The sequence below is a fragment of the Hyla sarda genome, chromosome 6, assembly GCF_029499605.1.
Source record: "Hyla sarda isolate aHylSar1 chromosome 6, aHylSar1.hap1, whole genome shotgun sequence".
NCBI lineage: Eukaryota > Metazoa > Chordata > Amphibia > Anura > Hylidae > Hyla > Hyla sarda.
In genome coordinates this window covers 113,279,122-113,351,210 of record NC_079194.1, presented here as the reverse complement: position 1 = coordinate 113,351,210, position 72,089 = coordinate 113,279,122, and the positions used below count along the sequence as shown (strand labels likewise).

At 45.2% G+C, this 72,089-nt stretch overlaps 2 protein-coding genes and 1 long non-coding RNA gene across 3 annotated transcripts; 2 read left to right on the top strand and 1 right to left on the bottom strand.

Annotated features, from left to right (window-relative positions):
• Positions 1-12,523: 12,523 nt before the first annotated feature.
• Positions 12,524-41,353, top strand: LOC130277600 (uncharacterized). Its single transcript, XM_056528303.1, has 7 exons — positions 12,524-12,762; positions 14,898-14,937; positions 15,552-15,679; positions 34,611-34,738; positions 36,047-36,106; positions 37,463-37,652; positions 41,030-41,353. Exons 2-7 carry the CDS (start codon positions 14,928-14,930, stop codon positions 41,138-41,140), a joined length of 627 nt encoding a protein of 208 aa, XP_056384278.1. The 5' UTR covers positions 12,524-12,762; positions 14,898-14,927; the 3' UTR covers positions 41,141-41,353.
• A 1,994-nt stretch (positions 41,354-43,347) lies between these two features.
• Positions 43,348-45,388, top strand: LOC130275977 (uncharacterized). Its single transcript, XR_008844972.1, has 2 exons — positions 43,348-43,774; positions 43,903-45,388. It is a non-coding gene; the product is annotated as an uncharacterized LOC130275977 (long non-coding RNA).
• On the bottom strand, positions 44,693-65,636 carry CRELD1 (cysteine rich with EGF like domains 1). Its single transcript, XM_056524731.1, has 11 exons — positions 65,469-65,636; positions 61,045-61,201; positions 55,334-55,416; positions 54,967-55,077; positions 51,937-52,028; positions 51,682-51,858; positions 50,311-50,406; positions 49,640-49,720; positions 48,920-49,015; positions 47,423-47,560; positions 44,693-46,277 (listed from the first exon to the last, which is right to left on the bottom strand). Exons 2-11 carry the CDS (start codon positions 61,168-61,170, stop codon positions 46,057-46,059), a joined length of 1,221 nt encoding a protein of 406 aa, XP_056380706.1. The 5' UTR covers positions 61,171-61,201; positions 65,469-65,636; the 3' UTR covers positions 44,693-46,056.
• Between the last annotated feature and the right edge of the window lie 6,453 nt (positions 65,637-72,089).

Genomic DNA, 72,089 nt, shown 5'->3' with positions numbered 1-72,089 from the left:
GGTATGCCATGTGTTTTTTTTTTGCTGTCCTGGCACCATAGGGGCTTCCTAAATGCGGCATGCCCCCCAAAAACCATTTGTCGCTCCTTCCCTTCTGAGCCCTCTACTGCGCCCGCCGAACAATTAACATAGACATATGAGGTATGTGCTTACTCGAGAGAAATTGGGTTTCAAATACAAGTAAAAATTTTCTCCTTTTTATCCCTTGCAAAAATTCAAAAATTGGGTCTACAAGAACATGCGAGTGTAAAAAATGAAGATTTTGAATTTTCTCCTTCACTTTGCTACTATTCCTGTGAAACACCTAAAGGGTTAATACACTTACTGAATGTTTTTTTGAATACTTTAGGGGGTGTAGTTTTTATAATGGGGTCATTTATGGGGTATTTCTAATATGAAGACCCTTCAAATCCACTTCAAAACTGAACTGGTCCCTGAAAAATAGTGAGTTTGAAAATTTTGTGAAAAATTTCTAAATTGCTGCTGAACTTTGAAGCCTTATGGTGTCTTCCAAAAGTAAAAACTCATGAATTTTATGATGCAAACATAAAGTAGACATATTGTATATGTGAACCCAAAAAAAAATATATTTTGAATATCCATTTTCCGTACAAGCAGAGAGCTTCAAAGTTAGAAAAATGCAAAATTTTCATTTTTTTCATCAAATTTTGGGATTTTTCACCAAGAAAGGATGCAAGTTACCATAAAATTTTACCACTAAGTTAAAGTAGAATATGTCACGAAAAAATAATCTCGGAATCAGAATGATAACTAAAACCATCCCAGAGTTATTAATGTTTAAAGTGACAGTGGTCAGAATTGCAAAAAACGCTCCGGTCCTTAAGGTATAAAATGGCTCGGTCCTTAAGGGGTTAAAGGAGCAAGTTGCAGCATTTTCTGCCTGTCTAGGCAGATCTTTGTCTCAAGACCCCCTAATCAGAAGGTTCCTGAAAGTAGCTGAAAGACTTAAGCCTAGCATCCTCAAACCTATTCCCTAGTGGGATTCATCTATTGTTCTTAAGGGGTTATGCTCTCCCCCCTTTGAACCTTTGGAGGAGGTTGACTTTAGGCATTTATCCCTTTTAGTCACTTTTTTATTGGGCATAACCTCAGCCATGGTGGGCTTCAGGCCATGTCAACTTTTGAGCCTTACACTCTTTTTCTCCAGGACAGAGTCCTGTTGACATACTTACCTATCTTTGTTCCTGAAGTCCCAACTTTCCTAAACATCAATCAGGTCATCTCCTTACCATTCTTATATCCTAATCCATCCTCTCCCAAGGAAATTGCAGATCATACATTGAACATTCCAAGAGTCCTCAGAATTTACCTTGCAAGGACCAGGGAATTCAGAAGATCCAAGAACCTTCTAGTAACTTTTTTGGGGAAAAATAAAGGTCTTAAAGGAAAACTGTCAGCTTGCTCCCCCCGCACTAATCAGCAGTACTGGCAGTGCAGGGGAGGCTGATCAGTTTGATGCTTACTGTGCCCGGATCCGCTGTTTTTCTGGGGCAAAGAGTCATTTTTGGTAAATTAAGTGATTTATATGTTAGGAATCACTTAGGGTTCCACATGAAGGGAAGTTGTTTGAAAGGAAAGTGACCATTTAATTATTCTGTGCGGCTGGTCACTGACTCCCACAAGATCTGCTTAGCTGTCATCTTAAATGTTATGAGCTGCTGTGAATCCTACTCCTTATATTCAAGGGAAAGACAAGGAGAACATTTATTATGACAAATACGTCATACAAAAATATTTTACTATAATTCACGGTAGAAAATTGACATACGTGAGGGAAATTTATCAAAGCCTGTATAAAGGAAAAGTGGAGCAGTTACCCATAGAAACCAATTTTTTACATTGAAAGCTGGAATCTGATTGGTTGCTATGGGCAACAGTTCCACTGTACCTTTGCCCAATATTTGATAAATAAAGTTTTAAGGGGTATTTTGGCTTTATACATCTTATCCCCTATCCAAAGAATAGGGGATAGGATGTATGATGGCAGGGGTCCCGCCGCTGGGCACCCCCGCGATCTTGGTGCAGTCCCCGGCATTCTGTGCTGGTTGCTGCCTCCGAGACAGAGACGTGACGTCACAGCCACGCCCCATAGTAGCGTCATGCAACACCCCTCCATTCATGTCTATAGGAGGGGGCAATCATCCATCTTATTCCCTATCCTTTGGAAAGGGGATAAGATGTATAATGCCGGAATACCCCTTTAAATCTACTTTAGCTCATAGCTGATATAGATTGTGGCATGTGGACAGTCAAAATATGGCAAATTTGTTAAGAAGCCTCTGCTCCAACAAAGGTTAACCACCACCAACAGCTTCCCTACCCCCGCAATCAGTCACTTATCCTCTATCCTCTGGATAGGGGATAAAAAGTAAAATGCTGGACTATCCCTTTAAGACCAACATTTAGTCTTTAGCAAATTCCCTTTTCAACGTTTTCCAGTGGAGGTGGAAATAGCAGATCTGTATTTGGGAAACAATACATAATACAGTAAAAGACACTTATTAAAGATGCATTAATAGATGGCGCCTAATATGACCCCTCAACCAGTACGACAAGTCTGTTCAGTGCCTTTTGTATGATGGTTACAGGCGGGTCTTTCTGGACAATGACTTCCTGCGTTCTACTCCATTACCAAATTACCGCAGCAACAGACACTGTATCCACTCTGCATTGTGTCCAGAGAAGCTACTTCTTTCTGCTGGTTACATTTCTGAGGTTGTTCCAGTTTAGATGAATTGTCCTGTCATTACCATCAAAGAACATGAAGGCATCACCAGCCTGAGGGGGGCGTGCCCCTAAACTAAGTATTATGCCGGGAAAGTGAAGTTTGTGAACCCTTTGAACTACATGTGATAGTATCAGTAGATAGGAAGAACATTCCCTGTTTATAAATGGAGATGTGTCCCTGTCAAACAATTATATTTCAAGCCCCACAAAAAGATGGGATCACCCAACAGGTGCTTATTCTTTGGTTGTAAAAAAGTCCTTTAGGGCAGGGTCACATCCGCAGTGTATTTCACACTGTGGATGCACCAACGGCAGTCAGAGAGGGACTGCAGAGCGAGCTATCGGCTGTGGCCAGGTAGCTCTGTGTGTCTGCACGTAGTTGCGGATGTCTGAAAGATAGATAGATAGATGATAGATAGATAGATGATTGATAGATAGATAGATAATAGATATATATGAGATAGATAGATGATAGATATGAGATAGATAGATACCCAAATACAAGAATAGATCCAGCAGCACTCCGATATATGTGAAATCAAACTAGTGCAGTTTATTCACCCATGTCAGCTGTCTGATTTGATCTATGATCGGGATCCATCACCAGTATATACTGAGAGGTTGCGCTACTTCCTTCTTCTATTTTGTCTAGATAGATAGATAGATAGACAGACAGACAGATTGATAATGCAGTTACTGTGACCTTCTTATATGCATGCTTTATTTTTTTTTTCATCTGCATCTAAAGAAAACCTGTCATCAGTTTTGTGCAGCCTAAAACTGGTGCAGGAATCAAGATCCCAGGACTCATGAATTACTGTGATACGCTTAGACTCAGAATAATCATAGTTTCAAGATGTTGCCATACCCAGGTAACTAGTCCTCGGTCGGGTCCAGGTGACCTCTCCCAGCCTGACCGGCTTGAGTGTCGCCCCTCTCCCCAGAAGTGTATAGGGAGAGACTTGTCACCCAAGCCAGCAGGGCAGGGAAGCAGCCACAAGGGACCCATCCTGAGGACTAGTTACTAGTGAGGAGCAGCATATGCCATATTCGAATTCGTGATATTTCGCGAATCTGAGGACGAATATTCGTCCCATATTCGTGATATTCGAATATTCGTGAAGTTTTTTTGAATTGTGAAATTTCGCTATTGCGAATGGGAAATTAATAGTGAAATTCCACTTGTCTGCGCATGCGCGCTATAACATCATGCGAGGGACGTTGCTAGGGACGTTGATAGGGACGTTGCTAATCTCTGACAACTGTGCTTGCAGAACTCTCATTGGCTCACAGGCATAAGTAGGGCGGAATTTCCACGAATATTCGCATTGCGAGTATTCGTATTGCTAATATTCGCATGCATGTACCTTTCGCCTCACAGTCTCATCCCTGGGTCATTAATGATACAAGCATTGCATTTATCAGTCGAAGGAGATCCCTACAATGTGCTCAGTTTAAAACAGTTTGAAAAAAAGACGAATATTCGTAATAGTGAATTTTAATCGTGAAATTCGTAATATTCGCGATTTTGCGAATATGCGATATTTGCGATGAATTCGAATTGCGAATATTCGTGATCAACACTACTAGTTACCCAGAGTGTATCAGTGTAATTCATAGCTTCAAGAGCTTCTCCACATGTATGGTTCTCCCTAGTGCAAAGATATTTGAACATCTTACTTATCCCTGAGGTCTGACCTCTGCTTTCCTGACAAAAATATCCCCTGGAGTGAAAGAATATTATTCTGTACAAAATGCGAGTTTATTGTTCTATTACCATAGAAACATTCCCACCCGGCTAGTTATTAATACCAGACTGATGGTTTCAGCCGCAGATCTGGATATGTTGTTTTGGGTTCAGCAGACCATGAACATACAGTAAGTTTAATGATAGACAAATGTCCAGTTTTCCTCAGGGGACATGCTCAGTAAGACGACACGGTGGGTTTTAGAGGGACACCTATTTGTGCAAACACCTAGGGTCCATTTTCCCAGGGGCTTCAACGAATGACTGGACTCTCAGAAACAATCTATGGGTGTAGTATATAAACTTTCACCATAAAACATGCATGTGTATTTGTGATATATATATATATATGCACTCACTGGCCACTTTATTAGGTACACCTTATTAGTACTGGGTTGGACCCCTTATGCCTTCATTCTTCGTTAAATACTTTCTACAAGGTCCTTAGAGTTTTGGGTCCATATGCACATGAAGTGGCTGCAGTTTTGTCCGCTGCACATTCATGATGAGAATCTCCCGTTCCACCACATCCCAGAGGTGATCTATTGGATTGAGAGCTGGTGACTGTGGAGGTCATTGGAGTAAATTTATTGCCATTTTATAGAAACCAGTTTGAGATGATCTGAGCTTTGTGACATGGTGCATTATCCTGGAAGTAGCCATCAGAAGATGGGTCCACTGTGGTCATACAGGGATGGACATGGTCAGTAACAATACTAAGGTAGGCTGTCACATCTAAACTATTCTCAGTTGGTACAAAGGGGGCAAAGTGTGCCGAGAACATGTCCCTTAAACCATTGCACCACGACCAGCCTTAACCACTGATACCAGGCAGGATGGATCTATACTTTTATGCTTTTACTCCTACTTCTGACCCCCTTATCAGAATGTCACTGCTGGAATTGAGGCTCATCAGATCAGGAAACATTCTTCCAGTCTTCCTTTGTCTAATTTTGGTGAGCTTGTGCGAATTATAGTCTCATGCTTAGCTGACAGGAGTGGCACCGGATGTGGTCTGTAACCCAGAGATGCTATTATGTAAACATTGGTTGTAATAAGTGGTTATTTGAGTTACTGTTGCCTTTCTGTCATCTCAAACCAGTCTGCCCATTCTCTTTTTGACCTCTGACAACAACAAGGCATTTATGTCCACACAGCTGCTGCTCTCCAGATATTTTTCCTTTTTCGGACCTGTCACGATCACACCCTATCGGTCCAGCCAAGACATTAGAGAGAGTGTGATGGTGCAAGGTTTAAGGCCACCAGACCTCTGGGTATACACTACTAGTCCCAGCAAGTCACCAAATTAACCCTTAGATAAACGTGTTTCCACCAGAGCTGCCTTCAGAAAGGTGAGCTCATATATTTAGAGATCAAAGACCAGAGCTGATTAATTAAACATTTAATCTGATAAAAGGTATCACAGTGCTAAATATATAAAAATACAGGAACAAATGACATACAGGTACAAAAATATATAAAAGAGTTTTGCAAGACAAGTTCAGAAAATAAAAGATGAAGTTCTTACAGCATGATTATATAAATAAGAGACCCACAGAGCGCTCCGTAGTGCAGTGAAACCAACGTGAGTAACATCAAAGGTAAATGAAAACTTGCTCACCCCGGGGGTTGTGCTAGCAGGCAGGCACAACACTGGTAGTAACATGTGGTGGAATCTCCACAATGCAGCCAATCCCTCCACCAACGATATGGTGTCTCAGTACAGCACAATTCCTCCTACCACAGCAGGATTTATATAGGCACAAAACGGTAGATGGCCTCGGCAATCGTGATAGCATTCAAGCGATAAAGTGCAGTGGAATTAAAAATGTTTAATGGAACAACGCGTTTCAACGCCAGGACCGGCGTCTTCATCAGGTTCTCCAAACTTGATGAAGACGCCAGTCCTGGCATTGAAATGCTAACTAAATGAAACGCCTCTTGAATGCTAACTATGTAACTATGTAACGATTGCCGAGGCCATCTACCGTTTTGCGCCTATATAAATCCTGCTGTGGTTGGAGGAATTGTGCTGTACAGCATGATGATATAGCAGTCCATGAGAGTGAGTTCCAGCTGTTCTTAGGATGGTCTTGTCAGCTTTTGGCACAGCCTTCATGTCACGATTCGGCTAGCTGGATGTGGATCCTCTGTGTCAGCGAGGGATTGGCGTGGACCGTGTCGGTGGACCGGTTCTAAGTTGCTACTGGTTTTCACCAGAGCCCGCCGCAAAGCGGGATGGTCTTGCTGCGGCGGTAGCAACCAGGTTGTATCCACCGGCAACGGCTCAACCTCGCTGACTGCTGAGAAGGCGTGGGACAGAAGGACTAGACAGAGGCAAGGTCAGACGTAGCAGAAGGTCGGGGCAGGCGGCAAGGTTCGTAGTCAATGTGGATAGCAGAAGATCTGGAACACAGGCTTTGGACAACACTAAACGCTTTCACTGGCACAAGGCAACAAGATCCGGCAAGGAAGTGCAGGGGAAGTAAGGTAATATAGCCAGGGAGCAGGTGGAAGCTAATTAGGCTAATTGGGCCAGGCACCAATCATTGGTGCACTGGCCCTTTAAGTCACAGAGAGCTGGCGTGCGCGCGCCCTAGAGAGCGGAGCCGCGCGCACCAGCACATGACAGCCAGGGACCGGGACGGGTAAGTGACTTGGGATGCGATTCGCGAGCGGGCGTGTCCAGCTATGCGAATCGCATCCCCGCCGGCAATGTCAGTGCAGCGCTCCCGCTCAGCGGGTCTGACCGGGGCGCTGCAGAGAGAGACGCCGTGAGCGCTCCGGGGAGGAGCAGGGACCCGGAGCGCTCGGCGTAACAGTACCCCCCTTAGGTCTCCCCCTCTTTTTGTCTCCTTGTCCCTTCAAAAGACACGACAACATAGGGGACGCCTCTTGAGTCTCCTTCTGAAAAAAGAAGTCCTGGGTAGCTATACCAGCGGCAGGTAGTTCAGAAGAAGTGGGAATGGGGAGGGGGGGCAGAGGGTGAAGCTTGTCACGGGGCAGAGTGTCACCAGGACGGGGGCTATGAGGAGGCACGGCACAGTCCAGATAGGCCTTGGGGAGGCCAGGCACAGGAGGAGACACTGAGGCCCGACAGACGGGACTGGGAGCCGATGTGAGGCATCTCTTACGGCAAGCAGGGCCCCAATTCTTGATCTCCCCGGTGGTCCAGTCAAGGGTGGGAGAATGATGCTGGAGCCATGGCAGACCGAGGAGGACTTCAGAGGTGCAGTTGGGAAGGACGAAAAATTCAATCTTTACGTGATGGGGTCCAATGCACATTAAGAGGGGTTCAGTGCGATAACGCACAGTACAGTCCAACTTCACTCCGTTGACCGAAGAAATGTAGAGCGGCTTGACGAGACGGGTCAGCGGGATGCAGAACTTATTCACCAAAGAGTCCAGAATAAAATTTCCAGAAGCACCAGAGTCCAAGCAGGCCACGGCTGAGAGGGAGGAGTTGGCAGAAAGAGAAATCCGCACGGGCACAGTGAGACGTGGAGAAGCAGACTTCGTACCAAGGGACGCCACACCCACGTGAGCTGGGTGCGTGCGTGTGTTTCCTAGACGTGGAGGACGAATAGGGCAATCCACCAAGAAATGTTCAGTACTAGCGCAGTACAGACATAGATTTTTCTCCCTACGGCGAGTCCTCTCTTCATGGGTCAGGCGAGACCGATCCACTTACATAGCCTCCTCGGCATGAGGCACAGGCGTAGATTGCAAAGGATACTGTGGGAGAGGTGCCCAGAGATCAAGGTCTTTTTCCTGGCGGAGCTCCTGGTGTCTCTCAGAAAAACGCATGTCAATGCGGGTGGCCAAATGGATAAGTTCTTGCAGGTTGGCAGGAATCTCTCGTGCGGCCAGCACATCCTTGATGTTACTGGATAGGCCTTTTTTAATGGTCGCGCAGAGAGCCTCGTTATTCCAAGATAAGTCAGAAGCGAGAGTACGAAATTGGATGGCGTACTCGCCTACTGAAGAATTACCCTGGACCAGGTTCAGCAGGGCAGTCTCGGCAGAAGAAGCTCGGGCTGGTTCCTCGAAGACACTACGGACTTCAGCGAAGAAGGACTGGACTGTGGCAGAATCATTGCGGTCCCAGAGCGGTGTGGCCCAAGACAAAGCCTTTCCAGATAGAAGACTCACTACGAACGCCACCTTAGACCGTTCTGAAGGAAATTGGTCCGACAACATCTCCATATGCAGGGAACATTGAGACAAGAAGCCACGGCAGAGTCGGGAGTCCCAATAAAACTTGTCAGGCAGGGACAAGCGGAGGCTAGGAGCGGCCACTTGCTGCGGAGGAGGTGCAGGAGCTGGCGGAGGAGATGGTTGCTGCTGTAGCAGTGGCAGAAGTTGCTGTAACGTGGCGGTCAACTGCGACAGCTGCTGTCCTTGTTGGGCAATTTGCTGCGATTGCTGGGCGACCACCGTTGGTAGGTCAGCGAGACTTGGCAGCGGCACCTCAGCGGGATCCATGGCCGGATCTACTGTCAGGATTCGGCTAGCTGGATGTGGATCCTCTGTGTCAGCATGTCGATGGACCGGTTCTAAGTTGCTACTGGTTTTCACCAGAGCCCACCGCAAAGCGGGATGGTCTTGCTGCGGCGGTAGCAACCAGGTCGCCCTCACTGACTGCTGAGAAGGCGTGGGACAGAAGGACTAGGCAGAGGCAAGGTCAGACGTAGCAGAAGGTCGGGGCAGGCGGCAAGGTTCGTAGTCAATGTGGATAGCAGAAGATCTGGAACACAGGCTTTGGACAACACTAAACGCTTTCACTGGCACAAGGCAACAAGATCCGGCAAGGAAGTGCAGGGGAAGTGAGGTAATATAGCCAGGGAGCAGGTGGAAGCTAATTAGGCTAATTGGGCCAGGCACCAATCATTGGTGCACTGGCCCTTTAAGTCTCAGAGAGCTGGCACCCCCTAGAGAGCGGAGCCGCGCGCGCCAGCACATGACAGCCGGGGACCGGGGCGGGTAAGTGACTTGGGATGCGATTCGCGAGCGGGCGCGTCCCGCTATGCGAATCGCATCCCCGCCGGCAATGTCAGTGCAGCGCTCCCGGTCAGCGGGTCTGACCGGGGTGCTGCAGAGAGAGAGATGCCGTGAGCGCTCCGGGGAGGAGCAGGGACCCGGAGCGCTTGGCGTAACACTTCAACAACAGTTGAGTCCAGCATTTTAAGTCTTATCTGCTTCTTTGGAGGGAAACTCCATTCCCCCCCCTCCCCTCTGATCCCACCAGGTGAGGCATCTCTATTCCTGACCCCTTATCTCTTTGATTATATGATGAGACCAGAGTGCATGACTTCAAAGGAGATACAAACAAACAGCTAGACCCCCAATAAAATGCAATACACAAAAAACAAAGGATACACCGTCTGAATGACCTCTTACCCATGTCTTAGATAATACATAGATACAATTATAATTTATAATACACATATAGGATTTTAATAATCAGGCCTTGGGCCTGACAGGACTATTCTCTGTAAACCCTAAAGATGGTTGTCCACGAAAATCCCAGTAGATCAGCTGTTTCTGAAATACTCAGACCAGCCTGTCTGGCACCAACAACCAGGCCACGTTCAAAGAAATGCCTTGGTTCCATATGACAAAAAAGGCAGACTGGTTCGGGATGACAGAAAGGCAACAGTAACTCAAATATCCACTTGTTAAAACCGAGGTATACAGAATACCATCTCTGAACACACAACTTGTTGAACCTTAAAGCAGATGGGCTACAGCAGTAGAATACCACATCGGATACCACTCCTGTCAGCTAAGAACAGGAAACTGAGGCTACTATTTACAAAGGCTCACCAAAATTTAAAGGGGAACGCCGGTGGGAAAAAAAAAAATTTCAAATCAACTGGTGCAAGAAAGGTAAACAGATTTGTAAGTCAGTTCTATAAAAAATCTTAACCCTTCCAGTACTTATCAGCTGCTGTATACTAAAGATATACTACAGAGAAATTAGTGAAGTTCTTTTCTATCTGACAACAGTGCTCTCTACTGACACCTTTGTCCGTGTCAGGAACTGTCCAGAGCAGGAGAGGTTTTCTATGGGGATATGATTCTACTCTGGACAGTTCCAGGGGTGTCAGCAGAGAGCACTGTTGTCAGACAAAAGTAGAAATTAACAAATGTCTCTGTTTATACAGCAGCTAAGAAGTACTGGAAGGATTATGATTTTTAAATAGAAGTAATTTACAAATTTGTTTAACTTCCAGGCACCAGTTGATTTGAAAACATTTGTTTTCTACTTGTTTCCACCGGAGTTCCCCTTTAACACTGGAAGAATGTGGCCTGGTCTGACAAGTCTCAATTCCCCTGCAGGGTCATTCAGATGGCAGCCTCAAAATTTGGCATGGATCCATCCTGCCTTGTATCAGCAGTTCAGGCTGGTGGTGGTGGCGTAATGGTGAGAGGGACAATTTCTTGGAACACTTTGGGCCTTTTCATGCCAATTGAGCGTTGTTTAAACAGGGCAGCCTAACTGAGTATTGTTGCTGGCCATTCATTTATGTGGACCCATCTTTTGATGGCTACTTTCAGCAGAATAATGCACCATGTCACAAAGCTCACATCATCTCATACATGACAATAAGGTCACTGTTTTCCAATGGCCTCCAAAGTCACCAGATCTCAATCCAATAGAGCAATTTAGGATGTGGTGGAACGGGAGATTCACATCATGGGTGTGCAGCCGACAAATGCCATCATCTCCATATGGAACAAATTCTCGAAAGAATGTTTCCAGCATCCTGTAGAAGGTACGCCACCAAGAATGAAGGCAGTTCTGAAGGCAATCTAATTTGGGTCCAATCCGGTACTAGAAAGGTGTCCCTAAAAAAGTTGCCAGTGAGGGTATACAGTGGTCCCTCAACATACGATGGTAATCCATTCCAAACGGACCATCGTTTGTTGAAACCATCACATGTTGAGTGATCCGTGCAATGTAAATTATAGGACAGTGGTCTACAACCTGTGGACCTCCAGATGTTGCAAAGCTACAACACCCAGCATGCCCGGACAGCCAACGGCTGTCAGGGCATGCTGGGAGTTGTAGTTTTGCAACAACTGGAGGTCCGCAGGTTGAAGACCACTGGTATTGGAGGTTATACTCACCTGTCCCCGCCGCTCCGGACCGTCACCACTCGTCACCGCTGCCCTGGATGTCGCCCTCCATCGCTGTTGCCGCGTCCCCGAGGTGTCCCCGATGTGTCCCCGATGCTCCGGCAAGGCCTCTGCTTCCCCAGCATCCTCGCTCTCACGTCGCCGCCATCACATCGCTACGCACGCCGCTCCTATTGGATGACGGGACAGTGTGCGCAGCGACATGATGACGACGATGGAGAGCGCCGGCGATGAAGAGGATCCTGAAGAGGACGCTCCGGAGCCCCGAGGACAGGTAAGTGACCATCACCGGAGCACACGGGGCACCGTAAACGGCTATCCGGCGGCAGCTGAAGAAGTCTGCACTGCCGAATAGCCGTTTATGCGATGGCCTCGACATAGAAAAGCATTGTATGTTGAAATGATCATATGTCGGGGCCATCATAGGTCGGGGGGGGTCACTGTATATGTCAGCTTTACACAATGCGGGATCAGACTGCACAGAATTTGCTTATAGTCGTACCATGGAGACACATGCATAGCAGCTGTATACACAACATAGTGGTAACTTTTTATTCCACGTTATTTGTAAAGTTGCTTAATTTGTTACTTTAGGATTTAGAGCAATAAAACAGTTGCAAAAGTGTACACGCCCTTTAAGACTGTAGAACAAAAGTAAATTATACCTCTGGAGTAATCGGCTTGCCGCTTTCCCTTTATTCACTGCCAGCAGGTTTAACCCTTTACAGACAGTTCCCACCATCACTACCAAATTGCAGGCTTTACGGACACAGAAGGCTATGCTAGTATTAGGCCAGGCAACACTGTGGAGTATAATTTGAATAAATTAATCTGCATTCCTTGGCATCAGAGTCCCCTCTGTGGGAGTCCCCGCAGCAGCAGACATGTTGTAGACTGTCACTTGGTGGGGCTCTATTGTCACTTGGTCTCCAGGAGAAGCAGATCACGTGATGCAAACATTCAAGCTACAATAAACTCACAAAGGAGCGAGCAGAGAGGGAGGAGGGAAGATACAGTCACAGAAAGTAACTCTTTAATCCCACTTACAGTGATCCGCCATCATACGCTTATGAGCAGTCAACATTACCTGCTCTAAGTGGAGTCCACATTACCGGGGACACAAGGTGAGCTCCGTCTGGGTGTCAATTTTAATATGGGCCATACAAGCGGTTCTGCAGCATCCGAAGGTTTATTCTGAACCAACAGGGGAAGATTCATCAATAGTGTCAACTAATATAGAAGTAAATGAAAATGGTGCAAAATATATAAAATTGGCGAATATACACATATAGATACACACACACTATTATTTCCCAGCAAAAGATAAATCTGGCACATTTTACAATTACATTCATTTACTATGCTTTTAAAACAGTATTTCTTTTTAAACTTTTAAAGTTCTTTTACATAATATCTAGACCAGATTGGGAAACACTGGTCTAGACATAATAATCCAAGGCATGACACAAACTGCAATCGGCTTAGTAAATATAGTCTTAAGGTAAAGTTACTATGTAAACCCTGGTTAAGATTTAATTTTATTTTGTCCTAATATCTTTTTTTTTTTTTTTTTAAACCCAAGTTGTAGTTTTGTTTGTTTTTGGGAAAGCTGAGTAACCACTATTTCAGCACAGAAAAAAGTTGTCACCCAGCTTTTCCAGACTTTTGAATGACAAGTATTGTGTATCTAGGGACATTGTAAAGAAAAATGCCTATTAAAACAGTATAGAATGTGATATGTCTTACATTTTACAGTGATGTGCACAACTAAATGTGGCTGTGCTGTGGAGCCTTATCCTTAAAGGAGTTGATATACTGTGTAAAGCAGTGTTTCTCAACCAGGATGCCCCCAGCTGTTGCAAAACTACAATTCACAGCATGCCCGCGCAGCCTTTGGCATGCATGCGTGGCAACACAATCAAGTCCCCCCCTCCCATTATTCTGCACTCAGTACCCAACAATGACAAAGTTGAAGGCCCTTTGACAGTGATTACAGCCTCCTGTCTCCTTGGCTATATTGCCACAAGGTTTACACACCTGGATTTGGGGATTTTTTGCCATTGTTTTTTTCATTACCATAAGCTCTGTCAGGTTGGATGGGGATCGTCGGTAGAAGCAATTTTTGGGTCTCTCCAGAGATGTTCCATTGGGTCAGGGCTCTGGCTGGACCACTCAAGGACATTCACATAATTGTCCCTGAGCCGTTCCTGTGTTGTTTTGGCTGTGTGCTTAGGGTCATTGTCTTGTTGATAGGTAAAGTCTGAAGTCCAGAGCACCGTGGACAATTGTGGCACTTTTTTTCCGAAACAGTTATGTAGGATTGCGTAGTAAATGTGCTTATAGCTAAAGGTTCCCTATTGTATTTCAGCAATGAAAAGGTTAAACAAGTCCTGTGTTGTTCTCAAATTTCATTAAAGGGAACACTGTTTAATCTGCAGGGAGCATGTTATAGAGCAGGAGGAGCTGAGCAGGTTTGTACCGTATATGGTTTTGTGGGAAAAGTTTTAGGATAACTTGTCATTTATTTATGTAAATATCTGTTCATTCTGGGATTAGTAGTCAATTGACAGACTTAGACACAGGTAACTGTCAATCACTGAGTAGGACCGCCCACATGACTACTTAGCCCAGAATGAGCAGAGTTTTACGTGAATAAATTACAAGTTATTCTGGAACTTTTCCCACAAAACTATATATCAATCTGCTCAGCTCCTCCTGCTCTATAACGTGATTCCTGCAGATTGGACGGTTTCCAATGTGACAGGTTCCAGGCCCAGGGAATATCAGGGATTTCTGTATGTTTTGTGCCTGCAGCCTTCACTCCTGTCTCATGCGGATTTAGCAGGTACAAGTCACTGCTTGTCGGTGACATTTACTAACAGACAGACGCCAGACTATTTAAGGAACCACGGCACAGCCGCTGGCCATTAGCCACCAGTCCTTCTAATGATGCTGGGGTCCCAGCAAAACGTCAAGGAACTGGCTATCTAGAACTTTTTAAACAGCAGCTGATATAGTTAGCTTTTAAATCCAAACCAAACTGTCTGCCCCTGAATGGCCTTTTCAATATCAGTGCACATTCAATCTAGTAAGCAGCAGTGACATGCATCAGCGATAATAGGAGTATACTAAAGCTGTGTTTTTAATCTGAGGTGTGTTTTGACACTTCAAGTATTAAGTTCACATCACAGTTGTGTTTTCAATCACCATTAGGATTTTATAATAATATATTTACTAACAGTCTGCATTGTTTCTACAGGAACACAGACGTCACCTGGAAGGCCACAGAATGAGCCTGAGTGAGTATTGGAAATCTGCACTCCAAGTTGGCATTTGCTGTTGTCCAACCATCCTTAGCTCTTAAAGGGGTATTCTAGCCCCAAAAATAATGAAAATGAAAAAAAAGCATACTAACCTGTCCCATTCCCCACTGCTAACCTCTGGTTCCTGCTGCAGCCAGTGATTGGTTGAGCAGGAAGTTCCTGCAGGGGCAACTCGGAACAGGAACATAGGCCGGGATCACATATGTCTGGCAACCAGCTGAGGAACCTCAGTCTAAAACTCGCCACAATTGATGACAAAAGTGCATCAGTTTTTTGGATCCGATGCCCATGCGGCACGTTTAATCGTCCAGTATCCAACTTGAGATGCCGGAAGAATGTGAACTGTTCCACTCAAATAAATGGATCTGTTATACAATCAGTTTCCTGCTGGTCCTTTTTCTACACATTTATGTGAAGGGGCCTACGAGGCAGCAGTGAGTCGTGGGGACTGGATGGATACCATAAAAAAATAAATAAATAAAGTTAAATATCAGTGGAAGCTAATGCTGCCTTTTAGAGAAAATGTTATAGATGGAGCTATAGTGCCACCTATTGATGTTCACAAAATCAGAACTGTTCCTTTCTTTCAGGAGGGGTGTCCTTACCCAGTACTCCCGTTGTCACTTTGGGGAACTTTAACACTCCTAAAAGACGATGCCAGATTACTCCCTTGTGCCTTCCAGCGGTGCCCACTGCACCCGTATCACAGTCATCTATGGTATGTATTCTTGTAAATGAATATAAAAGACTTTCCTTACCCTACATCAGTATCTACCAGCAAATGATGTGTGGAGATGCCCTTTTAGGGTCCATCTGGAGGCTGTACTTTGTATTCTTCATTGCAGCCTATCGGTTTACATCAGAGAAGATGCTCAGTAATACTTTATTCATTTTGCCTTTTGTGCCTGTGAGTGTATATGGTGTATACACTGCACATTGGCAAGGGCAGTATCTAATTTTGGATTTTTGCGGCTGGCAACAGGAATGAGTATGTTGGGCTGGAAGCCACATGGGTTGATGCAGGGACAGGCATAGGTCTTGGAGGAGTCTAGTGCTGGAGGAAGTTCCTGGTGACTACTACACTGAGTAGTGAGGGCCTTAGGTGTTAATAAGCTTGAGTCTGTTACCAATCAGGCATTATGTGGTCAGCCCATGAAAGATGTCAGTGAAAAGTTCCTTTGGACTGTGTAAAAAGACTATACATACACTGTACAGCAATCATACCTCCATTATACATACACTGTGACTGTACAGCAATCATACATCCAATCCATTAATAATGGATTGGATGTATGATTGCTGTACAGTCACAGACAGTGTATGTATAATGGAGGTATGATTGCTGTACAGTGTATGTATAACGGATGTATGATTGCTGTACAGTGTATGTATAATGGATGTATGATTGCTGTACAGTGTAAATATAATGGAGGTATGATTGCTGTACAGTGTATGTATAATGGAGGTATGATTGCTGTACAGTGTATGTATAATGAACGTATGATTGCTGTACAGTGTATGTATAATGGAGGTATGCTTGCTGTACAGTGTATGTATAATGGCGGTATGATTGCTGTACAGTGTATGTATAATGGAGGTATGCTTGCTGTACAGTGTATGTATAATGGTGGTATGCTTGCTGTACAGTGTATGTATAATGGAGGTATGATTGCTGTACAGTGTATGTATAATGGAGGTATGATTGCTGTACAGTGTATGTATAATGGAGGTATGATTGCTGTACAGTGTATGTATAATGGAGGTATGATTGCTGTACAGTGTATGTATAATGGAGGTATGATTGCTGTACAGTGTATGTATAATGGAGGTATGATTGCTGTACAGTGTATGTATAATGGAGGTATGATTGCTGTACAGTGTATGTATAATGGAGGTATGATTGCTGTACAGTGTATGTATAATGGAGGTATGATTGCTGTACAGTGTATGTATAATGGAGGTATGATTGCTGTACAGTGTATGTATAATGGAGGTATGCTTGCTGTACAGTGTATGTATAATGGATGTATGATTGCTGTACAGTGTATGTATAATGGAGGTATGATTGCTGTACAGTGTATGTATAATGGTGGTATGCTTGCTGTACAGTGTATGTATAATGGAGGTATGCTTGCTGTACAGTGTATGTATAATGGAGGTATGCTTGCTGTACAGTGTATGTATAATGGAGGTATGCTTGCTGTACAGTGTATGTATAATGGTGGTATGCTTGCTGTACAGTGTATGTATAATGGATGTATGATTGCTGTACAGTGTATGTATAATGGATGTATGATTGCTGTACAGTGTATGTATAATGGATGTATGATTGCTGTACAGTGTATGTATAATGGATGTATGATTGCTGTACAGTGTATGTATAATGGAGGTATGATTGCTGTACAGTGTATGTATAATGGAGGTATGATTGCTGTACAGTGTATGTATAATGGAGGTATGATTGCTGTACAGTGTATGTATAATGGAGGTATGATTGCTGTACAGTGTATGTATAATGGTGGTATGCTTGCTGTACAGTGTATGTATAATGGATGTATGATTGCTGTACAGTGTATGTATAATGGAGGTATGATTGCTGTACAGTGTATGTATAATGGTGGTATGCTTGCTGTACAGTGTATGTATAATGGAGGTATGATTGCTGTACAGTGTATGTATAATGGAGGTATGATTGCTGTACAGTGTATGTATAATGGATGTATGATTGCTGTACAGTGTATGTATAATGGAGGTATGATTGCTGTACAGTGTATGTATAATGGAGGTATGATTGCTGTACAGTGTATGTATAATGGAGGTATGATTGCTGTACAGTGTATGTATAATGGAGGTATGATTGCTGTACAGTGTATGTATAATGGAGGTATGATTGCTGTACAGTGTATGTATAATGGAGGTATGATTGCTGTACAGTGTATGTATAATGGAGGTATGCTTGCTGTACAGTGTATGTATAATGGATGTATGATTGCTGTACAGTGTATGTATAATGGAGGTATGATTGCTGTACAGTATATGTATAATGGTGGTATGCTTGCTGTACAGTGTATGTATAATGGAGGTATGCTTGCTGTACAGTGTATGTATAATGGAGGTATGCTTGCTGTACAGTGTATGTATAATGGAGGTATGCTTGCTGTACAGTGTATGTATAATGGTGGTATGCTTGCTGTACAGTGTATGTATAATGGATGTATGATTGCTGTACAGTGTATGTATAATGGATGTATGATTGCTGTACAGTGTATGTATAATGGATGTATGATTGCTGTACAGTGTATGTATAATGGTGGTATGCTTGCTGTACAGTGTATGTATAATGGTGGTATGCTTGCTGTACAGTGTATGTATAATGGATGTATGATTGCTGTACAGTGTATGTATAATGGAGGTATGATTGCTGTACAGTGTATGTATAATGGAGGTATGATTGCTGTACAGTGTATGTATAATGGAGGTATGATTGCTGTACAGTGTATGTATAATGGAGGTATGATTGCTGTACAGTGTATGTATAATGGTGGTATGCTTGCTGTACAGTGTATGTATAATGGATGTATGATTGCTGTACAGTGTATGTATAATGGAGGTATGATTGCTGTACAGTGTATGTATAATGGTGGTATGCTTGCTGTACAGTGTATGTATAATGGAGGTATGATTGCTGTACAGTGTATGTATAATGGAGGTATGATTGCTGTACAGTGTATGTATAATGGAGGTATGATTGCTGTACAGTGTATGTATAATGGAGGTATGATTGCTGTACAGTGTATGTATAATGGAGGTATGATTGCTGTACAGTGTATGTATAATGGAGGTATGATTGCTGTACAGTGTATGTATAATGGAGGTATGATTGCTGTACAGTGTATGTATAATGGAGGTATGCTTGCTGTACAGTGTATGTATAATGGATGTATGATTGCTGTACAGTGTATGTATAATGGATGTATGATTGCTGTACAGTGTATGTATAATGGATGTATGCTTGCTGTACAGTGTATGTATAATGGAGGTATGATTGCTGTACAGTGTATGTATAATGGAGGTATGATTGCTGTACAGTGTATGTATAATGGATGTATGATTGCTGTACAGTGTATGTATAATGGTGGTATGCTTGCTGTACAGTGTATGTATAATGGATGTATGATTGCTGTACAGTGTATGTATAATGGACAGGGCCGTCTTTAATTTTGATTGGACCCTGGGCAAGCAATTTTTTTTGGTCCCCCCGGTCCCCCACCCCCATCCCACACACACTCGGGATCAGTACAGGATCAGTAATGTAATGTATGTACACAGTGACCTCACCAGCAGAATAGTGAGTACAGCTCTGGAGTATAATACAGCATATAACTCAGGATCAGTACAGGATAAGTAATGTAATGTATGTACACAGGAACCTCACCAGCAGAATAGTGAGTACAGCTCTGGAGTATAATACAGCATATAACTCAGGATCAGTACAGGATAAGTAATGTAATGTATGTACACAGTGACCTCACCAGCAGAATAGTGAGTACAGCTCTGGAGTATAATACAGCATATAACTCAGGATCAGTACAGGATAAGTAATGTAATGTATGTACACAGTGACCCACCAGCAGAATAGTGAGTACATCTCTGGAGTATAATACAGGATATAACTCAGGATCAGTACAGGATAAGTAATGTATGTACACAGTGACCTCACCAGCAGAATAGTGAGTACAGCTCTGGAGTATAATACAGGATATAACTCAGGATCAGTACAGGATAAGTAATGTAATGTATGTACACAGTGACCTCACCAGCAGAATAGTGAGTACAGCTCTGGAGTCTGGCCACTAGAGGGAGCATCTTCCTGTTTGAGCTTCCTGTGAGCGTTTGGTGTGCTCGACCTTGAGAGTGATCCACCTCTCTCCCAGGAGCGACCTTCCTTTCCCCAGAAGGAGGGTTCGTTTCCTGGTATGAGCGAGGAGCGGAGAACCCCAACACCTGCCCCCCGAAGTAGGTCCGCGGGGGGCAGGGGGAGCCAGCGACCAGTTGCAGAGGGACCAGCATCAGGAACTGCACCAGAGGTCTCTGGGTTAAGGCGCTCTGCCAGGAGATGCAGCGATGTATCTCCAGCACCTCCTGAGCCCATGGAGATGAAGAGTAGCCGCAAGGCTGCTCCAACAAAAGGTACTACAGGTACTATGGACTGTGATACTCCTCCTGGAGCAAAGCCAAATGCCCATGGAGGTGTGGAGGAGGATTGGGCAATGCCCAGGGCCCAGGAGCCTGGAACCACCTATGGATCCCGTGTTGCAGAGATACTTCAGGGATATAAAGAAGCAAGGAGCAGCTTGTATAGGCTCCAGGAGGAGGTACAGGAGGCAAAAGCCTTAATGGAAACTGCGTCAAAACACCAGAAGGCTGAGCTGTCAGCAAGGATTAAACAGCTTAAAACCAGCATCAGCAATCTAAAGAAAAGGAAAACTTTTATTTTGGAGAACAGCGGGCCATTTAAAGAAAAGCTTCAGAATGAAGATCGCTTTGCAGAAAAGGAGAGGGAGAAGCAAAGAAAGCTGAGGGGGCTTCAGCCACGGGTGGAGGAGGAAGGAGACGTTGCGGAGGCCGATAATGTTGAGCCAAATCCACCCGGGGGTCTGCAACATCTCACCCCATACAGTGGGCTCCCTGCAGGGCAAGTGGCAATGTCATCTGGCTGCGGCCCTGGCGGTTCGGGGGATGAGAGTAGCACCAGTCACCAGGGAGGGGCGCTGATGGCCCAGATCCAGCTCCTGGAGTCCCCAGGTCGCCTCCAGGACTTCACGTTTGGACATGAGTTACCAGAGGAGGCACCTGGGGGAAGGAAAAAGAAGAAGTCAAAGAAGACCAAGCTCCAGGAGCAGGTAACATTTGTATATACCCCCCTCCCTGAGCCCCCCGGACTGGCCGCAGGGTCAGCTCACTGTGTGAACCCCATTTCTCAGCCCAGCCTGAGTTCTGCTGTGGACTCAGTGCAGGAGAGTGGGGAGAGTATGGAGTCTAGTGTGGCGGTGAGCTCCATCGCTGTTTGCAGTAACAGTGGTGGAGCAGACAGTGTATCGGCTGTGAGGTCGGACAGTGATATTTGCCCAGCGATGGGCAGTAAAGGCTCTGGCACATTGGGTTGCTCCCTAACGGGAGGGGGGGGCGATTTTGTGCCAGAGTCGGCTGCGGGAGCTCCGGTGGCTCTGAGCGTTGGCACTGCTGTTCCTTTGGAGCAGCGGTGTCGTCGTGGAGGAGCTGCCGGGGCTAAGATGTCTTCCCCTCCCAGAAAGACTGGACTTAAACCCCTATTTTGTATTGGCGCCGCTGATCCAGATCAGCGGCGCCCAGGAGCAGGAAACTCCAGTACTGATGAGGCGGAGGGTACCAATAAAAACAGGGCTGGGGCCGCTAATAAGCAGGCTAGGCAGGCTTCCCGGTCCTTGTATAAGGGACCGGTGACCTGTCCTGTGGTGGTGGCTCCAGCTCTGGTACCCAGTGATGCTGATGGTACAAAATCTGCACCAGAACACACCGGTCCAGCCAGTATGAGTGAGAAAGTTAATGTAAAAGTGAATGAAGGAGTGAATGTATCTGTTAATAATCTGTCTGGGGCTTTGAATGGTGGTTTGGGCTGTAGCACGGGTGGAGGTATGGGGGGCACATTAGCTAAAACATGTGACAATGGTTTGGGTATGGATTATGTGGAGGAGGGTGGTGAAGGGGCGCAGATTAGTGGTGGGGATGTAGGGCCTGGTCCAGTTGCACCCCCAGCGGTGGCAGCACCGGTACGCAGCTACGCAAATGTCACCGCTGGGGGGAGGGGGGCACCTTCCTCGTCCTCTGGCTCTGGGGAGAGCAGTTTGCAGCAGCGTCTCCTGGGGGCCTTAAGGAGAGGGGAGAGATCGATCAATGTAGAGGGTAGGGAGGTTGATCTATCCTTCTGGATAGAGAGACATGGTCTTTCAGCCTTCCGAGAGGAAAGAGGGGGGGATAATGTGTGGTCCCTCCCTACAGCCGGGCCAGGTGGTCTCCGTAGGAATGTGGTCCGGCTGAGATGGAGAGGCAGTGATACATGTCCTCCAAGATCTAAAGTTGTTGAGCTTCTGCTGAAGTTGGGCTTTAAGGCAGCTGACATCTACGCCTTAATACATCCTTATGGTACCCCTGAGTTTGATATCAGCTTTGTTCGGCCGGAGGGGCTTGAGCTCTTCTGGTCGAATTATGAGCTGATAAAGAACGAACCCGGCTGGCGAGACTTTGCCATTCAGGCGGTGTCTCGCCAAAATAATGTCAAGAAAGTGACCGTTTTAACCCGTAACGAATCACTCTCTTGTATTGACATCATGACGTGGCTAGGTCGGTATGGAGAGGTGGTGGAGGTCCCAAAAAAGAACAGGGATGAATATGGCATCTGGTCAGGGGCCTGGACGTTTATGGTCAAACTGAGGCGTTCAGGAAACACAGTTACCCATATACCATCTGCAACCTTCCTCGGAAGAGATCGTATCCAGATCTTCTACCAGGGTCAGCCGAAGCTCTGTCACAGATGTGGTGACCCCACACATTTTAGTGCCAATTGCACTGTGCAGAAGTGCACTCTGTGTGGTGAAATAGGTCATCTCGCTGCATCTTGTGCGGAGATTAGGTGTCACCTGTGTGGTGACTTAGGTCACCCATTCAGTCGCTGCCCTCGTTCCTTTGTCAACGCGGTTGTTGCCCCGGTGGGAGTAAGCCTTGAAGTGGATTCTGCTGGGGCGATGGCCGTCGGGGATGAAGGGGTGCAGGGGCCAGGGAAGAAAAGTAAGCAGAAGACGCCTGCCCAACTGAGGCGTCTCAAGAAGCGCCAAAGGGATAGGGAGATTCAGGACTCACAGGAGCATCAACCAACTGGGGTGACTCCTGATCCTGTCCCTGCGGCCAGTCTTACTGCTGAGGCCCTGGGGGATAGTGAACTGGATGAGGAGATTGGGAGGATCCACAAAGAGGGGGATGCCGTCTCCTCACTGTCCTCCCATGGTGAGAGCGCGGATGAGGACAGTGGGGGATGGGCAGAAACAAAGCGGGGTACTCGGAGGAATAAAAAAAGAGGAGATGTAATATCTTCTCCCACCCGCCAGATGCCAAAGGAAGGTACAACTGATCTCCCTCTGATTGGTCTCTCCAACCGGTTCCGAGCCCTCCGCGACATTTCCTCTTCGGAGGGGGAGGAGGCGGGGGGGGAGGTTCCGGATGTTGCGGTGGGGCTCACAGGAGACGCTGAGTCCTCTCTCCCTGGGGAATCTTTGTCTTCAGGGGGGGAGACTGGCCCAGAGTCAGGGGACGAGGAAAATGTATATAATGGGAAAATGGACACATCCATCTCACTAAAAAGGGGTAAACCATCATCTGATGAGGAGGGTGGTGGGGTGGATGGGAAGGATGGTGGGAAAAAGAAAGCTGTCTAACTCAATCACCCTCGATGGCGGCACCCTCTCCGTTGACTCTGGCATCCATTAATGTTGCCAGCATTAAGTCAGATACAGCTCGATTTGCGGCCTATGATTTTTTTGCCCATATTAATGCTGATATTTTATTTTTGCAGGAGACCAGGCTAACAGATATGTCATCTATCTACAAGGCTAAAAGAGAGTGGAGGAATGGGCCCTCCTACTGGTCTCTTGGGGCCGAGCCGTATAGCGGAGTGGCGGTCCTTTTTACTTCAGCGGTAGAATGCCGACGGGTTATCGAGTTAGAAATGGGGAGGTGCCTGATCTTAGATGTCCTCATGAAGGGACAAGAACTTCGCCTTATTAACATCTACGGCCCACAGTCTAAGTGGGACCGGAAGTGTCTCTTTATGAGGATCAAGCCCTATCTTTTTACAAGTCGGCAGGTGGTCTTTGGAGGGGACTTCAATGCTGTCACGAGGCCCCAAGATAGGGGAGGTTCCAGAGACAAGCTGACTTATGATAGCGTCGCCCTTAATAGCATAGCAAGTGAGGCTCGCCTGGTGGATGTCCACATCCGGTACACCCCAGGCCACGCGGGATTCACCTATCATAGGGGTAGTTGTAGGTCTAGGATAGACAGGTTTTATTTGAAGGAGGAAGCCGTCTCTTCAGCAGTATCTGTTGTTGAGGTGGAGTTCTCCGATCACTGTTTAATTTTGTTTTCTCTGAATGTCACAGAGACCCCCCGGATGGGCAGAGGCTATTGGAAGCTGAATTCGTCTCTCTTGGAAGAAGCGGAGATAAGACATTCCTTTGAGGATTTTCTTCAGAGCCAGGTACCATTGCTGGGCCTTTGTAGCAGTAAGTCAGAGTGGTGGGAGATCTTCAAGGAAAGGGTTGCGAGATTCTTCCGCCAGCTCTCGGGCCTCAGAAGCCTAAATAGGTACCGTTTGTACCAGGGCCTGAGGAAGAAACTTGAGAACCTTGTCTCGACTGGAGGTAGCCGAGAGGATATCTCCAGAGTGAAGTCCTTGCTGATGAAGTGCCAGTACGACAGACACGCATCTTTGGTTTTTGAGAGGGATTACGGGAAGTACCGCTCGCCCGACCCTTACAGAAACTGCAAGATGTCAGTGAATAGTAAAATAGTCTCAGGACTGATTGATAGTACGGGATCCTTGAAAAGGTCCAGATCAGGGATCCTGGAGGTCGTCAGATCCTTCTACTCGCACCTCTTGGGAAGGAAGGATCTAGATCGAGATAAGGTATCAGCTTTCTTGGCTGAAACCATCCCTGAACCAGGAGTAGACCCCTCTCTTGACGTTTTGACAGAGATGATCCGGGAAGAGGAAGTCAGGATGGCGATTGATGGGCTTGCCCTCAAGAAGTCACCCGGTCCGGATGGCTTAACATCTGAGTTCTACAAGACCTTTAAGGACACTTTGGTTCCCCTCTTGACTGCGGTTTTTAATGAGTGTCTATCCTCGGGCACTCTGCCAAAGACAATGAGGAGGTCAGCGCTGATCATCTTGTCAAAGGGTAAAGACCCGTCCCACATTGAGAATTGGCATCCCATAGCTCTTCTCAATGCGGACAGAAAGATTCTGGCAAAAGTGCTGTTTAACCGGCTGGTGGAGTTTGCACCCCGGCTCCTTTCGGGGGCTCAGCATTGCTCTGTTCCGGGCCGCAGTACATTTAGTGCTGTGCTCGGTGTCCGGGAGGCTGTGGAGCAGGGTAGGGCTGGCCACTGGAAGGGGTACTTGCTGTCCTTGGATCAGGCAAAAGCGTTTGATCGGGTTAACCATGAGTACCTCTGGTCTGTTCTTCTGAGATATGGCCTGCCGGGGGGGTTTGTTGATTGGCTTAAGACCTTGTATGCAGGGGCAGAGAGTTTCCCGCTTGTGAATGGTTGGATTGGTCGCTCCTTTGAGGTTGGGTCTGGTGTCCGTCAGGGTTGTCCTTTAAGCCCTTTGCTGTACGTGTTTGCAATTGATCCTTTCCTTAGGAGGATTGATTGTGGACCGTTGGCGGGGGTGAGAATGGACCTGGCGGTGCCGGATTCGGCTCTGAGGGCGGTAGCATATGCTGATGATGTCACTGTGTTTGTCTCCTCACAAGAGGAGGTCAGATGGGTGATGTCAGAGGTGGACCGCTACTCGGAGGCATCCGGGTCCAAGATCAACCAGGATACCAGGACGCCCTTCCAGAGCCCCAGGAATCTGCAAAAGTTCTTGGCATTGAATTTGGCCAAGGGGATTACCCCAAACAAAACTGGGACAGCAGGCTTAAGATCGCCGCTCAGAAGGTGGATCAGTGGAAGGGTTGGTCTTTGACCCTCCGGGAAAGGGTTAACCTGATCAAAACATTCCTGCTCCCTTTGTTGATATATCTGGGCAGTGTATGTATGTTGCCAGAACCTCTCTGGACCCGGGTCTACAGTGTGTTCTTCCAGATGTTATGGGGGAATAGACTGAACCTAGTGAAGAGGGAGGTTACTTACCGTACAAGGAGACTAGGGGGGTTGTGTATGGTCAACCCTGTGGTGTTCCTAGTGAATACCTTTCTTAAGACCAATATAGCAAACCTCTGGTCAGAGAGGGCTCCTCCGTGGGTATCCTCCTGTAGGGGATGGTTTCGGCCTTTCTTCCAGGAATGGGAGACAGGAGGGCAAGTGAAGGATCTTCGCACACCACACGGGCATCTCCCGGCTTACGCTACCCCGGTTCTGAAGGTTATTCGTCGGTGGGGTCTGGGGATGGGGGAGATTAGGACTCTGTCGAGGAAATTCCTTGACAAGAGGGTCCTGTCTTCTCATTTCCAGAGGCCATTGGCGCTCAAGGACTGCCCAAGTCGGGATCTGGAGGTGGGTTTAGAGCTTTTGAATTCTATCAGGATCCCCTTGAAGTTTTGGGACTTGACTTGGCGCTGCTTCCATGGGAAACTGTGTGTGAGGGACAATCTGAAGTGCAGGAGCTCTGATGACCGGGGATGTCCCCGCGAAGAGTGTGGAAGCATGCTGGAAAGCATGGAGCATTTTCTGCTTCATTGTCCCTTTAACACAGAGGTTTACACCAGGGTGGGCGCTTCCATTGGTTGGCCTCGGCTGGCCAGTCTCTCCTATGCGGAATGGGCCTATGGGGCATTCAGAAACCTTGGAGGCTGGGACCAGTGCACTTTATTCCTAGTCAGCTCAGTGGTCAGGTACTACACGTGGAACGCACGGTGTTTAGTGTCGACGCAGCGTAAAATCCTCCCTGTGGATGTGGTGGTTAGGAACATTCTCAGTGACCTGGTGAAGGTGCGTTCTCTGGAGTACGAGAGGCTGGGTGCTGGCAGGGCCTCTCGTCTATGGAGGGGCTCTGCCTTTAAAGTGCCTTAGCCTGTTGTCTCCCCCTGGTGGTGGGCTGATGCTGGCACATTAGTCTTTTTGTTTTGAGCAGTTGGTTTATGGTAATATAGGGCTTGCAGGCGCTGAACTTGAGCTTTAGGGGTTTGTTGTTTGGCTTATATTGTTATATGTATTTGTTATTGTATTTATTGTTGTAGTCTATTTGTATACTTATGTATTGTATATATTGTTAGTCTGTGTATATTTTATGTAATGTATATATTGTATATATTGTGTGATGCCACCTGGGGTTTGGGTTTAGTTTAGGTTGGGTGGTGGGTTAAAAAGGGGGGAGGGGGTTTGTATGGGACTTTTATATATACAGAAAATCCTGGACTGGTTCATGGACGTCTGGTAACATGTACTGGGGGCATGGGATGCGGGACCAGCTCAGGGCCCAAAAAAAAAATAAAAAAATAAAAAAAAATAAAAATAAAAAAATAAATAATAAAAAAAAATGTGGTGTTATTTTGTTTGTGTTGGTTTTATTATTTTGTATATATTATTATTGTTGTTGTTGTTATTCTTTTTGGTATATTACTGGTATTGGGTTTTTGGTATTGCAACTGGGCCAGGAAATTCACATTTAGTATTAGTGTATATAGTTTATTAGTATGGTATGGGTATTATGGGTATTATAGGAATCTGTCTTTTGTAAGTATTGTATATATTTGTTTGTGTGCAGGAATGAGTGTGGGGTGGACCGGTGTTGTATTTTATGCTATGGTGTTGGTTTTATGATCGTTATATTGATATGTTCTGTCGGATATGATATGTTTATGTTTTGTAATTTTTTTTATTGTTATGTTTGAAATTTTAATAAAAGATCTACAGGATATAACTCAGGATCAGTACAGGATAAGTAATGTAATGTAAGTACACAGTGACCTCACCAGCAGAATAGTGAGTACAGCTCTGGAGTATAATACAGGATATAACTCAGGATCAGTACAGGATACGTACTGGGGAGGGGATTATCAGATTATACATGTGAGTGGAGGATAATAATGATGGGGTGGGGGGGATTTATTATATAATGTGAGGGGGGATTTATTATATAGTGTGGGGGGGATTTATTATATAATGTGAGGGGGGATTTATTATATAGTGTGGGGGTGGGGGGGATTTATTATATAATGTGAGGGGGGATTTATTATATAGTGTGGGGTGGTGGACTTATTATATAGTGTGGGGGGGGATTTATTATATAGTGTGGGGGGGGGGATTTATTATATAATGTGGGGGTGGATTTATTATATAATGTGAGGGGGGATTTATTATATAATGTGAGGGTGGATTTATTATATAGTGTGGGGGTGGTGGGGATTTATTATATAATGTGAGGGGGGATTTATTATATAGTGTGGGGGGATTTATTATATAATGTGAGGGGGGATTTATTATATAGTGTGGGGGGATTTATTATATAATGTGAGGGGGGATTTATTATATAGTGTGGGGGTGGGGGGATTTATTATATAGTGTGGGGGGGATTTATTATATAATGTGAGGGGGGATTTATAATATAGTGTGGGGGTGGGGGGATTTATTATATAATGTGAGGGGGGATTTATTATATAATGTGAGGGGGGATTTATTATATAGTGTGGGGGGGATTTATTATATAGTGTGGGGGGGATTTATTATATAGTGTGGGGGGGGATTTATTATATAATGTGAGGGGGGATTTATTATATAGTGTGGGGTGGGGGGGATTTATTATATAATGTGAGGGGGGATTTATTATATAGTGTGGGGGGGATTTATTATATAGTGTGGGGGGGGATTTATTATATAATGTGAGGGGGGATTTATTATATAGTGTGGGGTGGGGGGGATTTATTATATAATGTGAGGGGGGATTTATTATATAGTGTGGGGGGATTTATTATATAATGTGAGGGGGGATTTATTATATAGTGTGGGGGTGGGGGGATTTATTATATAGTGTGGGGGGGATTTATTATATAATGTGAGGGGGATTTATAATATAGTGTGGGGGTGGGGGGATTTATTATATAATGTGAGGGGGGATTTATTATATAGTGTGGGGGGGATTTATTATATAATGTGAGGGGGGATTTATTATATAATGTGAGGGGGGATTTATTATATAGTGTGGGGGGGATTTATTATATAGTGTGGGGGGGATTTATTATATAATGTGAGGGGGGATTTATTATATAGTGTGGGGTGGGGGGGATTTATTATATAATGTGAGGGGGGAATTTATTATATAATGTGAGAAGGGAGGAAATTATACATGTGAGGGGAGGATAATAATGATTATTATAATCCTCCCCTCACATATATGTAACATCTCCCCCTCACATGTATAATCTGATAATCCCCTCCTCACACTGATTATCCCTTCACATATATAATATCATACTCAGATTATATGTGAAGGGATTATCAATGTGAGGAGGGGATTATCAGATTATACATGTGAGGGGGAGATGTTACATATATGTGAGGGGAGGATTATAATAATCATTATTATCCTCCCCTCACATGTATAATTTCCTCCCTTCTCACATTATATAATAAATCCCCCCTCACATTATATAATAAATCCCCCCCACACTATATAATAAATCCCCCCCACACTATATAATAAATCCCCCCTCACATTATATAATAAATCCCCCCTCACATTATATAATAAATCCCCCCCACACTATATAATAAATCCCCCCTCACATTATATAATAAATCCCCCTCACACTATATAATAAATCCCCCCTCACATTATATAATAAATCCCCCCACCCCCACACTATATTATAAATCCCCCCTCACATTATATAATAAATGCCCCCCACACTATATAATAAATCCCCCCACCCCCACACTATATAATAAATCCCCCCTCACATTATATAATAAATCCCCCCACACTATATAATAAATCCCCCCTCACATTATATAATAAATCCCCCCCACCCCCACACTATATAATAAATCCCCCTCACATTATATAATAAATCCCCCCACACTATATAATAAATCCCCCCTCACATTATATAATAAATCCCCCCCACCCCCACACTATATAATAAATCCACCCTCACATTATATAATAAATCCCCCCTCACATTATATAATAAATCCACCCCCACATTATATAATAAATCCCCCCCCCCACACTATATAATAAGTCCACCACCCCACACTATATAATAAATCCCCCCTCACATTATATAATAAATCCCCCCCACCCCCACACTATATAATAAATCCCCCCTCACATTATATAATAAATCCCCCCTCACATTATATAATAAATCCCCCCACCCCCACACTATATAATAAATCCCCCCCACACTATATAATAAATCCCCCCTCACATTATATAATCCCCCCACCCCACACACACACACACACACACACACACGCACACTATATAATAAATACCCCCCACACACACATATTATACATACTCACATATCCGGCGGTGGGTCCCCTGCTGCGGCCTGGATCCTGGAAGCGGCCGTGTGGGGACTGAGAGGAGCGGGAGACTCTCTCTGCTCCGCTCCTCTCTATGATGCCGCCCGTGACGTCGCACGTCACGTCACGTGACCATCTCCCAGACAGCCATTGCGGTACTGGCTGCCTGGGGATGAGTGACGGCGACGGCGGCGAACATAAAAAGGTAGCGTGCGGCGCAATACGGGCCCATGGGGCAAAAGGGGCGAGCTGCTTTTGGGCCCCCAGGAATTACAGGGCCCGGGGCAGCTGCCCCTTTTGCTCCACGGCCGCGGTGATTAGGGTGTGCCTGGGCACACCCTGTGCGCACGCCTATGGATCAGGCACAGGATCAGACACAGGTGGCCTCTGTGGGAAACAAGAAAGGAGGCTCTTCAGGAGCTGTTTTCATATAATTCCCTATTCATAGATCTAAAGCATATTCTTGCTAGTATGCAACTATATGCCATTTTTTTCCCTCAGTGCAGCACCTACTTTATGTTGGTCCTTAGTTTAAACTAAGTTTAAACTAAGCTCCTGGTTTATGTTGGTCCTTAGTTTAAACTAGTGCAGCTCCTGGTTTATATCGGTCCTCTGTCTAAACTAGTGCAGCTCCTGGTTTATATCGGTCCTCTGTCTAAACTAGTGCAGCTCCTGGTTTATGTCGGTCCTCTCTCTAAACTAGTGCAGCTCCTGGTTTATGTGGGTCCTCTGTCTAAACTAGTGCAGCTCCTGGTTTATGTGGGTCCTCTGTCTAAACTAGTGCAGCTCCTGGTTTATGTGGGTCCTCTCTCTAAACTAGTGCAGCTCCTGGTTTATGTGGGTCCTCTCTCTAAACTAGTGCAGCTCCTGGTTTATATCGGTCCTCTGTCTAAACTAGTGCAGCTCCTGGTTTATGTCGGTCCTCTCTCTCTAAACTAGTGCAGCTCCTGGTTTATATCGGTCCTCTGTCTAAACTAGTGCAGCTCCTGGTTTATGTGGGTCCTCTCTCTAAACTAGTGCAGCTCCTGGTTTATGTGGGTCCTCTGTCTAAACTAGTGCAGCTCCTGGTTTATATCGGTCCTCTGTCTAAACTAGTGCAGCTCCTGGTTTATATCGGTCCTCTGTCTAAACTAGTGCAGCTCCTGGTTTATGTCGGTCCTCTCTCTAAACTAGTGCAGCTCCTGGTTTATGTGGGTCCTCTCTCTAAACTAGTGCAGCTCCTGGTTTATATCGGTCCTCTGTCTAAACTAGTGCAGCTCCTGGTTTATGTGGGTCCTCTCTCTAAACTAGTGCAGCTCCTGGTTTATATCGGTCCTCTCTCTAAACTAGTGCAGCTCCTGGTTTATGTGGGTCCTCTGTCTAAACTAGTGCAGCTCCTGGTTTATATCGGTCCTCTGTCTAAACTAGTGCAGCTCCTGGTTTATATCGGTCCTCTCTCTAAACTAGTGCAGCTCCTGGTTTATATCGGTCCTCTGTCTAAACTAGTGCAGCTCCTGGTTTATATCGGTCCTCTGTCTAAACTAGTGCAGCTCCTGGTTTATGTCGGTCCTCTCTCTAAACTAGTGCAGCTCCTGGTTTATGTGGGTCCTCTCTCTAAACTAGTGCAGCTCCTGGTTTATGTCGGTCCTCTGTCTAAATTAGTGCAGCTCCTGGTTTATGTGGGTCCTCTCTCTAAACTAGTGCAGCTCCTGGTTTATGTCGGTCCTCTCTCTAAACTAGTGCAGCTCCTGGTTTATGTCGGTTCTCTCTAAACTAGTGCAGCTCCTGGTTTATGTCGGTCCTCTCTCTCTAAACTAGTGCAGCTCCTGGTTTATGTTGGTCCTCTGCCTAAACTAGTGCAGCTCCTGGTTTATGTCGGTCCTCTGTCTAAACTAGTGCAGCTCCTGGTTTATGTGGGTCCTCTCTCTAAACTAGTGCAGCTCCTGGTTTATGTGGGTCCTCTCTCTAAACTAGTGCAGCTCCTGGTTTATGTGGGTCCTCTCTCTAAACTAGTGCAGCTCCTGGTTTATGTGGGTCCTCTCTCTCTCTAAACTAGTGCAGCTCCTGGTTTATGTGGGTCCTCTCTCTCTCTAAACTAGTGCAGCTCCTGGTTTATGTGGGTCCTCTCTCTCTCTAAACTAGTGCAGCTCCTGGTTTATGTTGGTCCTCTCTCTCTCTAAACTAGTGCAGCTCCTGGTTTATGTGGGTCCTCTCTCTAAACTAGTGCAGCTCCTGGTTTATGTGGGTCCTCTGTCTAAACTAGTGCAGCTCCTGGTTTATGTGGGTCCTCTCTCTCTCTAAACTAGTGCAGCTCCTGGTTTATGTGGGTCCTCTCTCTCTCTCTAAACTAGTGCAGCTCCTGGTTTATGTTGGTCCTCTCTCTCTCTAAACTAGTGCAGCTCCTGGTTTATGTTGGTCCTCTCTCTCTCTAAACTAGTGCAGCTCCTGGTTTATGTGGGTCCTCTCTCTAAACTAGTGCAGCTCCTGGTTTATGTGGGTCCTCTGTCTAAACTAGTGCAGCTCCTGGTTTATGTGGGTCCTCTCTCTCTCTAAACTAGTGCAGCTCCTGGTTTATGTGGGTCCTCTCTCTAAACTAGTGCAGCTCCTGGTTTATGTGGGTCCTCTCTCTAAACTAGTGCAGCTCCTGGTTTATGTGGGTCCTCTGTCTAAACTAGTGCAGCTCCTGGTTTATGTGGGTCCTCTCTCTCTCTAAACTAGTGCAGCTCCTGGTTTATGTGGGTCCTCTCTCTAAACTAGTGCAGCTCCTGGTTTATGTGGGTCCTCTCTCTAAACTAGTGCAGCTCCTGGTTTATGTTGGTCCTCTCTCTCTCTAAACTAGTGCAGCTCCTGGTTTATGTTGGTCCTCTCTCTCTCTAAACTAGTGCAGCTCCTGGTTTATGTGGGTCCTCTCTCTAAACTAGTGCAGCTCCTGGTTTATGTGGGTCCTCTGTCTAAACTAGTGCAGCTCCTGGTTTATGTGGGTCCTCTCTCTAAACTAGTGCAGCTCCTGGTTTATGTGGGTCCTCTCTCTAAACTAGTGCAGCTCCTGGTTTATGTCGGTCCTCTCTCTCTCTCTAAACTAGTGCAGCTCCTGGTTTATGTCGGTCCTCTCTCTAAACTAGTGCAGCTCCTGGTTTATGTGGGTCCTCTCTCTAAACTAGTGCAGCTCCTGGTTTATGTCGGTCCTCTCTCTCTCTCTAAACTAGTGCAGCTCCTGGTTTATGTGGGTCCTCTCTCTAAACTAGTGCAGCTCCTGGTTTATGTGGGTCCTCTCTCTAAACTAGTGCAGCTCCTGGTTTATGTGGGTCCTCTCTCTAAACTAGTGCAGCTCCTGGTTTATGTGGGTCCTCTCTCTAAACTAGTGCAGCTCCTGGTTTATGTGGGTCCTCTCTCTCTCTAAACTAGTGCAGCTCCTGGTTTATGTCGGTCCTCTCTCTCTCTCTAAACTAGTGCAGCTCCTGGTTTATGTGGGTCCTCTCTCTAAACTAGTGCAGCTCCTGGTTTATGTGGGTCCTCTCTCTAAACTAGTGCAGCTCCTGGTTTATGTGGGTCCTCTGTCTAAACTAGTGCAGCTCCTGGTTTAGGTTGGTTCTCTGTCTAAACTAGTGCAGCTCCTGGTTTATGTGGGTCCTCTGTCTAAACTAGTGCAGCTCCTGGTTTAGGTCGGTCCTCTGTCTAAACTAGTGCAGCTCCTGGTTTATGTGGGTCCTCTGTCTAAACTAGTGCAGCTCCTGGTTTATGTCGGTCCTCTGTCTACCTATAACCATGACCCTGCCCCTTCTGCTGTTAGCCACAGACATACCTTTCAGTGCTAGCCAATGCGACATTACAACCCAGTGTAGACATTAGAGATGAGCGAAGTTACAGTACTTCAATTTTGCACGAACTTCTCGGCTCGGCAGTTGATGGCTTTAGCCTGCATAAATGAGTTCAGCTTTCAGGTGCTCCAGTGGGCTGGAAAAGGTGGATACAGTCCTACGAGAGTCTTTCAGGTGCTCTGGGGGGCTGGAAAAGGTGGATACAGTCTTAGTAGAGCCTCCTAGGACTGTATCCACCTTTTCCAGCCCACCGGAGCACCAGAAAGCTGAACTAATTTATGCAGGATAAAGTCAGCAACCGCTGAGCCGCGAGGTTCATGACGAATCGAATTACTGTAACTTCGCTCCTCTCTAGTAGACATGTTTGATCAGAAGTGTGAAAATGTTTTCCAAAGCTTTATCGAATGCTACACTGCCCCCTTATGGTTGTATCAATGAAAAATGTTTGACTTCAATTCTAATGGCTGCTACGATATCCCAAGTCACATGGTGGGATCCAGGACATTCCACAGAATTCAGGACATCCAAATATATATATATATATTTTTTTGTGTGTTTCAGTTCCCCCAACGTCTAAATCCCTTGCATCCACCAGGGGTGAGGAGAAGAACAGTGAGTCTGGAGACTGTGGCCGCTCACCAGCACAACCAGCAGAGGGTTATCAATATGCAGCAGAAAGAATACAGCAGGTAAAAGGAAACTGGTAGTATGCAGTATGTAGTAAACCATATGTCTATGGTCTACTAAAAGGTAATAGTGTGAAAATACCTATATGTATATATATATATATTTTTTATCATTTTTATTCGAGTTTTAACAGTTCTAATAACATACAAAATATTAATAATAAGAATCACATAAAGAAGAATGTTATGGTCCGTATTGTTTTTAAATCAGGTACATCTCCGTATAGTCAGGTGTATGAGAGACATTAAAATGAGACCTATGAATTCTACTGATTAAAGGAGTACTCCGAAGCTAACCTTTTATAGGGGAATTGTAGCATGAGGCAAAGTTATATAACATTCTAATATACTCACGCTTTCCATATGGTCTTCTCCTCGCTTTTCTCTCCTTTCGGAAGCTGGGTCTTCTGATGACGCTCGACCTGTATTTCTTCTTGATCCGCCGCCATCTTCGCCCGGTGACTCATCGCTCCCATGAGTCACTGCGGGCTGTGCCGGCCTCCCAGCCCGGAGTGGGCTACTCCCCCAAAGTTAATTTATTCTGCGCATGTGCAGTACTACGCCACTAGCGTAGGGCTAACGCTAGGCTCCTATCGCTGCCTACGTTAGCCCTACGCTATTTCCGTAGTGCTGCGCCTACGCTATTTGCGTAGTGCTGTGCTGCGCCACGCTAGTGCAGTGTTTCCCAACCAGGGTGCCTACGCTATTTGCGTAGTGCTGTGCTGCGCTGCGAAACTACAACTCCCAGCATGCCCAGACAGACTTCGGCTGTCCGAGCATGTTGGGAGTTGTAGTTTTGCAACAGCTGGAGGCACCCTGGTTGGGAAACACTGTGCTAGTGGGCACATGGAAGGAGGAGGAAGGAGGGAAGGAGCTGTGGGCGTTACTTTATTATAATTTATTATAATGTCCTGGGGGGGGGGGAGAGGAGAGAGCAGCAGCTAACAGTAACCTGGCGCAGGGAGTCATGGGAAATGTAGTCTTTATGACATGGCAGCTTATTGACAATTTGACAAATGAGGTATCGTTGGAAAGGTCTTTGAAAGTGCTATCAGATGAGGTAAACTTTTTTTTTTAAGTACCAGCGCTCCGGAGTACTCCTTTAATAAAGCAAGTATCAGAGCTCCATCTGTCTTTACCAGCATATGCCACTAGATGGTGCTGTGTTACCCCAACCAAGCTGTGGATGAAGATTTCATGGACCTGACAGGACTGAAACATTTTGTTCTGTCATCTTGTTATGATTTCATGTTGGGAAACAATCTGTTACTGATTATTTTATGTGAAGGTAATTATCCTGTGTTTTTCTAGATTTCACCAGGGCTGGAGGCGGCCATTTTATGGCACAGCAGTAGAGAAAGAAGAATACAGGTAAAGACAATAGTCAATCCATTACTCTCTCCTTCTTTTGCTCTCTGGAGATTCTGGCATGTCCATATATTCACTAACAAAAAACGGATGGTCCACAGGGAATAAATCCCTTAAAGTGTTCCTGTCATTAAAAAGTTTTGATCGGTCAGGGTCTTAGTTCTCCACCACTCAGAAGAACCAGCAAGGAGAAGCACTTCACTCCATGGCTCGCAGTGATCTTCGTCTGGTGGCCCCATTATAAGTCTTTAAGGCCACAGGACAGACATTTTTACCCTCATACAGTATAATCCATGCACACACATCTTGATGTAAATTAGTATATACTTTTGAGGTCCCGGTCACAGTCAATCCCATAACAATTAGCTCTGGCGATACTTTCTGATGGATGGGGCATGCTACAATATGTAAAAATGTTCTATTACACAATTCTTTTAAGCAGCTTTCACATCTGACTTTACCCTTTATTTTAAAGCAATTTTTTGCAACTGTGTTTTATTTTATTTCACCCCTGCCTTCTAAGAGTCAAAACCTTTTGGTTTCCCCTTGACATATGGACAAGTTTTTTTTTCCAATGGCACATTGTTATGAAAACAGTGTAGTTTGAGGTGCCACGGTGTTTACGCATCCCACATTAAAGGGGTAGTCCGGTGAAAACCTTTTTTCTTTTAAATCAACTGGTGGCAGAAAGTTAAACATATTTGTAAATTACTTCTATTAAAATATCTTAATCCTTCCCATACTTATTAGCTGCTGAATACTACAGAGGAAATTCTTTTCTTTTTGGAATGCTCTCTGATGACATCACGAGCACAGTTCTCTCTGCTGACGTTATTATAATAATAATAATAATGCTTTATTTATCGTTGTCCTTAGTGGGATTTGAACCCAAGTCCCCAGCACTGCAAGGCAGCAGTGCTAACCACTGAGCCACCATGCTGCCCTTAGCATACATCTGCTATGCATGGTTGCTAAAATGGACAGAGATGTCAGCAGAGAGCACTGTGCTCGTGATGTCATCAGTGTTCCAAAAAGAAAAGGAATTTCCTCTGTAGCATTCTGCAGCTAATAAGTACTGGAAGGATTAAGATTTTTTAATAGAAGTAATTTACAAATATGTTTAACTTTTTGCCACCAGTTGATTTAAAAGAAAAAAGGTTTTCACCGAAGTACCCCTTTAACCTCTCTGGGAGCTGCATTAACTGCATAAAGCAGCCTACACCCAGATGTTTTCCTTGTATCCCGACAAGCTCAGCCAGCTACAAGCCATGGGGACTCGAACCTGTGGATATACAATAAAGAAATACCCCTTGACTGGATGATTTACAGTTACACTTTTTCACTTTTGTTATTTTTTAGGAGAGAGATTAGACAACTGCTTAAGAAACAGATGAGTGAAAAGTGGACCATGGCCCGAGAGACGCTGGCCAGTCAAAGCAAGGAATTAGAAACCTTAAAAGAAGCTGACCGATTTGCTGTACTTCAAGACTTCGAGCAAGAAAGAGCAAAAGCCTTGTTTCTGAGGAGATACCGAGATGAGAACAAGAAGGTAAATTTGGATTATAATAAAGTATATATGTATGTATATATCAGCCATAGCATTGGCCACTGGGGCATAGGGATGTAAGAAAAAAAATCGATTCTCGCGATAATCGCGATTTTTCATTTGCCGATACAGAATCGATTCAAAATATTTTTGAATCGATTCTTTTAGGGATGTGAAATTTTTATCTGCGGACGCCCGTATCTTACCTGCCAACGAGCCCCCGGAGCTCCGGTACAGGTGTTCGGTCCCCGGGCTGTATTCTTCTTACTTCCTGTTAGTCCGGCACGTCACATGGAGCTTCAGCCTATCACCAGCCGCAGCGATGTCCCGCCTCCGCTGGTGATAGGCTGAAGCTCCATGTGACGTGCCGGACTAACAGGAAGTAAGAAGAATACAGCCCGGGGACCCAACACCTGTACCGGAGCTCCGCGGGCTCGTTGGCAGGTAAGAGAAAGTGCGTTTTATTTTATTTTGCAGCCCGGACGGGATAACATGAGAAAAGTGTGCACCGGAGTACTAGATCGCCGCTGTCAAAGCTGACAGCGGCGTCTATTGGGATCTATGAATGCTCCCAGGTGGGCGATATATCGGGATATATCGCGATGTATCGTCACCTAGACGGTATCGCGATATATCGGGATATATCGAATCGCCACACTGGTATCGCGATTCGAATCGAATCGCCAAATTCTTGGCGATTCACACCCCTACTGGGGCATGCAATTTACCAATATTTGCAGGCTGCTCCTGGACTTGCCACTGCTTAAAGGGCTACTCCAATGGGAAAATTTTTTTTTTAAATCAACTGGTGCCAGAAAGTTAAACAGATTTGTAAATTACTCCAATTTAAAAATCTTAATCCTTCCAGAATTTATGAGCTGCTGTATACTCCACAGGAAGTTCTTTTCTGTCTGACCACAGTGCTCTCTGCTGACACATCTGTCCATTTTAGGAACGGTCCGAAGTAGGAGCAAATCCCCATAGCAAACCTATCCTTCTCTGGACAGTTCCTGACATGAACAGAGGTGTCAGCAGAGAGCACAGTAGTCAGACAGAAAAGAAATTAAAGAAAAAGAACTTCCTCTGTAGTATACAGCATCTTATAAGTACTGTAAGGATTAAGATTTTTAAATAGGAGTAATTTAAAAACCTGCTTAACTTTCTGGCACCAGTTAATTTAAAAAAAATATATATATATATATATATATATATTTTTTTTTTTCACTGGAGTACCCATTTAAAGGAGTTGTCAGGTAAAATATTATTTTTAACTATTGCCCCCAGCCTGCCTAATAAAACTTAAGCTCACTTTCCTCACTCTCTCGTAGCCTCCAGTTTTAGGGTGCTCTGTCTGCAGGTAGTGACTCTGCTTTTCCCCAAGTTGTAGAGCGTAGCGTCTGCAGGTAGCGGAACTGACAGTGCAGCCCGCCAATAAGTGGTCGAGGCGGGACACCACTATGGACAGTAATTGGCTGAGCTGTGCTCTGGACGGCTCTGGGAAGCAAACTGTCAGCCAGAGATGGGAGGTCCTGATGCTGGAGGCTACAGGGGAGCAGAGGAAGGGGAGTTAAAAGGGGTTATCCAGGATATGAATAAATTCTTTCAAAAACCTCTGTCTGTCTCTAGGTGAGGTGTGATATTACAACTTGAAAAGAAACGGTCCAGCAAGGATTGCAGGTAAAAGCAGCTTCTTCTTTATTGGGTCATATTCCGACAAGACAACATAGCCGACGTGTTTCGGATCCTACAATTGGTCCTTAGTGATGCCATGACTAAGGACCAATTGTAGGTCCGAAATGCGTCGGCTATGTTGTCTTGTCGGAATATGACCCAATATAGAAGAAGCTGCTTTTACCTGCAATCCTGTGCTGGACCGTTTCTTTTCTTGTGGACACACGCGGTCAGGGATGCTGCTGACCAGGCCCGTGCACAGGTGCAGAGAGGAGGAGAGCTGTTGTTCTGATTTATTGATATTACAACTTGGCTACATTCACTTCAGTGGAACTGAGCTGCAGAACTACACCCAACCTGGAGACAGACGGAGTTGTTTTTGAAAGAAACTGGCTCCATTTTTCAATTCCTGGATAACCCCTTTAAAGTTTTATAAGCCAGGCTGGGGCAAATAGTAAAATAAGATATTTCACTGGATAACTTCTTTAAAGTAGGGACTCTAGGTGCCACCTGCAATTCAGGAACGCGCACAGCAGCCACAGCGGATACAGTCATGTTAGAGCGTCCCTAGAAAGCATCAGCTATTGCAAATTGGTATTACCTGCTTTGGTGTAAATGAATGACAGAGGCAATAGCAAGACAACCCCCACCAAGGAATGGATTTGGAGGTGGTGGCCACAAAGAATTATTCTACCTCATCCTTTTTGACTAAGTTTAGCATTTTGCCAGTGTCCTTGTCACTACTCTTGGCATGAAGACAGTACCTACAGATTGCACAGCTAGTTACAGGATGGCACAATCATACATGTCATTGCAAACAGGATTGCTGTGTCTCCCAGTACAGCCTAAAGAGCATGGATCAGAAACCAGGACATGGGCTGTGACATGAGGAATGCTGGACAGGGATGTAAAAAGGCATCAACCAAGCAGCAGGATAAAGTATATGTGCTTGTGTGTGGTAAAACAGGAGGAACACAGGCAGAGCCTTACAAAATTACCTTGATGGGGTATTTGTGTGTATGGTCCTGACCACACAGTCACAGACAGACTCCATTAAGGTGGCATGAGGGCCCAATATCATCTAGCGGTATCTATGCTCACAGCCCAGTTGATTTGCTGAGAACACCAGAATTGCAAGATCTGCCATTGGTAAACTGTTCTCTTCAAAGATGACAGCAAATTTATACTGAGCACTGAGGAGTCTCTCTCCTAGGACTGTATCCACCTTTTCCAGCCCACTGGAGCACCTGAAAGCTGAATTCATTTATGCAGGCTAAAGTCAGCAACTGCTGAGCTGAGAAGTTTGCAACGAATCGAATTACTGGAAGTTCACTCATCTCTATTGAGAAGCCAATGCCAGGTTGTCCGGAGAGGAGGTCTTACCTCTTCTGCTCCCTGGTGCTCACTTCTGAATCAAGAGGGGTGCAGCGGGGGCAATCATTGTGTGCATGTGCAATGACCAATAGCTGCTGGATGTTGTGAATGAATGCCTACACACTGGATTGTGACTGCCAACCTCCCCCCTCTCGTTTTGAAAGATATAAGTGAGCACTGGGGAACAGAAGTAGTAACCTTTTCTGCTCCTCCAACATACCCTTTAAGGGGTCAGATCTATTTTAGCAGCACAAAGTGAACCTACACAATATTATGTTTTGAATATTCTGATTAATCATATATGTCCTATTTTACATATATTTTTTTGATTTTAGCTAATGGAGGGCAAATGGCAAGAAAACCGCCTGACTCGATCCATGGAGACATTGAAGGAGAGAGAACTCCTGAAGTATAACCCAATAAACTGGAGTGGAACCCTTAAATAATAATCTGGATATGCCCAGGAAAGGGACATAATAGCAGTGAACCCATCATCTACCAGACTAATCCAACAAAGCATCACAGAATACATCAGACCCAGTGCCAACTTGAAACAGCCAAATACTTGAAGCAGGAGCATATAGCACTGCCCATACTGTGTGACTAAATTAAAGGTTTTCCAAGGAACAGCCTAGATGTTTTTAGAATATGTAAACTAGCGTTTTTTTTTGCAAATTAAAGCCATCAAATTACCGACAGCCCTTTACAGACATCAGGAAAAAGGGGGGGGGGGGGGGAAAAAGGACTATACTGTACCTGATGCCCCACCATGCAGCTTGAACGACCAAAAATTTGACTTCCCATCTGTAGAAATGAAAGAGAGACAGGCTCTTCTCATTTGGTGTACAGAGGTTAATGTATTGGAGTTTTCCCAGAAACTCTTCTCAGCTAACTGACAGCTCTAGTGTCCAGACAGGAGACATAACAGATGAACGGCCAAGAAAGCTCTTCATCCAATACCGCAGAACCAAATCTGTATTAGAAAGCAGTTTATTGTTCCCAGTTATTAACCACTTAAAGCTTAGACAAAGCTAGCTGTATGTTCTTTAAAACAAGATGTTGCATGGATGTTGGCTGCAGCCAGATTATGATGGGGCATGCTGACCATAAAGGGCCAGATTTATCAAACTGAGAAAAAAAATTTAAAAAAGTGCTTTTCCCACAGCAACCAATCACAATTCAGGTTTCACTTTACCAGAACTTATGTGAGCTGTGATTGGTTGCTTTGGGAAAGTGTCTGAACTTTTTCTCACACAGTTTGATAAATCTGGGCCATAATATCTATGAGGTGTCCTTAAATGGGGGTTATCCGGGGGGGGAAAAAAAAAAAATCTCTCTCTCCTGGCTCCAGAAAGTTAAACAAAAATCAATCCTTTCAGTACTCATGAGCTGCTGAAGTGGAATTCTTTTCTGTCTCAGTGCTCTCTGGACAGTTCCCGAGACAGGTGTCATCAGAGTAGAAGCAAATCCCCATAGCAAACCTCTTCTACTCCAGTGGTTCCTAACCTTGTTGGGAGGTACTGAACCCCACCAGTTTCATATGCGCATTCACCGAACCCTTCTTAATTGGAAAATTTAAATTTGATTTTTTAAATTCAAAACATAGGAGGTATATATTTATACATAGGTGCACAAAACGAGCAAAACCATGAAAACATAATGAATATTTACTGCAAATCAGTGTGAATTCTGCTGTTGTCTTTCAGAGACCAGTTCAGAAATGCGCGGCTTTACCTTGGCAAGTACCACTCTCATGTCATTTTCGCAACAATGGCAGAGTTCCCCCCACAGACATACAGCCTCCAGTCATATACAGTGTATGGCTGGAGGCTGTATGCCTGTGTACTGCCCACTTCAGTGCTCCAACCACCGCTCCGGCTATAGCAGTAGGTCTTGGGACCGGTGGTCGGAGAACCGAAGATGACGTGCTGCTGGTCACTTACCAAGCTGGCCAGCGCGCGTATCCCTCCTTTTCCCTCCGGTCCTCAGCACCTTCGTATCCATGGGCACACGCACGTGACGTCAGTTACATCCCTGCGTTTTTAAACTTAACGCGGGGCCGCAGGGAGTTAATAGTGATGGGGGGGGAATTTCCCCGTCGCTACAGGACAGGCAAACACCGGCTCAGCTTGGGGCCCCAAACAATTGCTTGGTTTGCCTGTCCTGTTGCGACCTCCCCCACCGAACCCCCAGGACTGATTCACCAAACCCCTGGGGTTGGTTCGATCGATCCCAGGTTAAGAATCACTATTCTACTCAACTTCAGCAGCTGATAATTATTGTATGGATGATTTTTTTTTTTTTTAATAGAAGTAAATTTACAAATCTGTTTAACTTCCTGGAGCCAGTTGATAAAAAAAAAAAAATAAATAAACGTTTTTCCTGGAATACCCCTTTAATCTCCTCTGACAGCAGAAGTGGACAGAAGGCTTGAGCAGTTGTATTTCAACATGCCCAAACTTTTCATTCCTAAGGGAAATAAGCTGCTGCTAACAAGCCAATTGTCCTCTCATCTTGTACACTTAACGAATCCAGGAAATCCTGGTACTGAATGATTTGCCCTCACACAGTACCAATATATCGACACATCCATGCACTGTGCAAACCTACAGTACCCCCCCCCCAAACAAAACAGGATAAGGGGGTGTAAAGTTTTAAATAATTTTATTATCCTGAGAAAAAATAAATAAAAAGACTAACAGCAGATCCAAACAAACAAAAATAAATAATGTAACAGTCTCCAACCTGTGACCTTCAGGCTGTTGCAAAACCACAACGATCTGACGGCTGGAAGGTAACCGAGGTAACATGCAGTTTCATCATTCTTTAATAGTAACTCTTTCTGATATGTATTCAGTGCTTCCTTCTGTCCAGATGTATTTTTTTCCCCACTTGTGGATAACAGTTGGAATACATAAAATCAAAAACATCTCTAATACATTAGAAAAAAAAAAAAAAACAAGAAAGATGACAGAACACACGGCCCATCGCAGTGGCCTTGTAGGAAGCTGTATAGTGGCAGACCAGACTGTCCGTGCTGATCACTGTCCACTGCTTAGAGCAGTGTTTCCCAACCAGGGGTGCCTCCAGCTGTTGCAAAACTACAACTCCCAGAATGCCCGGACAGCCTTTGGCTGTCCGGGCATTCTGGGAGTTGTAGTTTTGCAACAGCTGGAGGCACCCCTGGTTGGGAAACACTGGTCTAGAGTGCATGTGAGCATCAGAACTGGGCCAAGGAGCAATGAGAGGAGGCGGCCTGGCACGATGAATCCCATTTTCTTTTACGTGAAGTAGATAGCTGAGTGCGTGTCTGCCGCTTACCTTGTAAAGAGATGTCACCATGATGTAATAAAGGGAAGAAGACCAGATGGAACAGGCAGTGTGATACACTGGGCAATGTTCTTCCTGGCTCCTAATACTCGTGGGGATGTTCTTTTGACAAGTACTGCCTACCTAAATATTGTTACACACCAAATAGACCCCTTCATGGCCATGGTACACCCTTATAGCAATGGCTTCTTTCGGCAGGATAGCGGCTCTGCCCACACGCCATAAATTGTACAGGAATATGACAAAGTTCAAGGTGTTGACTAGGCCTTTAAATTCCTCAATTTTATCAGGCGACATGTGATGTGCTGGAAAAATATTGCTAAGGGTGTACTCACACCATGCTATGTGCCTCCAGGGCACAGATCTAGAAGAGGCTCAAAAGCTGCCTGCAACTTTTTAGTGCGTTTTAAGTCTGATAAGGCCAAAAAATGAAAAAAAATACAAGTAAATTATAAAATGCGGTGGGGGGGGGGGGGGGGGTGATGAAAGATTATCTGCAGGTCTACAAGAAGACAAGGAAGAGGAAGTGGGTGTGGGGATTTATCAAAACCTGTCCAGAGAAAAGTTGCTGAGTTGCCCATAGCAACCAATCAGATCGCTTCTTTCATTTTTAACAAGGCCTCTGCAAAATGAAAGAAGCAATCTGATTGGTTGCTATGGGCAACTCGGCAACTGTTCCTCTGCACAGGTTTTGATAAATCTCCCCCAGGGTTTGCATGTCGTCAGTAACCATGGAGAGACATAGGTCTGGACAGGAAATAAAGCACACAACAGGAGGATATTTCTAATTAAGACTGGAAAGAGGTCTCGTTATTGAGGCTTAAAATTAATTAGCTAAAATTGGTTGCAAATGTTTTCATAAAGTGCAGGACCCTTTAAAGGTGTATTTAAGGGAGCAACGTTTGTTATTAGGCCAGTGTTTCCCAACCAGTGTGCCTCTGTTGCAAAACTACAACTCCCAGCATGCACGGACAGCCTTTGGCTGTCCGGGCATGCTGGGTGTTGTAGTTTTGCAACAGCTGGAAGCACCCTGGTTGGGAAACACTGGAATATGCATTTGATAATTAATAAAAAATCCTATGCTTTCCTTCCTCACTCCCCTGCTGCCATTCTCACGAAGCCCTGATCTCACTGAACAGTCCTTCCAGGGTTGGAGTTGGCACAAGAAAATGCCCACTTAGCCAACTGGTGCCACAGGACTGTGCAGCCGTGGGGGACTGTGTAAACAGCAGGGGAGCAAAAAAAGTATAGGATTATTTTTTTTTGTTTTTACCACCTGCCTGAGCACAAATTTACATTATATTTTGGAATATGCCTTTAGGGTGTGCTCACATGGACAGTAAAAAAAAATAAATAAAAAAAAACACACAACAAGATATATAAAATCACATAGTCCTCACAGATACCCTTATGAAAGCAACTCATCTCTTATAAATATGTGTTACCAAAGTCACGTCATCTTACATTCATTTCCATACAGAAAAGCACAATGTGCAAGCCACACAAAAATTTGCAGAACCATCTTTGCTCTTCCTGTAGGATCGACACTAGTAAGATCCCACTCGGGACCCCCATCATCCGTACTTTACAGCCTGGTGAAGAGGGCAGTGTCCACCAGACAAATCATAAGATGCCACACTTCTAGGTCAAGCGGGGAGATACATAGAGCGAGTATATAGAACTCAAGTTTCTGGTCTTCAGATCAGATAAGTAAAAATTTCTAAAATTCCTGGTTTCCTACAGGCTTCTTCTATGAAAAAGAAAGGTTTCAAAATTGTCATCACAGAAGGATTCTATCAACTTAAATTTAAGATTTTCGGTGGTTTCTTGAAGAGGTCTGTGCTTATGTGTCTTCTACAATATAAGAGGTGGCAGGGGGTGTCATAAGGACCTTCCTTACATGACAATACTTGTTATCTCTGCCACACAACTGGACTGTATGAAGAGCTCTTTGGGGCCCAGGGGTGTATCAGAGAGGTGCGCCAAAGACATTCGGGTCCATTCTCACCTTCTTCTCCAGGCTGATAAGAAGCTATCTTCCTTTCAAAAAGCCATCAAGTACTCTGTCACTTTTCTCTGAGAACCAGTACCCAGCCATGGCTGCCACAGCTCCAATAAAGATGGCAGTAAAGACCATGTCCCCTTTGGCTGCTAGAGTGGCCAGAGCACAGATGATCACCCCAAAAAACATTTGCTGCAGGACCACCACCTCATCGTCAGTGATGTCATCAAACAGTCCTTTCTCAGAGTCATCTTTTTAGGAAAGAAGCAAAAATAATTAGTAATTTTTTTTTTTAAGTTCATAACATGTATTCATTTAAAGAGTTTGACAAAAAAATAAATATTATAATAAATTAATATTCTATATAAAAACTTTTGACATGTCAAGTAGGCACATCAAAAGTTTATAGTGGTTGGGGTCTCCGTGCCAAGACCCCCACTGATCCCTAGATATAGCCAGGAGAAGCAGGCAACAGCATGCTTCACTCACTGCTAGAGACAGCCTCCAACAACTAATGGAGCCAGTCTCCAGTAATCCGTAGGATAGCCTGCAAAGCCAAAAGTATCTGTATGTTAATAAAGAGTAATGTTCTAATACCATAAGAAATTGCAGTACAGTGACCCCCCCGACCTACAATCATTTCAACATACGATAGCCTCTCAGAGGCCATCGCATGTTTAAGGCAGAATCAACATACGATGCTTTTGTATGTCGGGGCCATCGCATAAACGGCTATCCGTCAGCGCAGACTGCTTCAGCTGCTGCCGGAAAGCCGTTCAAGGTGCCTTGTGTGGTCCGCTGACGATCACTTACCTGTCCTCGGGGCTCCGGATGGGTCCTCTTCGGGATCCCCTGCATCGCCGGCGCTATCCATCGTAGTCATCACGTCGCTGCGCACGCCTTCCTGTCATCCAATAGGAGCGGCATGCAAGATGTGAAGGCGGTGACTGAGAGCGCGGATGCCGGGGAAGCAGAGGCCTTGCCGGAGCGTCGGGGACATCAATGAAAGGTGACATCCAGGGCAGCGGTGACGGTCCGCAGCGGCGGGGACATGCGAGTATAACCTCCAATACCAGTGGTCTTCAACCTGCGGACCTCCAGATGTTGCAAAACTACAACACCCAGCATGCCCGGACAGCCGTTGGCTGTCCGGGCATGCTGGGTGTTGTAGTTTTGCAACATCTGGAGGTCCGCAGATTGAAGACCACTGTCCTATACTTTACATTGTACGGATCCCTCAACATACGATGGTTTCAACAAACAATGGTCCATTTGGAACGGATTACCATCGTATGTTGAGGGACCACTGTATACATGTGTTGCATCAAACCAGATTGCTACATTAGCATTTTTTATTTCATCTTAACAGCATTCCCAAACCGATCGGGCACCTTACCTTTGTTGTCAGCTCTACAAAATCCATCAATCCTGGAATAACCCTTCTCACAGACACAGGTGTAACTTCCCTCTGTGTTCACACACTCCTCTCGTAGGCCTTTACACTTGGGAATCTCATTGTCACACTCGTCTATATCTGAAATGTACAGTTAGAGCCCAGGAGAACAGTAAATCACACAGTTTAGACCAATAGGATTATGAGGACACATCATGGATAAACTGCTATATAACCATTTAATTATCACTGTGTGCAGCAGTGACACCTTGTGGTAAAGACAAGCACCGACCCAACTAAACAGATTCTTCATTCCCTTTTGCTTCTTACAAAGAGTAGTTGTTATAGATTGTGCAAAGTTAGCAGGTGCCTGCTTTTGTTTTTGCCAAAGACCATATGGATAAGGGAGACAAAAGGAATTCTATAAAAATCAAGATCCTCACACTAAGCACAGGAAAGAAATGCTGCCATCCTCCTGCGATTATTTGACCTAAACATTTGCAAACATAGTAACCTGGTCTGCAATCTGTCACTTAACTCCTTAACAATGGGTCATATCGGGTCGGTCCCGGCAGCCATAAAATGTCCGGGACCCGGAGCTAATACCGGACATCACCGATCGCGGTGATGCCCGGTATTAACCCTTCAGACACAGCGATCAAAGTTGACCGCTGCTCTGAAGTGAAACCAAAAGGTATCCCGGCAGCTAAGTCTAAAAAAATGTGTTAATAAATGTGATTTAACCTCTTCCCTAATAAGAGTCAGAATCCCCCCTCCCCCCCCCCCCCAAAAAAAAATATTTAAAAAAAAGTAAATAAAAAAAACAAACATATGCGGTATCGCCACATGCGTAAATGTCCAAACTATAAAAATATATTGTTAATTAAACCGCACGATCAATGTTCTACACGTAAAAAAAATTCCAAATTAGCGTATTTTTGGTCACTTCATGTCATTAAAATGTGAATTAAAAGCGATCAAAACAAAAAGTGGTACCGATAAAAACCAGATCACGGAGCAAAAAAAAAAAAAAAAAAAAAAAAAAAGCCCTCACACATCCCCATATGCGGAAAAATTACAAAAGTTATAGGGGGTCAGAAGATGACATTTTTAAACACACATTTTCCTGCAGGATTTTTTCCAGAAGTATGACAAAATCTAACCTATATAAGTAGGGTATTGTTTTAACTGTATGGACCTACAAAATATTATAAGGTGTAATTTTTACTGAAAAATGCACTGCATAGAAACGGAAGCCCCCAAAAGTTACAAAATGGCGCTCTCTTCAATTTTGGGTAAAATGACTAATGTCGCTGCATAGATGGGACCTCTTAGCTGACACAGTTTTTGGTGACAAAGCTGTTGTGTTCTGACCTTACATAGACCTACAAGTCTTCAAAAATGCTAAAAGCTGAAGCAGAATATATTCTTAGTGCATTCTAGATTTTTCAAAAGGATGTGCCTACCCCTTCAGTAAACCCTGGTAACACACATACTCACCCAGGCACTTGGCACCATCCCGATAGTAGCCAGCATTGCACTTCTTACATCGTGCAGACCCTGCGCCCATGCAACCAATGCAGGATTTATCACAGTCTAAATATTAGGGGGAAAAAATAGAGGGGGACATTATGGCAAGTTCATGAATATAGCCGGCCACTTACATGTACATCTTATACTGAAGCAAACTAGTCTTTTTAGAGGTCCAATTAACCCAAGAAGAGCTGCTTGCAGGAGTTCAGCATTTATAAATAACTATATAGAAATGTACATAGGCATGTATGTGCATGTGGTGGTCTGGGATTTTCAGGCTCTCCCTGCTAATGAATCCACCCTAGACTTATCTATTCATGATTTACTGTAAAGCTGAATGCAAAGTAGGATATAGTGACCACCCACCATGAATGCTTCTATTCAACCACTTGGTGGGGAACAATCCCCTGGATTGAAGACATTACCCACTGTCTACCCATGGGCGCCACCTTTTAAGCTCTCCTCTACTACCCAATGCGGTGGTTGTTGTGCATCCCCTCTCCTCCCAGTGGTAATGGGAATAATGCTCCATTTCTCCTGTAACGGGGCTGCAGGGGGACTGAACACCTGCTACCATTTTCCCCAGCAATTTACAACCTATTACTGGGGGTTCCGATAGGAGTACCTAGTAAGAAAATGGGATTGTCCAAAGCAGTCACTAGACTTGTCACACTCATGGCTGCTTACCTCGGCATTCATAGGATCCATCTGTATTCAGACAGTACTGGTTTGATTTGCAGCGATCTACCGTGCCACATTCATCAATGTCTGTACATGGGGGGGGGGGAAAAAAAAAAAAAAAATTTAAATAAAAAAATAAAACTGTATGGAGGACAAAATTTTTCTTTTATACCTAAAATTACAGTGATTTCCATTTTTATAATCCCTCAGAAGGGCTGCAGTCACCATTTCAGGTTTATACATAATGATGGACATCAACGGGTTTAGTCAGGTTCTCTTTAGTATAATTGTCGCAAAATTGTTGCAACTGCGACTACGTGTGTTTTCGTGCGACAATTTGCATGAAGAACAAGCAAAGCAAGAAAATTCTAACTTGCTTACGTAGTAAATTTTTCAAAATGGATTAGCTTTAGTCGGGTATTTAGCAACTGCGCAAAAAGGTTAATAATTGACTAAATTTACTCCAGCTCAAACATGGAGCAGAAAAAGCTACTACCAAACTAAAAAAGGAAAATTTGCTTACGTGAAAGAAAATTATCAACAGGCTGAAACCAGTTGATAAATAAGTCACAAATAAGAAGAAAAAAAAAAAAAAAAAAAAAACACACACACACACAACAGAATACATAAGCAAACATTGATAAATGTCCCTCAATATCTCCTTAAAGATCACTTACCAATACATTTCATGTCATGTAGCATCCAGCCCTTCTTGCACAGCACACACTGGTCCTCCTCAGGCCCCAGGCATTTGCTGCAGGACCGGTGACACTCTGTACAAGAGGAAAAAACACAGCAGCAAAGTATTCAGCAAAACAGGGAAATGTATGGGCAAATCACAAATGTCATGTATAACTGCAGCCAAGACTTAAAGGGGTACTCCGCCCCTAGACATTTTATCCCATATCCAAAGGATTGGGGATAAGATGTCTGATCGCGGGGGTCCCGTTGCTGGGGACCCCCGCGATCTCCCTGCTGCACCCAGCTTCGTTCAGAGCTGCAGTGCAGCACCAGAGGCTCATGAAGTCACAGCCGTGCCGCGCTCGTGACGTTACGGCCACGCCCCCTAAATGCAAGTCCCATAGACTTGCATGGAGGGGGCATGGCCGTGACATCACGAGCCTCTGTCCCGCCAGTTATCCATCACGGAGCAAAGTATGCTCCATGCACTGGGTGTCTGGGGTGCCACAGCCAAGATCGCTGGAATCCCCAGCAGCGGGACCCCCAGGATCAGATATCTTATCCCCTATCCTTTGGATAGGGGATAAGATGTCTAGGGGCGGAGTACTCCTTTAAGGCTATATTAAACAAAGACACAGCCAGTCCAACAGATCTCATGTTCAAAAACCAAAATGACAGGAGAATGTATTACAGTACCAGAAGCAACATGCATTACAGAATCCCAAACAATGGCTTTATAGATAGATACACACACACACTTATGTTTAGAGCAAGGCCTGAGGGACAGTGTATGATCACAGTCTACGGCAGTGGTCTTCAACCTGCGGACCTCCAGATGTTGCAAAACTACAACTACCAGCATGCCCAGACAGCCGTTGGCTGTCTGGGCATGCTGGGAGTTGTAGTTTTGCAACATCTGGAGGTCCGCAGGCTGAAGACCACTGGTCTATGGTGTCATGCACCTTGTCTTCAGGCCGTGCAAAACGGCCTTATTGGTATATACAGATTATCCTATAGATAGATGTGCAATTGCACTTATACAGCTTGCCTCTCAGTGAACCCTCCAAAGCTGTACATACAAGCTATTTCAAATAACCCCCGAATTTGTAATTTTTGCTGCACAGGGCCCCCCTAGAGCAGTGGTCTGCAAGGCTGTGGCCCACCAGGTGTTGGACTGCAGCCTCACCATTCTGGCAGCTAAAGTTTCACAACAAATAAGCCAAAGCCCTGCAGGCCATTGTTGTGGTTTATTAACAGCTGGAAAGCAACATGTTGCAGACGACTGCACTAGAAAATGTACAAACAAAATAGAGCAAAGAACAACTTCGGAGAATGGTGCATGCGTGCGTTATAGTCCCCTTACATACCAGAACATACCAGGTGGCTCTCATTTTTGGCTTCCTCATAATAACCAACAGCACAGTCCATACACAAGGGGCCACCATAGCTGGGATTACAGTCACATGTCCCTGTGCCAGTTCGTGTGCCTGAACCATTACATTTTCCATTCCCACTGCAGGGCTCGTCACTGCCACCAGGGCACGCTGTAAGACAGGAGATGAAATTGTACAGCAGCTCTATTATATTTATCACAAATAGTTAAAACTGGGTTGATAACTCACGAGAACAATCTGGCCCCCAGTTGCCTTCCGGGCAGCAGAGCTTCAAGGTGTCCATACACATCCACTCAAAGAGGTCACTGGGATCTTTGGGTCTGGAAAGCAAAGAAATATCGGAATTGAGTGAAGTGTCGCTGATGCTGTTTAAACGGTTAATCCCATCTTGGGAATTTACACATAGGAAGTGCCATAAATACCTGATGGTTGTAGTTCCTATCTCTGGGACCCTTACCTATTGGAATAGCTCTATTATTGTCCAACTCAAAACAGCCATTAGCAGTCTGTCTCTGTGGAAGTCTGTTACTGAAGCTGCTTAGTTTTCTTTGTGGTTTATTTTACTCTTATTCTCTGCCCGTTCACCGCACAGACCTGTTGCAGAACATCCCATTTTGCAGCAGACTATCCCACATTCAGTGGAATTGCATTCCCTGTCTGCTCCTCTGCCTGTTACATTGTTTAGCCAAACTAACAGTAGAACTCCAAGGTGTGGATGGAATACATGGGCGCTCGACAACCAGGTAGCAGGATAAAATGTTTATTCACCCATAATGCAACGAGTTTCACAGCACAGCTGCTTCATCAGATGCCTGATGAAGCAGCTGTGCTGTAAAACACGTTGCATTATGGGTGAATAAACATTTTATCCTGCTACCTGGTTGTCGAGCGCCCGTGTATCCCATCCACACCTTGGAATTCTACTGTTATTTTGGCTATATCTGACAAGATGAGGAGTGGCTGCTGACACCTTATTCATTTTCTACACCTTGTTCCATTATTGAACTTGGTGAAGTGTAGCCTACTGTGGTAAGCGCAATATCCACCTACAATAATCTCTCTGTGCAACAACGGTATCACACTATGGAGCCTTTTGTTTTATGTTACATTGTTTAGCACAAGACAGCATGCTTTAAACACGCCTCATACTACTTAACCCCTTAAGGACGCAGGACGTAAATGTACGTCCTGGTGAGGTGGTACTTAACGCACCAGGACGTACATTTACGTCCTAAGCATAACCGCGGGCATCGGAGCGATGCCCGTGTCATGCGCGGCTGATCCCGGCTGCTGATCGCAGCCAGGGACCCGCCGGCAATGGCCGACGCCCGCGATCTCGCGGGCGTCCGCCATTAACCCCTCAGGTGCCGGGATCAATACAGATCCCGGCATCTGCGGCAGTTCGCGATTTAAATGAACGAACGGATTGCCCGCAGCGCTGCTGCGGGGATCCGATCATTCATAACGCCGCACGGAGGTCCCCTCACCTTCCTCCGTGCGGCTCTTGGCGTCTCCTGCTCTGGTCTGTGATCGAGCAGACCAGAGCAGGAGATGACCGATAATACTGATCTGTTCTATGTCCTATACATAGATCAGTATTAGCAATCATGGTATTGCTATGAATAGTCCCCTATGGGGACTATTCAAGTGTAAAAAAAAAAAAAATGTAAAAATGTAAAAGTAAAAAAAAAAAAAGTGAAAAATCCCCTCCCCCAATAAAAAAAGTAAAACGTCCGTTTTTTCCTATTTTACCCCAAAAAGCGTAAAAAACATTTTTTATAGACATATTTGGTATCGCCGCGTGCGTAAGTGTCCGAACTATTAAAATAAAATGTTAATGATCCCGTACGGTGAACGGCGTGAACGAAAATAAAAAAAGTCCAAAATTCCTACTTTTTTAATACATTTTATTAAAAAAAAAAAAAAAATTATAAAAAAAATATATTAAAAGTTTTTTATATGCAAATGTGGTATCAAAAAAAAGTACAGATCATGGCGCAAAAAATGAGCCCCCATACCGCCACTTATACGGAAAAATAAAAAAGTTAGCGGTCATCAAAATAAAGGGATTATAAACGTACTAATTTAGTTTAAAAGTTTGTGATTTTTTTTAAGCGCAACAATAATATAAAAGTATATAATGGGTATCATTTTAATCGTATTGACCCTCAGAATAAAGAACACGTCATTTTTACCATAAATTGTACGGCGTGAAAACAAAACCTTCCAAAATTAGCAAAATTGCGTTTTTCGTTTTAATTTCCCCACAAAAATAGTGTTTTTTGGTTGCGCCATACATTTTATGATATAATGAGTGATGTCATTACAAAGGACAACTGGTCGCGCAAAAAACAAGCCCTCATACTAGTCTGTGGATGAAAATATAAAAGAGTTATGATTTTTAGAAGGCGAGGAGGAAAAAATGAAAACGTAAAAATTAAATTGTCTGAGTCCTTAAGGCCAAAATGAGTCCTTAAGGGGTTAAAGGGGTAGTCCAGTGGTGAAAAACATATCCCCTAGGGATAGGGGATAAGTTTGAGATCGCAGGGGGTCCGACCGCTGGGGCCCCCTGCGATCTCTCTGTACGGGGGTCAGGCTCTCCGGCCAGATATCGGGTGTCGACCCCCGCACGAAGCGGCGGCTGACACGCCACCTCAATACATCGCTATGGCAGAGCCGGAGATTGCCGAAGGCAGCGCACCGGCTCTGCCATAGAGTTGTATTGAGGGGGCGTGTCGGCCGCCGCTTCGTGTGTGTGTGTGTGTGTGTGTGTGTGTGTGTGTGTGTGTGTGTGTGTGTGTGTGTTCGACACGCCCCCTTCACGCGGGCTGCCGGGGCCCCGTACAGGAGATCGCGGGAGGCCCCAGCAGTCGGACCCCCCGCGATCTGCAACTTATCCCCTATCCTTAGTTGTTCACCACTTGTTCACTACTGAACTACTCCTTTAAAATGACCTAATAAAAAAGGTATATGTTTATATGATAGGGAGATGTGATTTAGACTGTAGGGGCTGGTCAGAGGTGATGGCATCACTTGGGGGGGGGGGGGGCAGGATTAAAGCTCAGACACAAGATCCACACTTCCTGTGATAGCAGAGGGTGACGAGGCATCTCGACAGAGCTATGCCAGGGAGCTCTTGAGTCAATGCCAATGAAAGAACTACATAACTTCCTGTCAGGGGGAATCACGCTAAAGTATCAATTTGTGATAAAACTGAGAACCAAGCCTAATGCTTTGGCATTTACTTGTCTTCCTCACCTCTTAAACCACCACGCCTCCAGATGTTCCTCATTCTGCTCCAACATCTTATTACATTCAAAGTCAGACTTTTCACAGGCAGTTTCTATCACCTCCAGAAGACGAGTCTCACTGCAGAAACAGTGCACCATTACAAAATTGCATTTTCAGTCACCCTAAAAGGAGTTTTCTTTATAAAAACAGTGCCACACCTGCCCAGTTTGTGATACTGCAGCGCAGCCCAGCCCCATCCACTTCAATGCAGTTGAGCTACAATACAACATAGCCCGTGAACAAGTATTAACCCTTCAAGAAGAAGTGTCCAGAAACAGAAGATTCTGCCAACACTAATAACTGGTAGCAGCAGCCACAAGAACATTCACAATACCTGCTCTCATACTTTGCCAGCTTCTCCTCTTCCCAGGCAGTGTTGCCTCCACCAAAGTTTTGCCCAGCTGTTTTCTCTATGCCCTAAAACACAAATAAGTGAAAATGAAAAAATCATTGCACCAAAGAAAATTAGTTTGTTTTTTTTTTACCAAAAATTGTCTTACAAAATGTCAGTATGGTCAGCCTCTGTCCCTATTGCGGATAAAGAAGAGGCTCTGAGCCCTCAATCCTTAATCTGTCTGAGATCTCTAGATGGATATGCCATCCAAAAAAAAAAAAAAAAAAAAAGTGCCCTCTCCACCTCCTCCTTAGGACTACACTGCAAGAAAATAAGGGGGCACCCAGCAAGTTCAGGACTAGTTTCTTAACTTTCCCTAATCATGTGAGGAGCTCCTCCCCACCCAGAAAGGGACTAACCTGAATGTGATTTGAACCATACTCCTGTGATATAGGGATATTGGTTACGTGATGGTGTCATTCTGATAACCACTGATATAATTGATTTGCATACTAATCGTGTGTATGAGCGCCAGTTACTAATTATTGGCACTATATAGACATTTCTATTAAAAAAAAATTCTTACAATGAACAATAAGTAAAAGTTATATTTTAAAAAGGCACCTCAGTCCTATATAGGGACCACTTTTTCATGTTTTCTGTTGCCGTGAGGTTTAATATTTTTGGACAGATGTACGGCCTATATTCTTCATACATTTAAAGCATCATTTCTTGGTGAAAAATTCCAAAATGTGATGAAAAATTTGAAAATTTTGCATTTTTCTAACTTTGAAGCTTTCTGCTTGTAAGGCAAATAGACATTCCAAATAAATTATATATTGATTCACAAATACAATATGTCTACTTTATATTTGCATCATAAAGTTGACATGTTTTTACTTTTGGAAGATATCAGAGGGCTTCAAAGTTCAGCAGCAATTTTCAAATTTTTCACAAAATTTTCAAAATCAGAATTTTTCAGGGACCCCATAAATGACCCCATTATAAAAACTACACCCCCCAAAGTATCCAAAATGACATTCAGTAAGTTTGTTAACCCTTTAGGTGTTTCACAGGAATAGCAGCAAAGTGAAGGAGAAAATTCAAAATCTTCATTTTTTTTTACACTCGCATGTTCTTGTAGACCCAGTTTTTGAATTTTTTTTTACAAGTGGCAATAGGAGAAAAAGCCTCCAAAAATTTGTAACTCAATTTCTCTCGAGTAAGGAAATGCCTCATATGTGTATGTCAAGTGTTCGGCGGGCGCAGTAGAATGCTCAGAAGGGAAGGAGCAACAATGGGATTTTGGAAAGTGAATTTTGCTGAAATGTTTTTTGGGGGGCATATCACATTTAGGAAGCCCCCTAAGGTGACAGAACAGCAGAAAACCCCACATGGCATACCATTTTGGAAACTACACCCCTCAAGGCACGTAACAAGGGGTCCAGTGAGCCTTAAAGGAGTAGTCCAGTGGTGACTCAGTGGTGAGCAACTTATCCCCTATCCTAAGGATAGAGGATAAGTTGCAGATCGCGGGGGGTCCGACCGCTGGGGCCCCCTGCGATCTCCTGTACGGGGCCCTGACAGCCCGCGGGAAGGGGGCGTGTCGACGTCCGCACGAGGCGGCGGCCGACACGCCCCCTCAATACAACTCTATGGCAGAGCCGAAGCGCTGCCTTTGGCAATCTCCGGCTCTGCCATAGAGATGTATTGAGGGGGAGTGTCGGCCGCCGCTTCGTGCGGGGGTCGACACCCGCTATCTGGGCCGAGAGCCAGGGCCCTGTACAGAGAGATCGCAAGGGGCCCCAGTGGTCGGACCCCCCGCGATCTCAAACTTATCCCCTATCCTTAGGATAGGGGATAAGTTTTTCACCACTGGACTACCCCTTTAACACCACGTAAATGTTTGACAACTTTTCGTTAAAATCGGATGTGTAAATGAAAAAAAAATAAATAAAAAAATGTTTTCACTAAAGTGCAGTTTCTTCCCCAAATTTACCATTTTTACAAAGGGTTATGGGAGAGAATGTCCCCCAAAATTTGTAACCCCATCTCTTCTGAGTATGGAAATACCCCATGTTAGGACGTAAAATGCTCTGCGGGCGAAATACAATGCTCAGAAGAGGAGGAGCACCATAGAACTTTTGGAAAGATAATACGTTTGGGATGGTAGTCAGGGGCCATAAGCATTTACAAAGCCCCCTGTGGTGCCAGAACAGTGGACCCCCCCCACATGTGACCCCATTTTGGAAACTACACCCCTCACAGCATTTAATAAGGGGTGCAGTGAGTATTTACACCCCACTGACGTTTGACAGATCTTTGGAACAGTGGCCTGTGCAAATGAAAAATAAAATTTTTCATTTTCACGTACCACTGTTCCAAAAATCTGTCAGACACCTGTGGGGCGTAAATGCTCACTGTACCCCTTTTATTACATTACACGAGGGGTGTAGTTTCCAAAATGGGGTCACATGTGGGGGGGGTCCATTGTTCTGGCACTATTGGGGCTTTGTAAACTCATGTGGCCTTCAATTCTGGACACATTTTCTCTTCAAAATCCCAATGGTGCTCCTTCTCTTCGGAGCATTGTAGTTCGCCCGCAGAGCACTTTACATCCCCATATGGGGTATGTTCTTACTCAGAGGAAATAGGGTTACAAATTTTGGGGGACTTTTTTCCTATTTTCCCTTGTGAAAATGAAAAATTTAGGGTAACACCAGCATTTTAGTGAAAACTTTTTTTTCCCCCCCTTTTCATTTTCCCATCCAAATTTAATGAAAATTCGTCAAACACCTGTAGGGTGTTCAGGCTCACTATACCCCTTGTTACGTTCCGTGGGTGGTGTAGTTTCCAAAATGGGGTCACATGTGGGTATTTATGTTTTGCGTTTATGTCAGAACAGCTGTAAAATCAGCCACCCCTGTGCAAATCACCAATTTAGGCCTCAAATGTACATGGTGCGCTCTCACTCCTGAGCCTTGTTGTGCATCCGCAGAGCGTTTTACGCCCACATATGGGGTATTTCCGTACTCAGGAGAAATTGCGTTACTAATTTTGGGGGGCTTTTTTCCTTTTACTGCTTGTGAAAATAAAAAGTATGGGGCAACACCAGCATGTTAGTGTAAATTATTTTTTCTTTTTTTAAACACACTAACAGGCTGGTGTAACCCCCAACTTTTCCTTTTCATAAGGGGTAAAAGGAGAAAAAGCCCCCCAAAATTTGTAGTGCAATTTCTCCAGATTACGGAAAAACCCCATATGTGGCCCTAAACTGTTTCCTTGAAATCCGACAGGGCTCTGAAGTGAGAGAGCGCCATGCGCATTTGAGGACTAAATTAGGAATTGCATAGGGGTGGACATTGGGAATCACTGGCGTAGAATACCCCTAACAGGGTGCCTCCAGCTATTGCTTAACTCCTAGCATGCCTGGACAGTCAGTGGCTGTCCAGAAATGCTGGGAGTTGTTTTGCAACAGCTGGAGGCTCCTTTTTGGAAACACTGCCTACAATAAGTTTTTCATTTTTATTGGGGGGGGGGGGGGGGGGGGGTCAGTGTAAGGGGGTGTATATGTAGTGTTTTACTCTTTATTATGTGTTAGTGTAGTGTAGTGTTTTTAGGGTACATTCGCACTGGCGTGTTATGGTGAGTTTCCCGCTAGGAGTTTGAGCTGCGGCGAAAAATGTACCCTGTACGTTCACATGGGGGGGGGGGGGGGGGGGGACAAACCTCCAGCTGTTTCAAAACCACAACTCCCAGCATGACAGTGCATGCTGGGAGTTGTACTTATGCAACAGCTGGAGGCACACTGGTTGGAAAACCTTCAGTTAGGTTCTGTTACCTAACTCAGAATTTTCCAACCAGCGTGCCTCCAGCTGTTGCAAAACTACAACTTCCAGCATGTACTAATCGCCAAAGGGCATGCTGGGAGATGTAGTTATGCAGCAGCTAGAGGTTACGCAACTACAACTCCCAGCATGGTGAGACAGCTGTTTGGGCATGCTGGGATTTGCAGTTTTGCAACATCTGGAGGGCTACAGTTTATAGACCACTGCCCAGTGATTTCCAAACTGTGACCATCCAGATGTTGCAAAACTACAAATCCCAGCATGCCCAGACAGCAAAGAGCTGTATGAGCATGCTAGGAGTTGTAGTTTTGCAAGATCTGGAGGGATACAGTTTAGAGACCAATATATAGTTGTCTCAAACTGCAGCCCTCCAGCTGTTGCAAAACTACATATTCCAGCATGCCCAAACAGCAAACAGCTGTCTGGGCATGCTGGGAGTTGTAGTTTTGCAACATCTGGAGGGCTACAGTCTCAGACTGTAGCCCTCCAGAGGTTGCTAGGCAACTTACCGGCTTCCGTAGGATCCAGGGAGCCGTCTTCTTCTGCCGCACGCCACCCGCGCCGATCTCCGTTGCCGCCCGCAGCCTCCGGAGGGGTAAGTGGACCTTCGGCGTTCGGGGTCTGTTTCCCAGTCCTGCCCTGCCTATTGTGGGTGGGTAGGATGGGGAAAAGGAAAGTAAACCCCTCCGCCCCCGATCTGCTATTGGTGGTCGCGTCTACCACCAATAGCAGGGATAGGAGGGGTGGCACCCCTGCCACCTCACTCCTATCGCTTCAGGGGGATCGTAGTTGTCTTAGACAACCGCGATCCCCTTCTATTCCGGGTCACCATAGACCCGTAATCGGCGCAAATCGCAAGTGTAAATTCACTTGCGATTTGCGCCGATCACCGACATGGGGGGGCATTTGCACGGGATGCCTGCCGATAGATATCAGCAGTCACCCGGTCCGGTCCCCACCCGGCGTATTAAACCTTCCTGTCTACTGGGGAACACATTTCCCCCCCCCCCCCAATATCCTAGAGCTGGGCAGTATGACCAAAAATGCATATCACCCCCTCTACTCCAGGCCACGGCGCTTTAAATTAATGAAATGTGGCCACGGCACTGGAAACCATTAAAAAGGAAAACTATCAGATATTTTCTCCCGCACTATCCTGGTGGATAGTGCGGGAGACGCTGATTAAAACGAGCCCTACCTTACCCGGATCCGCCTGGCCTTTCGCCCGCAATTGTAGTTTTATTCTATGTGTATATCTTGCTGTAACTGGCACGGGCGGGGCTTCTGCAGGTTAACTGGCACTGACGTCAGCACCGCTTACGAATATTCACCCTCCCCCCCTCCATCCAGCTCGCCTTCTTCCCCGCTCCTAACTGAAGGGAGGGTGGATGAATATTCATAAGCGGCGCTGATGTCAGAGCCAGTTAACCTGCAGAAGCCACGCCCGTGCCAGTTACAGCAAGATATACACATAGAATAAAACTACAATTGCGGGCGAAAGGCCAGGCGGATCCAGGTAAGGTAGGGCTCGTTTTAATTAGCGTCTCCCGCACTATCCATCAGAATAGTGCGGGAGAAAATATCTGACAGTTTTCCTTTAAGTTGCGAGCCGGAAGCTGTCACCTCCCCCTGAAAGCGCTAAAAGCCAGGCTTTTAGCGCCTGCACGGGGAGGTGACAGCTTGCCGGAGGCCCACAAGTCATTCATTTGAAGTGCCACCGCAACTCATCTGCAGGTGATAATTATTGCGGTATGGGGAAAATTCATATCATGCAGGGAAAATTTTTGGGTATTCAGTATGAACCGGTATACTGCCCAGCCCTACAACATCCCCTCAAACAGAAGCAAACGCCTGCAGTATCACCTTGATAAAATTGTTGACGAGGTTGCGGCAAGTCCAGCATGGGTCTTGTTTACCAATGCCAAGTCTGAAGAACAGAAGAAGGAACACCGTTCCCATCAAGTTAAGAAGTCTGGGCTTGAGGTCCATGATGCAGAACTTCGGAAAATCAGAGCTGGGTCTAGAGAAAGAGGAAACAACATGTTATCATGACCTATAATATATACCGTCAGGCTGAGCTTGAATAACAGTGGTCTCAAACTGTGGCCCTCCAGATGTTGCAAGACTTCAACTCCCAGCATGCCCGGACAGCCGTTGGCTGTCCGGGCATGCTGGGAGTTGAAGTTTTGCAACATCTGGAGGGCCACAGTTTGAGACCACTGCTGTATAAGCGCTTCACATAAATGTTAAAGAAGTCCCAAGGGTATAGGTTAAGACTTTTTCCAGCAAATATGTCAAACAAGGCCATCATTAAGCGAGGAAAGCTGTGTATTGCATAGAATTATTTATGCATATTTTTATCCAAGATAAATGGGGAACATGCAGCAGACAAAGCTCTATCACATATTTGCTACCATTACAGCATCCATAGAGATTGACACCCAGCTTATGCAGATGAAAAGCAATATATTCCCCACCCCCATAGTGCTACTTAGCCAGATTTGGAGTTTAGAAAAGCTGGATAACCATTCATGTAAACATGCTAATAGCAGCCATGACATTTCGATACGTCCACGCACACATTGAAGAGGCTACTTGTAACATACTGCAACCAGATAAGAGCAGGACTGGTCCATGGACAATACCAATGGAAACATCACCTCGTTTTTTAACCCTGCTAAGTATACCTGCGGCTGTGATGGTGATTATGGGATGGGGAGGGTTTAAGGTCTCAGAAGACAAGAAAAATAGCTGCAATAAACACTTAAGTAGCAATTTGCTTCAACAGAGGCAGGGGAGGAACAGATGTGTCCCATGCTGATGGAGAAGATCTGTAACATGGCTGCACACAGCCGAGCATAGAAAATCTGTAATAACCATAAAGGGGATGTCCAGCAGTATTTTAATGTCTGTTTGTGGCCAAGCTAGGAAAAATAAATAAATGTGTACTCACCTGCCCCGATCCCTCACCGTTCCAATCGTGCCAGACACTGCTACTCAGCACTTCCTAGTCTCATTCTTAATGTAAGAAAGCACCCACTCAGCAAATTACTGGCCGCAGTGGTGTCCCGCCTCAGTCAGCGATTGGCCAAGTGTGGAGACAAAGAATAGGAAGCAGTTGAGTAGAAAAAACAGGCACCGTCAAAATGGTGGGAGATTTGGGTGATCAATTGACTACCCCTTAAAAGGAATATGGGAATACCCATTTAAAGTGATAGCATATGCTAGGATATGCTATAATTTTATAATTGTAGGGGTCTGACCTCTGGGTCCTCCACCGATCCTCAGAATGAAGGGGCCACAGTGTAGGTATAGTGCTGTGTCTGTACTCCGCTTCATCTGATGTGTGAACCCTGCAGCCAACGCCCCAGCCGCCAGTCAGTGCTCACATCTCACAGGGTCAACACATCAGGGGAAGCAGCAAACAGCAGCAGGGACCAGGTGCTGTAGAAAGAGCAATGGTTGGGATTGGGGCAGGCAAGTAGGTTTTAGGTTTTCAAAAACACCTGGACTCACCATTAAAATACAACAGAATACACCTTTAATGGGATGGGGCATCATCTTAAAAAGGAAATCTGTCACCAGTATTATCCTGTCGGAACCGAGAGACAGTGCAGGTGACCATGATGACAACGGTACTCTCCGTGGCGGGGATCTCTGGTAATCTTGGCCTTAGCTCCAGCTTCGGTCACCCGGCTTGGGACACGGGCAGAACTTAGTGATGTCACCGCTGCTGTTCTCTAGCAGCAGGGCCCAGCAGCGGTGAGGTCACTAAGCTCTGCCCGTGCCCCAAGTCGGGTGCCCGGAGCTGGAGCCAACGGCCAAGATTACCGGAGATCCCCACCACAGAACGGGACAAGGAAAGTACCAATCTCACAGATTTCCTTTAAGAATTTAGCAAACTGAACGGTCCCTTGTATGTAGGGTTAGCACCAACCAAACCAAAGAATGGTGGGGTGCTGGTCCAACCACTGGGGTCCCCACCCATCATGAGAAGCAGAAGGTCACAAGAACATAAGTCAAATATTCCCCAGAATGAATAGGATGCACTAAAGGGTGTTTCACTCATTCTTTAAGGGGGATTCCAAACACTATGAAATGCTGGTCTTGGCAGTGCTCAGAAACCCCATAGAGGATTAACAGAGCATTGGCTGCATGCATACTCCACACTGCCAAGCTCAGCATTTCGCAGTGTTTGGAGGCCCCCTTAAAGGGGGACTACGGTAGAAATTATTATTTTTTTTTAATCAACTGGTGCCAGAAAGTTAAACAGATTTGTAAATTACTTCTTTTTAAAGCTCTTAATCCTTCAAGTACATATCAGCTGCTGTACGCTCCACAGGAAGTTTTTTACTTTTTAGATTTATTTTCCGTCTGACCACAGTGATCTCTGCTGACACCTTTGTCCATAGCAGGAGAGGTTTGCTCTGGACAGTTCCTGACATGGACAGAGGTGTCAGCAGAGAGCACTGTGGTCAGACTGGAAAGAACAACCCAACTTCCTCTGTAGTATACAGCAGCTAATAAGTACTGGAAGGGTTAAGATTTTTTTTTTTTAATAGAAGTAATTTACAAATCTGTTAAGCTCTTTGGCACCAATTGACTTAAAAATAAATAAAATAAGTTTTTCCACCGGAGTTCCCCTTTAAAGAATGAAAGACACACTGGCCACGTGCCCTTCAGTGCACCTTACTCATTGTTCTTGTGATCAATGGGGGTCCAACCACTAGGACCCCCACTGATCAGCTTAATACCCCTATCCTGTGGGTAACTGTTAGAGCGAGAGTACCCCTTTTTACAGCCGAATTCCCATGAAGAAGATTTGTTGCAGAAATGTCTCCAACTCTACCATTCCTCTGAAGATAAAGTGCAAATATCCCTGCAAATACTGAAGAAATAACCCTATTCAGATGAATGGAATTGATTTGTTTCTGTTGCACTGAAAGGCGGCGACGTATGAATTTACCCTAAATAATCCAGGTAGGCCAACCATTTTACAAGGCCGAGCTCACTGTCCTGCTGACCATATGGATGAAGGATGTGGTTACACCTGTCGCTATACAGTCATCGGGAGCCGGTTGTCCTAGGGATATTCTAAACAATGGGGCACGCCATTATTTCATCTGTGATGTCACCAATGATCTGCGTTACGTAAAGCCGAAACAGATTTGATCTATAGCTTAGGCTGCATTCACACCTCATTTTCAGCCTATGGTTGCCGGATCCGGCTTGGGAGGGGGAGAGGAAAAACGGGCGCTCCCGTTCCCCAGCCGGACCGGCGCTGAAATTAATGAGCCGACCGGAGTCAAATGGTGACTCCACTCGGCTCATTTTTGCCCCGTTTCCAGTTTTGTGACCAAACCTAAAACCGTAGTATACTACGGTTATGGGTTCGGTCAGGAAACCGCATATGGGTCAAAAATGAGCCGAGCGGAGTCACAGTTTGACTCCGGTCGGCTCAATAATTTCAAGATTTCAGCGCCGGTCCAGCTGGGGGAACGGGAGCGCCCGGTTTTCCCCTCCCCCAGTCGGATCCGGCAACCAAAGGCTGAAAATGAGGTGTGAATGCAGCCTTAAACCAGTGTGCTGTTGCAAAACTACAACTCCCAGCATGCCCGGACAGCCAAAGGCTGTCCGGGCATGCTGGGAGTTGTAGTTTTGCAACAGCTGGAGCCACAACAGCTGGGAAACACTACACTAGTCTATTGCTCAACCACATGTGCCCACCTTTCCATTAGGGCATGGAACCATCCACTGACCACAGCTGGGTAATGCATTGTGTGGCCGATCTCTACCAGGCATAGGCAACCTTCAGCACTGCAGAGGTTTTGGACTACATATCCCATGATGCTCTTAGATCCAAAATACTGCCAAAGCATCATGGGAGATGTAGTCCAAAACATAGTCTGTGGGCCATATGATCTATAGCTTAAACCAGTGTGCCTCCAGCTGTTCCAAAACAACTTCCAGCATGCCCGGACAGCCGTCATCTATTGCCAGCACAGAGCAGCTGGCATGGTGCCCCAGACAGCCCCTTGTTCTTCTTATACACCAGGCTCTTATATAATGCACCTAGCTGGCATTGCCTGATGCCATGCTCTGCAATACCCAGCACTAATGCATGCCCGTTATTACCCATGCATTGTGCCCCTTGCTGGCATTGCCTTTCATACCTGTATGTCTGCACCATGCATGCCCAATACATCACCCCCCATGTCTCAGCCTGGCATATGGAAACCCCGGGTGCTCTTTGACCTTATGAACGAGTGCCACCCCCATATCCCTACCTCCAGCAGCTGTGCCCACGCAGGGCGTGTCCCTCAGACAGATGCAGTACGCAGCATTAGCTCCGGCTCCCGGCTGACTATTTATTCTCCGCAGTTCCCAGCATGCACCGCTCCTCCCTGCACCGCAATCCTCCGCTGTGGCTGCAGGACACGTCTCTTGCGCTGGAGCGGCCTCTCAGCCAATCAGAGCGGGCCATGTGCGCTGACGTCACCGGCCGAAGCCCACTCCAGGAACGATTAAAGAGCCCGGCACCTGCCGGGGAGGGTTAACCCCTTGTTAGGCTGCGGTCATAGAGGGCGGAGAGGAGGAGGCCGCGCCCGCTCCTATGGATGACACCCGATACGGACGCATCTATTTTCGTCCCATAAAGCAGCTGGAAAGTTCTAGAGCACGTGTTCTGCAGGGCTTGTAGATCACAGGGGGCAGCACTGAGACCTCCAGAGAAACGTGTAAAAGACTGAGGACAGCACAAAAAACTGCCCCCTCATATTCCACTTCCAAGATGCGACTTTTGTGGCGTTTCCCCCCCCCCCCAAAAAAAATCGTCTGTTTTCTTTGTTGTTTCGTGTTTTTCGTTTTTGCAGTACAGTTCACCATATCTGGTTTTTGATTAAAAAAAACAAACGGATACCTCAAAACCGGACTAAGGCTGGGTTCACACCACATTTTGTACTTATGGTTCCGTATACGGCTGGGGGGGGGGGGGGAATCGCGGGGTCCCGCACTCAGCCGTATTCGGGAATCGTATTTAATGCATGTCTATGAGCAGACCGGATTGAAACCGCATACAGCCGAAAACGCAGCTGACCGGAGGCTGCGGTTCACTCCCGTCTGCTCATAGACATGCATTAAATACGGTTCCCGAATATGGCTGAGTGCGGGCGCCGCGATTATTCCCCGCCCTCCCCTCAGCCGTATACGGAACCGTAAGTACAAAACGTGGTGTGAACCCAGCCTAAGGCTGCATTCACATCTTGTTTTGTACATACGGGTGCCGGACCTGGCTGGGGGTGGGGCAAACCGGGCACTACCGTACCCCAGCCGGATCAGCCTGTTACTCCAATTACTTTAATGAGCCGACCGGAGTCAAACGGTGACTCCGGTCAGCTCAGTTTTGACACGTATGCGGTTTTGGACCGGACCTAAAACCACAGTATACTACGGTTTTAGGTCCGGTCAGGAAACCGCATACGGGTCAAAACTGAGCTGACCGGAGTCACCGTTTGACTCCGGTCGGCTCATTAAAAGTAAATGGAGTCACAGGCTGATCCGGCTGGGGTACGTGAGTGCCCGGTTTGCCCCTCACCCTGCCAGGTCCGGCACCCGTATGTACAAAACGAGATCTGAATGCAGCTTAAACTGTATCAAAACGTGTGTACAAATTTTAATCCGTATACGGTTTGAAAAATGTCCAGTTGAATCAGTTTTTTGAGAAAAAAACTATACATTTTTAACTTTTCATTCCATTATGGATAAAGTTTCACTTGTTTGATTGAAATAAAAAAAATAAAAAAACTCTAAAGTCAAAAACCGTATGGTGAAAACTGTATGGTGAAAACCGTATGGAACCGTATGTTTCAATATGGTTTTTCACCCGATTATGGGTACGGGAAAAAAAACTGACAAAACTGTATAGGATGCAAAACGGACACAACCGGATGCATCTTTTGGCATACAGTTTTCAATGGAGAGTCAATGCATATGGTTTTCAAATTGAAAACGTATACGGGAACTGTATTGCAAAAACGGGGTATGAGCCCAGCCTACCTCAAGAATCCGGGGGGGGGGGGGGGGAGGGATGAACTCCACAAAAAAAGCCAATATCCATACATATATACACACTTTAAAAAAAAAGGCATCGAGGATCAGGGATTTCATATTACCCTATTGACTTTCAACTTAGCTCTGACCTTTTATGGCCCCAAAAATTAGCATGTGGTAAGTGTGTTTTTTTTTTTGGGGGGGGGGGGGGGTTTAAGAAAAACATAGTGATTAACCCCTTAGGCTGGAACTCCACTGAGGTTTTTTTTGCAAAAACGCCGTAAAAAACGCCAATTTTCCCGCACAGATGTTAGCTGCAAGTCAATAGTAAACTGCAAAATACCAGATTCACTTGGCGTTTTTCAGTTTGGCGTTTTTTTTTATCCTTTTGACGTTTTTCAGCAATTTTGGGCTCAGAGGCTGGATTTTCAAATCGCCCCACAAAACCTAGTTTGGTGTTTTTTGCCTTGAAATTGTGGCGTTTTCATCCCATAGAAGTCTATGGGAGAGCAAAAACGCCAAGAAAAACGCCATGTTGGTTTTAAATTTTGCATTTTTGCAGGCGGTTTTTATTCTCTTTTGGACTTTAGCGATCCAAAAAAATGATGGAGAGACCATTTTTATAAAAATTTTGTAGGGTACCATAAAAAAAATAATAAAAAAGATACAGTAGTGATGGAAAAAATTGTATCTAACAAGATTTATCTTTTTTATTACGAAATGTTTATTAATTTTTAAACAGGGATCAATTTATGTGTGCTGGTAAAGCACTAAAAATGTAGCCGACAATAATAAAAATGTAGTGTGTGTGTTTTTCACTTTTTTAAAAACATTTTTAACCCTTTAAGGACCCAGCCATTTTTCACTGTAGGACCCGGCCATTTTTTGAACATCTGACCACTGTCACTTTAAACATTAATAACTCTAGGATGCTTTTACCTATCATTCTGATTCCGAGATAGTTTTTTCGTGACATATTCTACTTTAACATAGTGGTAAAATTTTATGGTAACTTGCATCATTTCTTGGTGAAAAATCCCAAAATTTGATGAAAAATTTGAAAATTTTGCATTTTTCTAACTTTGAAGCTCTCTGCTTGTAAGGAAAATGGATATTCCAAATAAAAAAAAATTTGATTCACATATACAATATGTCTACTTTATGTTTGCATCATAAAATTGACGTGTTTTTACTTTTGGAAGACACTAGAGGGCTTCAAAGTTCAGCAGCAATTTTCCAATTTTTCACAAAATTTTCAAACTCACAATTTTTCAGGGACCAGTTCAGGTTTGAAGTGGATTTGAAGGGTCTTCATATTAGAAATACCCCATAAATGACCCCATTATAAAAACTGCACCCCCCAAAGTATTCAAAATGACATTCAGTAAGTGTTTTAACCCTTTAGGTATTTCACAGAAATAGCAGCAAAGTGAAGGAGAAAATTCACAATCTTCATTTTTTACACTCGCATGTTCTTGTAGACCCAATTTTTGAATTTTTACAAGGGGTAAAAGAAGCAAATTTATACTTATGTTTGTAGCCCAATTTCTCTCGAGTAAGCACATACCTCATATGTCTATGTAAATTGTTCGGCGGGCGCAGTAGAGGGCTCAGAAGCGAAGGAGCGACAAGGGGATTTTGGAGAGTACGTTTTTCTGAAATAGTTTTTGGGGGGCATGTTGCCTTTAGGAAGCCTCTATGGTGCCAGAACAGCAAAAAAAAACACATGCCATACCATTTTGGAAACTAGACCCCTTGAGGAACGTAACAAGGAATAAAGTGAGCCTTAATACCCCACAGGTGTTTCACGACTTTTGCATATGTAAAAAAAATATATATATTTTTCACTAAAATGTGTGTTTCCCCCCAAATTTCACTTTTTTTGCAAGGGTTAATAGCAGAAAAGACCTCCCAAAATTTGTAACCCCATCTCTTCTGAGTATGGAGGTACCCCATAAGTATACCTGAAGTGCACTACGGGTGAACTACAATACTCAGAAGAGAAGGAGTCATATTTGGCTTTTTGAGAGCAAATTTTGCTCAGGGGGCAAGTCGCATTTAGGAAGCCCCTATGGTGCCAGAACAGCAAAAAAAAAAAAACACATGGCATACCATTTTGGAAACTAGACCCCTTGAGGAACGTAACAAGGAATAAAGTGAGCCTTAATACCCCACAGGGGGTTTCACGACTTTTGCATATGTAAAAAAAAAATATTTTTCACTAAAATGTGCGCTTCCCCCCAAATTTCACATTTTTGCAAGGGTTAATAGCAGAAAAGACCCCCCAAAATTTGTAACCCCATCTCTTTTGAGTATGGAAATACCCCATGTGTGGACGTCAAGTGCTCTGCTGGCGCGCTACAATGCTCAGAAGAGGAGGAGCACCATTGAGCTTTTGGGAAAAAAATTGTTTGGAATGGAAGTCAGGGGCCATGTGCGTTTACAAAGCCCCCCGTGGTGCCAGAACAGTGGCCCCCTCCACATGTGACCCTATTTTGGAAACTACACCCCTCACAGAATTTAATAAGGGGTGCAGTGAGTATTTACACCCCACTGGCGTTTGATAGATCTTTGGAACAGTGGGCTGTGCAAATGAAAAATTAAATTTTTCATTTTCACAGACCACTTTTCCAAAAATCTGTCAGACACCTGTGGGGCGTAAATGCTCACTGTACCCCTTATTACATTCCGTGAGGGAATGGGGTCACATGTGGGTATTTATATTTTTGCGTTTATGTCAGAACCGCTGTAAAATCATCCACCCCTGTGCAAATCACCAATTTAGGCCTCAAATGTACATAGTGCGCTCTCACTCCTGAGCCTTGTTATGCGCCCACAGAGCATTTTACGCCCACATATGGGATATTTCTGTACTCAGGAGAAATTGCGTTACAAATTTTGGGGGTCTTTTTTTCCTTTTAACGCTTGTGAAAATAAAAAGTATAGGGCAACACCAGGATGTTAGTATAAATTATATATTTTTTTTACACTAACAAGCTGGTGTAGCCCCAACTTTTCATTTTCATAAGGGGTAAAAGGAGAAAAAGACCCCAAAATTTGTAGTGCAATTTCTCCCGAGTTCGGAGATACCCCATATGTGGCCCTAAACTGTTTCCTTGAAATACGACAGGGCTCCAAAGTGAGAGAGCGCCATGCGCATTTGAGGACTAAATTAGGGATCGCATAGGGGTGGACATAGGGGTATTCTACGCCAGTGATTCCCAAACAGGGTGCCTCCAGCTGTTGCTAAATTCCCAGCATGCCTGGACAGTCAGTGGCTGTCCGGAAATGCTGGGAGTTGTTGTTTTGCAACAGCTGGAGGCTCCGCTTTGGAAACACTGCCATACAATACGGTTTTCATTTTTATTGGGGGGGGGGGGACAGTGTAAGGGGTGTATATGTAGTATTTTACTCTTTATTATATGTTAGTGTAGTGTAGTGTTTTTAGGGTACATTCACACTGACGTGTTACGGTGAGTTTCACGCTAGGCGTTTGAGCTGCGGCGAAAAATTTGCCGCTGCCCAAACTTGAAGCAGGAAACTTACTGTAAGCCTGCCCGTGTGAATGTACCCTGTACGTTCACATGGGGGGGGCAAACCTCCAGCTGTTTCAAAACTACAACTCCCAGCATGTACTGACAGACCGTGCATGCTGGGAGTTGTACTTTTGCAACAGCTGGAGGCACACTGGTTGGAAAACCTTCAGTTAGGTTCTGTTACCTAACTCAGCATTTACTAACCAGTGTGCCTCCAGCTGTTGCAAAACTACAACTCCGAGCATATACTGATCGCCGATGGGCATGCTGGGATAAGTAGTTATGCAATAGCTGGAGGTACGCAACTACAACTCAAAGCATGCCAAGACAGCTGATTGCTGTTAGGACATGCTGGGATTTGCAGTTTTGCAACATCTGGAGGGCTACAGTCTTAGAGAACACTGCAAAGTGATCTCCAAACTGTGGTACTCCAGCTGTTGCAAAACTACAATTCCCAGTATGCCCTGACAGCAAACAGTTGTTTGGGAATGCTAGGAGTTGTAGTTTTGCAAGATCTGGAGGGCTGCAGTTTAGGGACCACTATATAGTGGTCTCAAACTGTAGCCCTCCAGCTGTTGCAAAACTACATATTCCAGCATGCCCAAACAGCTGTCTGGGCATGCTGAGAGTTGTAGTTTTGCAACATCTGGAGGGCTACAGTTAGAGACCACTGTATAATGGTCTCAAACTGTACCCTCCAGATGTTGCTAGGCAACTCACCGGCTTCCGTCGGATCCAGCCGCACGTCATCGCCGCCCGCCGATCTCCGTCGCCCGCAGCCTCCGTCGCCCGCCCGGATCGGTAAGTGGATCTTCGGCGCCGGTCCCCGTCGTTTCCCAGCCCTGCCCCACCTATTGTGGGAGGGCAGGACGGGGAAAACGAAAGTAAACCCCCCCGCCCCCGATCTGCTATTGGTGGTCACGTCTAGACCACCAATAGCAGGGATAGGAGGGGTGGCACCCCTGCCACCTCACTCCTATCGCTACAGGGGGATCCTGGGTGTCTTAGACACCCGCGATCCCCCTTACATTCCGGGTCACCGGGTCACTATAGACCCGTAATGACCCGGAATCGTGCAAATCGCAAGTGTGAATTCACTTGCGATTTGTCGCGATCGCCGACATGGGGGGGGTCTAATGACCCCCCTGGGCATTTGCACGGGATGCCTGCTGAATGATTTCAGCAGCCATCCCGCTCCGATCCCCGCCCGGCGCACGGCGGGGACCGGAACTGCCCATGACGTAACTGTACGTCATGGGTCCTGAACGGGTTAAGGTAGTACTACTACCCCCAGCATGGAACACACTGTTCCATGATGGGAGT

Coding starts and splice junctions, on each gene's coding strand:
- LOC130277600 (XM_056528303.1), top strand. Junction 15,680..34,610: donor CCGTATCACAGTCATCTATG/GTATGTATTCTT, acceptor TGTGTGTTTCAG/TTCCCCCAACGTCTAAATCC. Junction 36,107..37,462: donor GTAGAGAAAGAAGAATACAG/GTAAAGACAATA, acceptor GTTATTTTTTAG/GAGAGAGATTAGACAACTGC.
- CRELD1 (XM_056524731.1), bottom strand. CDS start 61,170: ATGGACCTCAAGCCCAGACTTCTTAACTTGATGGGAACGGTGTTCCTT. Junction 52,029..54,966: donor GAGGCGTGGTGGTTTAAGAG/GTGAGGAAGACA, acceptor TTTGCTTTCCAG/ACCCAAAGATCCCAGTGACC. Junction 47,561..48,919: donor GGATGGTGCCAAGTGCCTGG/GTGAGTATGTGT, acceptor TGTACATTTCAG/ATATAGACGAGTGTGACAAT.